Below are 69189 nucleotides of genomic sequence, written 5' to 3'. Positions count from 1 at the left end.
CAAATAATTAGCTAATGCGTTGTCGTCTGCTCCGGCGGCGTAGAGTACTGTGGAGTAGACTTGAAGGAACTCTTTTGGGTCGGTGCTCCCATCGTACTTCTCTATTGCTCCGGGTCGGAATCTCTCAGGCCATCGGACATCACGCAGGGAACGACTGAAAGCTCTACACCCAGCACTAGGGGCGGTGGGTTGTCGGCGATCGTGTGTCCTTCGTGGATGTCTGTCTGATGATTAGGAAGACGAGGATGATGACGATGACGATGGGTCGCTTGGTTCCGGCGTACGATTACGAGGATGTCGGCCTGGCTCTCGAGAATCTTATTGTAGTCTTCCGCTGTTGTCTCGGCGCCGGTCTCCATCATCGTCGTCATTATGGTGACGTCCTCGACCAGTATCGCTTGGCGCCCGCCGTTCGCGATCGTTGTGATCGTGGCAGTTGTGGCGGTTATCACGGTCTCGGTCTTCGTTTGAATAGTCTCCTCGATCTTGGTTATCATGATGCCGTGAAGAGACATGGCGCCGGGAACGGTTCTCGTTGTCTCGTGTGCGTCGTGCCTCTTGGTGGCCGTTCAGGTGATCGCGGAGATCGCCGGTGCCGCGAGGTGGAGGGGTGGCCCGATGAGGCGATTCCCTCCGTTCAGGGTTTTCACCATTGGCATCGCCAGTTGGTGGCTGCTCTGGGTGCGCTGCGGCAGCGGCCTCTTCGAACGCATTGCTGAGGTTGGTCACTGATTCCCGTAGTCGTTCTGTCCAACGCGCGAGATCGTCGTTCAGAACGGGATCGTAGGGGGTTTCCCTCAGTATAGCGTCGACGGCTCTGATGTGCTGGGCTGGGGTGGCCACTTGATTCTCCGCTTCTGCATTGGTGCGCGCTGACGTGCCGACATCGTTGATAGCCAATACTTCCCGCGGCGCGCTCGCTGTCGATGATCCATAGTCTTCGAGGAGGTGCAATACTGATGGTTCATGGGGACCGATGTCGATTACCCCAACAAATCGATCTGAAGTTGGTGTCGCTCCTCGTTCCTTGTCTTTATCCCTGATGGGGATGTGTGACTATTGGACCTTAGGAGATGACACCTTCATGGCGCTGAGAAAAACCTTGCAGCTTGAGAGGTCGTGATTTTTTGTCTTGTGGATAGGACAATAGACATCACGAGTTGGAGAAATACGCTGAATTCCACGCTCTTTGCAGGCGCGAATTTCGGCGCAGACGTTGAGAAAACCCAGCAGGCTTGCAAAGTATGTTTCCTGGTTTTGTGGATAGGACACCAGGACCTTGTCGCTTCAGAAGTTATCCTTGTCGGCTCGTGGTTCTTGTCGGAGTGACAAGGTTTGGCCGCCTTGGAATCCTTCTCGAGCTCGGATGTCATTGATGTTCCGTTCTCCGCCTCAGCGGGAGGATCTTTCGACATGGAGTCGTTTTGGTTTGTAGCCACTGCATTCTCGTTTCCGGTCATTGATGGACCGGCTGAGATCAGCATTGTGGTGTAAACTGGGAAGACGATTTCTCCGACTTGAGTCCACACCAGCATTGTTGAAGCAGGGAATCCCTGGTTGAGGTTGGTGTTGAAGTTGTTGTCGACGAAGCTGGATGACATAGTAGTAGAACCTTGAGCACCAAGTCCCCCTACCTAGCGCGCCACTGTCGATGGGTGATACCCGTAGACCGGATATAGAGGGTATTGGGGTATGTTGGTATAAGGATCTACGTAGTACGACATCAAGCAAACAAAAGACAAAGATTATACTGGTTCAGGCCCCTTGATAGGTAATAGCCCTAATCCAGTTGATGCGGGATTATATGATGGAAAAACACAGATTACAAAGGGAACGGTGGAACTCGAGGGATCCGGCGAGATCGTAGTCGAGTTGGTTCGACTAGATCCCTAGCGGTTTGGCTCCTGCAGGCTCCGGCTTCGTATGCTGTGGGGGTTGTGTTGGCTCTGAGATTCGATGCCTTAGGTCCTCCCCGGGGGTCCCTTTTATATCACAGGTCAGGCGGTTTCCAAGTCGAACTTGGAGACATCAGACCCTACACGATACATTGACGACCCAGTCTTGTCCGAGTAGGACTCTTTTCGTCCGTAAACTCCGTGAAGGATTTCCTTAATATATGCAGAGGGTATCCGTATGCGCGTGGGTATGCCATACCGATATGCGACGTATATCGAAGGGTAAAGGGTATACCTAACCCGTAACCCTGACAGTATTTGTATTCGAACTCTTCTTTTTGTTTTTTTGCTAATTTCGGATTTTATTTTATTTTTTATTCCTAATTTTAATAATCTCGTATTGGGTTTTTATATGGACTCTTCTTTCAATTTTGCTTATTTTTAATTCTGAATTTCAGTTACTTTTAAATTGTATTTCTAGTTGGACTCTCCTTTTCTTTTTCTCCGATTAATGTGGGAATTTTGAATTTTAGTTATTTTTAAATTGTATTTCTACTCGAACTCTTCTTTTCCTTTTTACTAATTTCATATGTTATTTTTTATTATGAATATTAATTAATCTCGTATTGGGTTCTTATGAGGACTCTTCTTTCACTATTGCTTATTTTTAATTCTAAATTTCACTTATTTCTAAATTGTATTTCTAGTTGGACTCTCCTTTTCTTTTTCTCCAATTAATGTGGGAATTCCGAAGTTATTTTTAAATTGTATTTCTACCGGAACTCTTCTTTTCCTTTTATTTTTGCTAATTTTGAATTTTATTTTATTTTTATTTTGAATATTAATTAATCTCGTATTGGGTTCTTATAAGGACTCTTTTTTCAATATTGCTTATTTTTAATTTCGAATTTCAATTGTTTTTAAATTGTATTTCTAGTTGGACTCTCCTTTTCTTTTTCTCCAATTAATGTGGGAAGTTCTAGCCCCCACAGCGAACGTGGTGCCTTTTTTCATAATGTATTTTGCTATATACCCTTCTTGGTATGTAGTCTTTTCTTGTTGGTTTATTATAATTTGATAGAAATTTTAGTGGCATTCTTCAATTCTTTTCTAATTGTACTCAAATCCCAATTTAGAATTTATTTTATGTTTTATTCTAGATTTTTATTAATCTCGTTTTGTGTTCTAGAGGTACTCTTCCTCGTATTCCTTTTTTTATTCCGGATTTTTTAATTTCTAAATATATTCCTGATTTATTTTGGGTTGTTACAATTTTATTTGGATTAGTATTGAAAACCAATTTCAGAATTTATATTATTTGTTATTCAAAATTTTTATTATTCTTACTTTTGGATATTTATATATTGTATTTTGCTATGAACTATTATTTATTTGTAGTAAGAGTGTAAGTAGATAAGCCACAAAACCCACTTATATGTCAAAATAAGTTATGAACCTACTTATTTTAACTTATAAGTGAGTTAACGGCTTACCCACTTACACCCGTTATTTGTAGTCCTAAAAAATAAATGTATTTCTAGAGGTGGCCAGCGTAGTGGGCTGCCTATGATAATTCTTTTACATAGGCGACCCCAAGCCTCCCACCATAGACCAAAATTATCGCAACCAGGCCTTCTCATGGACCGCTTGTGATCGTGTAGGTGGGTGACGTTGGATGTCTATGAAATTATGTTTTAGGTGCTACTCCCTCCATTTCATATTATAAGTCATTTGACTTTTTTCTTAGTCAAATTTCTTTAGGTTTGACCAAATTTATAGAAAAAATTAGTAATATTTACAATACCAAAGTAGCTCCATTAAATTTAATATTGAATATATTTTAATAATATGTTTGTTTTGTATTAAAATGTTAATGTATTTTTCTATAAACTTGGTCAAACCTAACGACTTTGATAAGAAAAAAAATCAAATAACTTATAATATGAAACAGAGGGAGTATAACATATGACATATGGCATAATAACTTGTTCTTTATTTTCTCAAGTAAAGGGTTCACAAAGTGGTAAATATTACGAAGACATGGATGTTTTTTTTGTCCTTCTTGTCTGAACCCGTGTGTTTATAATTATTATTTATTAAAGTGATCCATGACGCCAATTTATTTTTTTATACGATTAACTTATATACTGTATATGTTTTGTTATAACTTATTTAAATTAAATCAACCATATTAATGGTCTAAACTTTTTTAAATATGATTAATGGGGTAAATATAAAGCCCTCATAATTAAACGCATAATTAAACGTCAAATATAATTATGCATATTTTTTCTAGTTCCAATATAGTGAACAGACTCCTCAAATATGTATTTAAGTAGAAAAAAAAACTTTTGGTAGGCTACAAAATTATTTCCAGTGATCTATCGTGTAGGTGTTGATAGCAAGATGGATGAATGCACGTGATTTTAGAGTGGCATCAAGATTATCTGGGCAAGTGAACTTTTGGTAGCTACAAAATACTCTTCCGTGGACTGTGCATCTTTTTTTCCCCTTTCCTTCCGTGGATTGTGTTTTTTTTTCCTTTTTTTTCCACACCCAATCGGACATACCTTGCCTAAATACTATTAGGACTCTGACATGCATGCTCGTTAGAAGTACTTTAACCTTTCCTATTTATTTATTATATAAATAGAGTTTGTTTCATACCAATAGAAATATTGCCCAATAAATCTACACCCTTTAATCTATATGCACTGTATAATCTAAAGGTGTAGCTTTTTTCTCTTTTTCTCCGATTAATGTGAGAATTTCTAGTCTCAACAGCGAACATGGTGCCTCCTTTCAAGGCTGTTTTAATAATATAATAGATTAGTGCAGATGTAATGTTGGCTTGCCATTATGTTATTACTCTGTGTTGCAGGACTAAAGATTGATTATGTACTAAAAAAAAAAGGTGTACATACTGTCTCAAAGTGGAGTAAAGGGAGAGATGCAACTCTTGCAGGTGAACTACAGGCTGTAAGTTGTATTAACAGTTTACTGTAAATTAAGTTACACTTCCGTATCTTAACACATTGCTCAAGTCTCACATTTTATACTACAATTTGCTTGTTAATTCTTAGAAACCCATCTGACAGTCAGCAAAGTGACTTGATGAATACACACATTTTGCAGCCGTTGTTGGTGTGATTTTGGCATGTAGGAAGGACCATACTAACCTGTGGTAATTAAGGAAGTGCTATTAGGCAAGAGCAGATGCTTGCACAGACAAAAATATAATCTAAAATTTTCATTTCCAGAACATAATTATGGAACATTACACAATTGAGTACATTTCTCAGGTCATACTAAATACATACACTCAGTATGACTGACGACCCATTTTCATTTGTTACATATGGCTGGCACAAACACATGTTCAGCCACATAAATGCATATATGAAAACTATGAGATCTACATAGATACGTATTTCTTGATTTTTTTTTCTTTTATCAGTTTGTATTTTCTTGATTCTTGATTATATATCACGTAGCTAGGCACATTTATAATGTCGTATCAGGAGCTAGCACTTGTAGGGGTATAGTAGAGTGAGCTGAGCTGTACATGTCTAGGCCAAGGGGTCGCCAGCGACGCCGTGGCCGGCGGCTTTGGGCGGCGGCGGCGACGGCGAGGGCGCGGGAGGCTTGGGCGTGGGCGCGGGCGGCGGCGGCGTGGGCTTGGGCTTGGGCGGCGGCGGCGTGAGGGCGCAACGCACCATGCAGACGATGCTGTTCTGGTTGCAGCTGACGACGCAGAGCGTCGTGTCGGGGCCCTTCGCCATGCACCCGAAGGCGCACCCGAACATCTGCGTGAAGCACCCGATCATGCACGCAAGCATCCCGTTCACCTCCTTCAACTCCGCTGCCGTCGTCGTGCTCACCTGCGACGACGACGACGATGGCGTCGCGCCGCCGGCGGCGAGGACGTCGGCGAAGCCGGCAATGGCGAGGAGGAGGATGAGTACGCAGCTGGCTCGGCCGGCCATCCTCGCTGTCGCTGGCTGCGTTTGTGCAGTGGTTAATGTGTGTGGAGGGAGTTTGGGTTAATTAGTGTACTGGAGCTGCTAATCAGGTGTCGTTAAGATGGGTTTATATAGTGCCGTTGTTGCTGATGTAGCGTGCGATGCTTGGATTTGCGTTTTTGGTGTGTGTGTGTGCATGCTGGTGTTGCTTTTCCGCGCACGGGCACACGCGATCCGGGTGATTAGCGAATTTGGTACACGGAAGATGTGTGATCTGTAATACAAACTGTTTCAATTAGAATATAATAACTGGTTGACCAAGAAGTTGAGATGGCCGAGTTGGTCTAAGGCGCCAGATTAAGGTTCTGGTCCGAAAGGGCGTGGGTTCAAATCCCACTCTCAACAATATGTTTTTGTATTTAAAGAACATTATTTTATTTTTAAAATTTTATTTAAAGGAGTAATTAACAATATGTTTTGTATTTAAATAATTTTTTTTATTTTTAAAATTTTATTTAAAACAATATGTTTTGTATTTACAGAATTTTATTTAATTTTTAAAATTTTATTTAAAGGAGTAATTAGTAAAGAAAAATGTATAGTGGTTACTGATGAATACTGATTAACTAATCCTTACAGTTATCCCCACTAACTCCTTAAGCTTAACATGCAAAGATGCCACATCATCATCCACTAACAAGATGCCACATCATCATCCACTAATAATCATCACATTTAAACATCATGTAAACATGTTATATTATCTATGATTTTATAGTTTTTATAATTTAAGAGTTTTTAAAATACAAGTATGTTAAATTATCATCCCACATAATTCACATAATATTTCAATGTATATCTTTACTATGTTTTATAATATCATACATACTTAAATAGTTCATCCTCACTTAATTAGTGCTTAAATGATTAATCTATGGTCCAAATTATCTTTCTCTTTTTTTCCTCTAATTAACTCCTTAAGCTTAACATGCAAAGATGACATATCATCATCCACTAACAAGATGACACATCATTATCCACTAATTAACAAGATGACACATCATCATCCACTAACAATCATCACATTTAAACATCATGCAAACATGTTATATCTTTATAGTTTTTATAATTTAAGAGCTTTTGAAATACAAACATGTTAAATTATCATCCAACATAATTCACATAATGTTTCAATGTATATCTTTATTATGTTTTATGTTTTATGATATCCTATATACTTATATATAGTTCATCCTCAATTAGTGCTTAAATGATTAATCTATGGTCCAAATTATCATTTTTTCCTCTAATTAAGTCATATCACATCAATTGTATTTAGCCTTTAGATGATTAATCTACGGTCCAAACTATCTTCCTACTTTTCTTCTTCCATAAAGTCATACCACCTTACTTTTTACGTTTGAATCACCATTCTACATACTATTTAAATTTAAATTATCATAAACCACATTAATTTACTTAATCTGATGTTATCTAGCTATCTTAAACGTTATTTTTTTATTGTTATCATACTAAATTCCCGCAGTAATGCGCGGGGTTTCACCTAGTGCTTCTTAGTTCTTATGATTTCCCCCTCCTTTTTGCTCCCAGGAAAAAGTAAAACGTCATCCTAGCTCACAATTTGTACATGTATAGACTACATTCAACAGTGGGCTTATAATGGGGCGGAACATTCTCCTTCGGAAAAAGTACACCGAAGGTCCCTCAACTTGTCATCGAATTACAAAATCATCCTTAAAACACAAAACCGGATACAACGCGTCCCCCAACTTACAAAACCAATGTAGACTAGGTCCCTCGGCGGTTTTGACTCCGGTTTTGTCCAACGTGGCAGCTGACTCAGCGTGGGACCCACGTGGGTCCCACATGTCAGCCCCTTCTTCTCCTCCTCTCTCTTCCTCTCTTCCTCTCTCATCCCTAAACTGGTGGGGGAGGAGCGGCGGCGGCGGTGATTGCGGCAATCGTTGCGGCCTTTGGGGAGAGGAAGAAGCAGAGTCCGAAGGCGGCGGGGTCGGCGGACAGCAGCAGCAGCCGGCGCCCCTCCCGGAGGTAGAGCTCCACGGCGGCGGCGACCAGGTCAGCCACGCGACACTCGAAGCGCGCCATCACGTGCAGCGGCCACATGCTCGGCGAGCAAGTCAGGCTGCGTCAGCGACCGCTGCTCCGCCGCGCCGCGCCGTGGAACGACGCCGACCACTGCTGCGGCTTAGCCACCGTTGCCGCTGTCATCGCCGCCACCGCCGCGTGCCGCTGCCTGCAGGGCCCGTCCTTGTGCTCCACCGGCGCCACGAGGGGAGGCATGGTCGATCAATCGAACCGGAGATGGGCGCGGCCGGCAGCCGCCGGGGAGGAGCTGGGCGGCGGCGGGGGTGGGGGGGCGAGGAGTTGAACGCGGCGGTTGTCGTCGTCGTCGGATCTGGGGGCTCGATGAGGGAGAGGGCGCGGGCGTAGGCGATGAGCGCGTCCCACGGCGAGGTCGTCGTCGGCCGCGGCCGCCTCCCGCTCCGAGTAGGCGGAGGCGATGTGGAGGCGGAGCGGGCGGCCTCGTCGCTCGTCGCAGCCGCCGCCGCCGCCTCATCGCCCGTCGCCGGCCGTCGGACTCCCGCCTGCCGAACTGGAGCAAAGGGAGAGAGAAAAGAAGAGGAGAGAGGAAGAGAGGGGAGGGGAAGAAGGGGCTGACACGTGGGACCCACATGGGTCCCACGCTGAGTCAGCTGCCACGTCGGATAAAACTGGAGTCAAAACTGCCGAGGGACCTATTCTACCCTGGTTTTGTAAGTTGGGGGACACGTTGTATCCGGTTTTGTGGTTTAAGGACGATTTTGTAATTTGATGACAAGTTGAGGGACCTTCGATGTACTTTTTCCTTCTCCTCCCAACCTATTTCAGCTCTATCTTCCCCATCTTTCCAAGTCAGCACGCGGCAAGATAGGTGATGGGCACGTGGCGGATGGGGGAGAGTAGCGGTCGCTCTCCTTTCCCTCCTAGATCTTCGCCCCCTCGGCTACTGTTGCACCAAGCGGCAAGGGTGGTGGAGAGAGAGGAGACTCGCCGGCCTCTCAGTCCCTCTCGTCCTCCTCATCTCCTCCATTCCTACCCCCTCCCTCCTAGCCTCGTCTCTTTCTATGCGCGCTCACCGGTGGAGAGAGGTGACAGAGATAAAGGGGTAAAGGGGTGAGGTGGAGAAAGTGGGAGCCATGATATGTTGGTCCCGCTATTTTTTATCTTCTTGTTTGGCTAACATGGGGCCCCACATATTTGTTTTAATTTTTTTAGTTTTTAATTTTGCTCCTTCTATTTATTTTGGATCAAACTGTCACATAAGTACCACGTCAATGCTACGTGAGATGAAGACCTTAGTCAAAGGAGTCACATGGACGTCACGTCAGTTAAAACCGAGGACAATACTATCGAGGGACCTCGTTTGCATTGGTTTTGTAAGTTGGGACACAGATTGTATTTGGTATTTTTGTTGAATGATGAAAATCAGACTGAACGATAAATTAAGGAACCTAAAGTGAACTTATTCCTATAAAAAAAATAGAGAATGACATCCCTAGTTGAATCGTACGAACAACAAAATTGAAGTTGCTTGCATGTTAATCAGGGAAAGTTATTATAAGATTGTCTTTCGTGAATCGTAGAATAGAATTATACTAGAAGATCTGCACGCCTGTTGGCGTGCCACCTAATTTAGCCTGTAATATGGCTCATCTGTAATATATTTGACTACCTCTCATTTTATATTATTTGTAACTCTAGCAAAATTTCACATCAAACAAGGAGATGTGGCAAATTACACTGCTATATGCTTATTAACTACATTATAATCGTTTTCAAAAGCAATATTAACTGATTAATAGTTATACATGGCATTTAAAAGGTGAAGATAGAAGACCACGATGTAAAAATAATAATTTGAAATGTGAGAATGACAAGTAATATTAAACATGCAGAGTAATATATTGTTTCATGAGTAAGTTTAACTCTGAAAAAATTCTTTCAAATGGACATATTAATGGAATTTAATTTTATGTTTGTCTTAGAATTATGAGAAAAACCAAAGTAAGATTGTAATTAATGATGATCAATAATTTGGCAAATAGCTAGAGACTCTATTAGAAAATTTAAAGTTATGTTTCCTCAAAATTGTTGTGATTTCATTAACCAAAAAATCGTACATATAGTATCAATGATAAAGTGCATATTTGAAAAAACGGTTCTTAGTATTACAAATTCTCATCCAATCTCTTTCACTTTATATTTGATATTTAGTTTTTCCCGATTATTATTTATTTTATATAAATACATGATATCAATATTTTATGTTTTGAAGATTTTTTTTACAAAATTATTTATACTTTTTTCTACCTTCCTTTTTCCTATTTCTGTTTGGTCCTGTTTGTGTTATTACTAATTAATTAGCCCGAGAAGGTAAAGTGCAACATGCAAATACTGTAGCAACAACGCTAGATGACCAGGCCTAGTGCAGTCATGCATGAGTGCGTGACTGGGCTGTACAGCCCATGACAGACAGTGAATGAATCAATGGCTTTTCTTTTATTTTTCTTTTTCTTTTTCACGGTCCAGTGTCTGGACTAATCGAGAGGGCTGGACGAATGAAACATGCCATGTGGACCAATGAAACGCTAGAAGAATGGCTAGCCGTTAGCTTTAGATTAATAGAAGAGATGAGACATTGCACGATCGACGCTCTAGCTGAATCTCACGGGACATGTGGCTGATTTTCAAAGGAGCAAACCCTAAAATCTTAGGGAGCCACGTGGCCCAATCATATGCTTGATTTTTTACCTTGAATGTGGTATATAAGATATAGGTGTGATATAGCTAATCATTTTTGTGCTAAAAGAAGTATTTATTTTCCTTCAACATTTCAAATGTTTTAACTTTGGTCTCCAAAATTCAAAACCGGACGTATAAAACTTGCTTCTCAACTCTTGAAGCAAGTTTGTCGAATTTACCCTTATGCTTGTTTGTGGTTTTCACGTATGTGGTGTCCATGTTTTGTTTTCTGTCTCTCTATGGCATTTGGCATTTGGATCCAATCGGTCATCTAAGATATCCAACAGTTCTTTTTTACTTGCATTTTTCCTCTTTCATTCTGATTTAAAATCCAAATCAATTACACACTATATAGGAAGTGCATGTGTACATTAGACTACCGAGCCCTTCAAAGCTTCTCTATTTTTTTTCCTTTTCTCCTTCTAGAGTTTTTTTACCGTCCATCCAAACTTTTGGTACCTCCCGGTACCTGTAATCTGAACCATCCATATAGGTAAATCCAACGGCTATCGATCCTCGGTACCGCCAGGTACAGAAATCCCATCCGCATGCATTGAAGAAGCGGAAGGGCAAAATTAGGATTTCGCATGGTCCGTATTCCCTGACTCCTGTACCGCAGGCTCCTTCCCAACGCCGCTCCTCCCGATCCCCCTCCAGCACGTCCTCCATGGCGGCGGCGCGACCAATCTCGCCGGCCAGATCGGTGGACACCTCCGCCTCCCTCGCCGCAACCTGCCGTCACCACCCTACCCCATCCCAACTCAACTCCCCCCTTCCGGCTTCCGGGCCAGATCCGGTCGCCGCCGACTTCGGGGCGCCAGATATAGCTCAGGGCGGCGACGGGAACGGGAAGATCTCCTTGAGCTCGTGGGCAGGCTGGCTACGAGCACGATGACGAAGAGGCGGCCACGGTGACGCGGCGGCGACATCGGAGGACGTGGGCTGATATGTTGGGACGACTGCTCGACTACTTTCCAGCATCCTCTCTCCTCCCCGGCACTAATTTGATTCCTCTGTACGAGATTATGCGATGTTAACTGCCGATTATCTCTCCATAAGCCAAATGCTAATATCAACGGATAAAACATTTTTCTAGAGGAGCTTAGGAGCCCTTGCATAACATTTTGTTTGGGATATCGCGGATGGGAGCAGCCTGCATGCAGCCCAGCAGGAGCAGGCAAGCCGCCGGCATCGTATCGAGATTTTTGCGGCGGTCCAGCGATGGCAGAGACTGCGGCGGATGAGGACTTGGAGATCATGGTGTCGGCGCGGGCGCTTGAGGACGACGAGGAGATTATGGCATCTATACGCAACTGCTCGCGTCGCGGGTCTTCTCTCCGCCCCGCTTCGGTTCGTTTCCAATCGTACCCTGCTAATTCAACGGCTGGATTTTATTTGGTACCTAGTGGTACTATTACCTAGAGGTACCACTTGTTGGATCCTAACAAAGCTCAACATTGGTCCACTTTGGTAACATTGATAGAGACTAGATCCGACCGATAAAAGGGAGCAAGTATATATGTACATTTAGACTGATAGGCTCCTTCTGCATACTCTTTACAACTTGTTGTGGTCTTTCTTTTATTTGTTGTAATTTTGCATTCAAGTGTTTCACTCTTTTCATTCGAATGGTATACCAGTTGTTTCTAGAAATGTTGCACTGATTTTTGGACATGGCACAATCTTTATGAAATATTGTAATAATTATTTTAAGTGATGTTTCACACCTTATACATGTAGATTATATTGTTGTATCAAACATCTAATTAAACATGTATATATGTCGGTATCTTACTGTTTTTTAAAGTAATGATCCACCTCTATTTTGTAAATGTTGTATGCGAGCATCCAATGAAACATTTGACCATCTAATGACATTCGAGCCATAATAATGTTCTTTTCATTTTTGTGATTACACAAAAAGCGCATGTACATATATCCTCGAGTGGACCCTCTAATATATATGTTGTCAAAGAGACGTAAGCCAGTAGACTCTAACAACAAATAACCAACTTTGTTCAGGGATTCTAAAGTTTTCATGGGATTAGAAACATTATATAACTAGTGGATACCCCACGCGTTGCGGCAAGACTTTGTAAGAAAAATAAGCTTTCTTGACTAAATAAAAACTATTGCTCAATAGATGAGTTCATATATGCAATCTAGCCGAGACATTTGTACGTTAAATTGCCAATATAATTCTGATATCTTGCAAGATGGAAACTACTTGCTCGTTTGGATAACAATTTCAAAGCAGGCAAGCAAAAAACCTTATATTATGTACTAATTAAACCATGTATATGTGGTAAAATTATGTACGAATAATTTATAATTAGTGCTAAAACATGTGAGATTGAGTGTTGTCCATGTAAGTGGTTCTTCGCTTAACAGATTTAATTACAAAATGGCAAATAGCACGTAAACGAATAAAAAAAACCATGTATGTAAATGCTATGTGATTTTGCCTAGCTCATATAATAAATTAGTAGTACAAATTAAACGAATCACAGAATCAGCTTTCAATACTCTGCAGCTTTGTTCATGTCGAAGCTGGTGTGAATGTGTGATGGCAGTGCAACGGCCATATCTCGTCAGGCACCCCCAGTCGGCTATAGCCAATATTCGTTAGTCTGCAGTGCGAGTGAAAGCGTACAGGACACAAGCATACATATTAATCAGGAATTTGCTGGGCAAACATGAACCAAAGACACAACACGAGAAAATACTACCAAACAGATTGAGCAGGCGCATCGCAGACTTACGAATCATAAACATATAGACGTGGAGATCGAGGCTCCGTCGTCCTTTGCCTTGTTGGTCGGCGGCGGCGCCGCTAGCGGTACGACTGCAGGGAGATAGGGATGGAGGATCGATAGTACTGAGCAGGAATTGGTTGCAGGCTTGCTAGCTTCAATAAGATGATGTGCAAATATAAATGCCCTTGGTAGGCATAGCGGATGAAGTGAATGAGATCAACGGTGTGGATTGACTGATGATCGATCCAGGAGAACATCAACCGGTCAGACTGTGTTTGGTTGTTGAAGTGAATGAGGTATTCGAATCGATGGAGGAACATGAATCTGCGCGGCGCCATGGCGATGGAGGTCACAGGGGCTTGCACGCAGTTGCAAAGACTGTGTTCGGCAGCCCCTCTTCCCTACCCATCACTCTCGTTTTTTACGCGCACGCTTTTCAAACTGCTAAGCGGTGCATTTTTTTGCAAAAAGTTTCTATAAGAAAGTTGCATAAAAAATTAAATGAATCCATTTTTTAAAATAAATAGCAAATACTTAATTAATTACCCGCTAATCGCTCCTCCATTTTCCGTGCAGGCACCTAGTGTTGGGAACAGGTTCCGAAGACATCCTAAATTAAGCACGAATCGTTAAGTGGATATAAATTAAGGTTTGAAATTTGCGAGGTTTTGTTTCTGTTTTTTTTTCCATCGAACATGATATAGCAACGCGCCCATGATCTCGATCGACGTCGGCGATCGCTGTGGAACGCGGGGGCGTGTCCGAGGGGTTAATTACATACTCCGTGTATGGCTTATAACAACTCCTCGCGGTCGGCATGCAGATGCAGCTTGGGGGTCGAGTTTGGACGCGTGCGTGTGCCTACTTAAATTGACCTACTACCCCCATTAATTAATAATAATGAGTAGGAGTAGACAAGAAAGTAACGATCGATGCCGAGTTGCCGACAAGCAAAAGCACCTGACCTTGCCTGCAGACTAGAGACCTGACCCAGTCAGCCGCCACGACGACGCTTCCATCTCGCAACCGACTTCCTACTTAATTCCTCCGTACTCATAAAGAAAATCGTTGAGAACAATATTTAAGTCAAATCTTGAGAATTTAAATTATGAATAACTCTCAAGTTGTTGAGTTTAAAAATATAAAAATTATATAAATAGATTTGTCTTCAAAAATACTTTCATAAAAATATACATATATCACTTTTCAATAATATTTTATTAGAAATAAGAAGTCAAAGTTGTGTTTTTTTAGACTGTCACTGTCCAAAACAATTTCTTTTACGACTACTCACTCTGCTATTAAGAAAAGCCTAATGCTAAATCTAATTTTAAATTTAAATTTGGATATAGTGTATATTCATATTTAAAGTTAGGATTGGTATTTTTTTTACGAAGGGAGTACATAAATATTGTATGCATAGCTTTGAGCCAGCCAGCCTGTAAGCCACCGGTATGCGATTAATTCCTAGCAGCTAATTACACAATGTAAGCTATATATAGCTTAATTACTACTCCTATTAATTGCCATTACATTTGATTTGTAGACGATCGACTTTGGCATGCAGCAGGTCGAAACTGACCTCGTCGTGGTCGTCGGTTCGGCCGGATGGACCATATGATGTATCGTTGGGCAAGCACGGATTGTTTCCATTTTTTGACGGCTAGCTAGCTAGGGAGTAACGTAGCTGACGCGGCCGATTTGCGGCATGTCGGCACGCGTGCGTGCGTTCTACGTGCAGATGGCCGGCCGGCCGGCCGGATCGGAGGCATATTAACTCCAAATATTTCTACATATATAGCTCGAAAACCGATTGAAATGTCACGAAATTAATTTTGAGGTTTTGATGCGGGACGTAATTTATGCATATTCCAAGTAAAATTTCGAAATTTGAAATATAATAAGTGTGACTGAAATTTAGCGAAAAATTGTCATGCGTACATAAGATCACAATTGAGTACTCAATTGATCAGATCAGAACTACTCCCTCCGTCCTTTAATATTTGGTGCCGTTGATTTTTTTAAACATGTTTGACCGTTCGTCTTATTTAAAAACTTTTGTGAAATATATAAAACTATATATATATATAAGTATATTTAACAATGAATCAAATGATAGGAAAAAATTAATAATTACTTAAATTTTTTTAATAAGACGAATAGTCAAACATGTTTAAAAAAGTCAATGGGGTTAAATATTTAGAGACGGGAAGAATAGTAGTTGATTCTTCATGCTTTGCTAGGAGAATTGTTAAGTAATCTTTGATATGGTTTTTTTTCAACAATCATACTAGGAGTACGTAAAAAGGATATTCGTTATTAGTGACAACTAAAATTGGTTTTTCCAAACAATGTTTAGAAAGAAATAGATTTAGTAGACTCTGTGGGAGATTGTAAATGAAATATTAATCAAGTTATGTAATACTAAATTACTAATCATGAAACAAACTACTCTCTTCATCGATTTGAAGGAATGTGAATATTCTAGCACTACGAATTTGGACTCTCTCAAATCCTTTATATTTTGGGATGGAGAGAGTAAATGATACTAGTATCCCGCACTTCAATGCATGATGAATATATATGTTTAAATATTATAAAAATAATGTGAGGGATCATGATTGGAAATGCTTTCATGTTAATTTGTGTTAATTTGTAGAATTAAATATATTGTAAATGATATTGCATGGTTGTATAAATTTTGATATATAATTATTGCTAGCGAACGATGATAGAAGGTATAGAAAGATTAAAGGTGAGTCCTTTCAAAATGAGCCAAGCTGGCTCGATCACGACACTGGTATCTGGTATCCACAAAAAAGATGGTATCAAGTTATGCCCAAGATAATACGATATAGTTACCCGATTAACTCTTGTGTGTTGATCCAATTACTGGTGAACAAACCCTTTTTAGTCCCGGTTCACAACCCCCTATAGTCCCGGTTATGTAACCGGGACTAACGAATCCGGGACTAAAAATACTCATTTTTAGCCCGGTTGAAATAACCGGGACTAAAAAAGGATCTTTAGTCCCGGTTGGAGTTACTAACCGGGACTAAAGATCTAATCCCGGTTAGAGTTACCAACCGGGACTAATGTTCTTTTTTTTCTTTTTCTTTTACTGCTGCTTGCATGATTTCGAGCCCTACAAATCATTCATATTATCCACAAATCATTCTAACACCACATATCATTCACAAAATCCCCAAATACATCAAGCTGCATTTTCTATCTCCAAATACGGTTGTGTTTAGATCCAAAGTTTGGATCCAAACTTCAGTCCTTTTCCATCACATCAACCTGTCATACACACACAAATTTTTAGTCACATCATCTCCAACTTCAACCAAAATCCAAACTTTACGCTGAACTAAACATAGCCTACATCACAAATCATTCACAAAATTACAAAATCATCCCCACAAATTCATTCACACATCACACATCACACAGATCAGAAAAAGAAATCACATCACACAGATTGGCTGCACAGATCAGAAAAAGAAATCCACATCGCACAGATCGGCCGCACACATCGCACAGATCAGGAAAAAACCACATCGCAGAGATCGGGTGCCGGCCATCCGCCGCCTCGCCGGCCTCCAGCTCGGCCGCCTCGGGCTCCGTCGCCGCCTGGGGAGCGTCGCCGCCCGCCGCCTCGGCGGCCGGTGCCCGCCCGCTGCCGCCTCGGGCTCCGCCGCCCGCCCGGGGAGCGCCGCCGCCTCGGGCTCCACCGCCCGCCCGGGGAGCACCGCCGCCTCGCTGGCCGCCTGCTCGGCCGCCCGCCGCTCCACGCCCTCCCTACCGCCGCGCGCCGCCCGGCCTCACGTGGTAGGAGGAGGAGGAGGAAGAGAAGAGAAGGGAGAGGAATGGGAGAGGAGAAGGGATGGAGGAGGGATGGATAAGGATGGAGGAGGGATGGATAAGGATGGAGAAGGGATTAATGTGAGGAGAGGGAAAAAAAGGGGGAGAGACCGAGGTGGCCGGGCGTGGCAGTGGCGCCAGCTCGGTTGATTTTTTTTTTGTCCGTCCCGGTTGTTTATACCAACCGGGACTAAAAAAGAATTGGGGTCTAACTCGGTCCGATAACTTTTTGAACCGGGACTAAAAATGATCGTTAGCCCCGGTTGGTGATCAAAAATTTTTTAACCGGGACTAAAAATAATCTTTAGTCCCGGTTCCTATTCGAACCGGGACTATTGTGGATTTTGGACGACCGAGCAAAGATGGTTTTTCTACCGGTGAATTTAACCTAAAAACTAATCTCTGAGATCCAGCCTTTGAATTGCGTAAGTAGACCCATCTCAAAATACATCTTAGCTATAAAAATTGAATTGCGTATGTAAACATGCATATGTCATGTCTCGTAGTCGGATTATTTTCCGGTTTAACCCTCTCATATACGCTTAGTTTTTATCCAATATCGATTGAACCCCGTATGACCAAACCACTGGTCCCTCAGTCCAAAAAAAAAATTATGGCATTCAATAAACTAGTATGGAAGAGAAATGAGCTATTCCCTCAGTTTCAGTTTACATGTTGTTCTAGAAGTCAAAATTTTGCCAAAATACTTGTCGTCTTCATATTCCAAAATATTTTTAGAGATGTCTTTTTTCTTCCTATACTCCTTACAAGGAATTTTGATGCTTGCTTAGAAAAAAAATGATTATAATACAATTAATGAGGGTCGTAGCAATTTATTAATACACCTCTTAATTTAGTGTAAAATTTGCTAGAACTTTAAATAAACTGAAACCGAAGGAGATTAGGATACAATTAATAATGAGGGTAGCAATTTGCCACACCCCTTAGTTTAGTGTAAAATTTGCTAGAACTTTAATAAACTGAAACATATAGAGTACCTTATTGAATAACGTGATTAGGGGTAAGATGAAAAGAAATTTGAATGAGAGGTTTTTGGAGGAAAAATTAGTACTTAAAAGTTATGATTTTTATAAAATTTAAATATCAAATATATATATATATACACACACACACAATGCCCGTGCATTGCAACAGGTGAAGGCTATTTTAATCTTATTATTGTTGTACTGTTTAGCTAAGGTCAAATTCCCTATGGAAATTCGCTTAGATATTTTTCTTACAAAATCATAAGTTGTAATTAGGAGTTCGATTGTCTTAAGTTAGCCTGTGAGTTTGTTTAAAGAGATTTCTTATACAACTCATTCTGTATTTTTTAAAAGTGAACGAACTTAAAAACTGACTCAAATACGGATTTATATTTTCAAAAATGACTTAAAAACCAACTCAAACACGATGACTTACCAAAATACCGGCAAAAATATATATAATTTTTATAACAGTAGAGACTTTTACATGGTGGGAGTACAAACTCTACAACATATTACGAGGAACTAGTACCACTATTGATTGGGTTAATTATAGCCTTATAGGGATAATTAAGTTAATTTCTTTGTTTGAAGAGTTGAAGGTCCCTTTTATCTGGTAGTAGGGTTTGGTGGGATAGACAAAGACAAGAGTAAGAGGGTAAATCTCTGAAACAATTTTCTAATAGAGAAAAATCATAACCTACTCACTATATATGACTATACTTTCATCGATAAATTAAGAGAAGCACTGACGCAACTGCTGAGCATAGCTCCACGTGTTTAGGAAAGAAAAGTTTCAATAAAAACACAGTACCGCAGCCCATATGGCATAAGCATGTCGCTATATATATCAAAGGCCATAACAATATTAACACCATATTGAATATTGTTTCTCCCCTAAGGCCCCAACATCGCTTTCAAATCTATTGTAAAATTCAGTACAGTTGAAAGGCCAAATATAAAAAAGGTTAGAGCACAAGGATGATGCAATTGGGACAAGGGAACAGTTCTTTGAGTGATGATCTATTTTGGAGATATTTGGTGTACAAATTTATTGATTTCATATATATGGAGAGACCGATTAAATTTGTACATGGCTTGGAGGATAAGAGCTTAATTTATTATATTTAGAGGTAATAGACCATATAACAAATAAGGCAGAGCCTGATACAAAAGCTAAACTACCAAACCTAGAGATATCGTGCTCATATACACCAACACATATAACTGAAATATGAAAGCATGTCAGTATGCTTGTAATACGCATACATGTGGCTGCTCTTTCGAAAAAGTTCTGAAATTAAATTAGATCATATAGGAAGATTAATTTAATTTCTTAAATTTCAGGGGCATGAGAGGGTAAAGAAGAGATTGGGTAAATTTCAGGGATACGAGAGGGATTTAGTAAGCTTTCAAGGATAAATAGGGAGTAATTTGATATTCATGACCGACACCATAAAATGTGTGCCTCCTTTTTTGCGTTAATCTTCTTCATGGTTATAGATGTAGTCTTCGTTTATCATCGCCATGTTTTGTAAAACCACCTATGTTCAACTTTCTTTTGGCAAAGAAAAATGGAACAGGGTTATTGATTCAGCAGAGTAGATCTCATCATCCCTGGTCAATGAGAATACCCCAGGAATTGTAGAGCTCCAAACAGAATGCATCATCCTCAATTTGAACATTAATTAATTAGTACAATAGATAAATCAAATGGGAAACATCAATTCAACAGTACTAGAAAGAAACAGTTAATTAACATGTTGAGAATAATTTAATTACACTAGTATATATGGTCAGGATCAAGATGGAGATTCAATGGGCATGCATGTGACGAGCTGATTAAAATGCATTTATAGCCATGTGAAAATGGGAAGTTTGTCAGAGAATAAATTTCTGCTCTCTGCAGCTATATATGGTACATTGGCACTCCCTTCGTCCTATTTTAAGCACAACCATAAGTTTCCCTTCGTCCTATTTTTTATTGTTATTAGATGATAAAGTACTTTATGCAGGACTTATGTTTTTAATTTTTTAAAAAAAAATTAAATAAGAAAAAAGATTAAAGTTGAACACGGAAACTCATGGCTGCATTTAAAATGGGACGAGGGAGTATCAATGATACATTTAGTTATTTAGATGTGGGTACTATGTTACAAAATGGTTTGACTCAATGCAAGGCTTGAGATCTCATTCTAACTAACATTTGAACAAAATTATGAAGTTATTACTTATTAGTGTACTACCAACCCACGATCTATGATACGTTCATATATTTGGTACTAACATATATTAACATGCTTGTGTTATCAAAATAAAATAAAGCAAATAATACCTAGCTAGCGAATTATCTAGTGCTAGATGTTGTTTACACACATAAAAAAATTGGTTAACTCAAACAAATGGACACATAACCAACCCTGCAACCCATAACACACAACTCAAGCGGTTGCACCTAAAGCAATCAATGAATGTATATATCCGATATTTATTTTATATATTGCTAAAATGTGAATTGTTACTTGAATTGAATAGGCTGTGTTGGTGTCTTTATACTCTCTTCGTTTCATTTTGTAAGGCATATAGTTTTTCTCATTTTGTTTCAAAATATAAGCCATGCATGTGTGTTAACTTGTTGCTTGTTTTTCTTGTTTGTTTCTTCTTATTTCATACTCTCTAGTATAAAACGCGCCTCACTAACTGCTATTTTTATTCCCAATGTACTTAAATATAAATAGCATGGTACTTTTAACCCGTTTAATAGTCTCCTAATCCTTGTGCTGACTTAAAACATATCATGAAAAAAAAGAGGGAGTATACATAGCATCTTGAAGTAGAAAGGATATTATAAGTTAAACCCTCATCACGTACGCTTATTTAGATCACATGGGTCTCAGACATATCATTATAGGTTGCTAATTAACTAGCCAGGGCATTACAATGCTGACTACAATATAATTATTTATTCCTTGTTTCCACTATTTACGTATAAATTATATGGGCTGTAAGATCATATACGGCAATAGATGGATGCACAGAAGTAGGCAGACTGAGAAACTTTTATGACTTGGCATAGTTTATCTGTATAGTCCTTATATTTGTTGTGTTATTGAATTTCTCAAAAGTTTAGATCATCCTAAAACCAATAGGGATTGCTCAAACTTTTAAAAGAATATACGTACTTTCAACTAGGAACCTAGTTAATTACTCCATATATCACCGCCTTTTAATCATGAAAAGATTCCCTCTACTGAGTAGCAGATGAGATTCTTGATAATTGATTAATTGTATTGAGTAGCAACCTAAGAATCCAAGTACATGATCACTATTTTTAACTTGACAATTGTGGTACTAGCATGCATGTTCGTGATCTCACGAAGCTTCTCAATGTTATTCATAAAGAGTTTACAATAATATGTAGGTTTGATTTGCATAGCAACCCCTGAATGATAGCACTTGTTTTTTTTTTCGGGGAAATGATAGTACTTGTTGTTCGGTGATGGTGACACATCTTTGATGATGCATTCCATAGCTCTTGACGTTTCAGATAGGTTAAGATAAAACAATTAAAACCTAGACTATCAACAAGTTAATATTTAGTTTAAAAACACTAGAAAACGATAGATATATCTTCTTAAAACTAATTGAACATAATTAAATGTTTACTTACTTTTTTCAATATGTAATGAAAAATATAGTCGAAGATATATTTTGAAGACCGCAACATCATTCATAATATAAAAAATTATGAAACCGCATAGAGTATACTCCGTATAACAATATGGCATTTTAGAAGTCAACAGATATAATACTATATGGCACAATAAAATTTAGCGTACACATTGATTTAATCATAGCACTAAGTTAAACTCTCGTGGAATCATATATACATATATAGTTATATTTTTGCATGGACATACCGTGTACACTAACTAACAAATATCATTTTTTTAGAAAAATATATATCTATTTAAGATAAAATCAAAGTCAAATTTTAAAAATTTGACCAAATCATAAACCTAAATAATAAACCTAAATAGATATGGCTAAATCTTTAGAAGTAGGGATGCCACGGGCCATTAGCCAATTTCTTACCCACATCTATCTCCGAATGAACAAAATATAATTTTCAGCTTCTTCTACAAGTATATTTCCTTTATCCTAAAATAAATCAAACGAAGGGAATATATTTTTCAGCTTGTCCTGAAAGTACACTCCCTTAATCCTAAAATAAATTAGGATATGACACAACCTAATATAATAAATCTAGATAAACATTTGTCTAAATTCGTTGTACTGGATTTTATCACATCGTTAGCTAACTTAGTTTATTTTGAGACGAAGGTATTATAATTTTAACAGTTGACACCACATTGTCTCGCTAACACACGAGAACGTGATCACCCCTGCTGCAATCTCTGCATTTTTCCCTCGTTGCTTCCCTGACAGCTTAAATTAGCGTATTTTAGCCATCGAGGAACATAAATAGAAATGGCGCGAAATCTGTCTGCCGTAGCTTTCTTTGGGCGGGTCGGTGGTGGCAGTGGCAGCAATGGCAGACTGCCAGGCGGGTCACGTTGGTTGACCCCTCTTCTCTCTCTCTCTCTCTCTCTTTCTCTCTCCTACTCGCGCGTCGTCGCCCATAAATCTGGCGGGAACCAAGAGGCCTCGCGCCATTATAGGCGCGTGCGCGTCTCTCGGTTCTGTGAATTGTGAGAGATTGCCTCCGCTTCCGTTGCTATTTTATCGTCTTCAATTTTCTTCCCCCCCTTGGAGAGATAAGGCCGTGGCATCATTGCCGCCATCACCAATCCCATCATCACCTCTCCTCATCCAGAGGCAGAGGAGGCATTTTCTGTTCGTCTTCTTGACCCTTCTTCTGCTTCCTTTATAAGGTGACCAAGATTTCCCCTACTTTCTGTTTGCTTCTTCTTGTATATGTTGGTGATCTGCTCACGTGCGTTAGGATCGGCAGATTGCAATGTCGTCGCCGGACAAGGTGGTGGCCAGGACGGGCCGCCTCAGGCAGCGCTACGACAACGAGTACCGCCTCGTCGCAGGGTGGGTCGTCTTGCTGCATATCCATCGATCCATCCCCCCGCTGCGTTCTTGATCGATTTCTTGCTAATCTTTTTGCTGATCAATTCTTTCCTTGCGATCTTTTGTTCCGTTCGTATTGCAGCTGCGTGCCGTACCGGGTGAAGAAAGACGAGGCCAACCCTCGCATCCTCGGCGACGTTCCGGGCCAGGTGGAGGTGCTCATGGTCTCCACCCCCAACCGCGCCGACATGGTCTTCCCCAAGGTACCAACTGCACCACCATCTCTCTTCGAAATGAAATTTGCTCGGTGCTGATTTCTTCAATCGGAATGGTTCCGACCCAATTTCCTGAAACCAAATTGTTCAGAGTTAATTTTCCTGAAACCGAAATGGTTCAGACTTTCTTGAGACCAAATGGTTCAGAGTTTCTTGAAACGAAATGGTTCAGAGTTGATTTCCTGAAACCAGAATGGTTCAGAGTTTCTTGAAGCGAAATGATTGATCGATCTGGCTCTACTCTTGTTTACAGGGTGGATGGGAGGACGACGAGGAGGTGTACGAGGCGGCGTCCCGCGAGGCCATGGAGGAGGCCGGCGTCAAGGGCATCGTCAATGTAACTAGCAGCTTCACCATTTCCTCTCTCGCTTAACACTTCACTGTTCTTTGCTTTGCCAGTAGATTTCATACTATATTGATTCCCCCGCATGCTTAACAACAACAAACGATGATGACGTGTGGATCACTGGTGTTGGACTGTTGGTGGTGAATGCTGATTAGCGTCCAGAGAAAATGCTGCCTGCGTCCTGAAAAGTCTGCTGTTCGGGATCACGGCGCGACGCCTTTTTCGGTGTCGTGTTGCGGCGCAAATCTTGATAGTGGGAGTAATTTAGCAGCCGATATTTGGAGCCATTTGTCCAGTTGCCCTGTCACTGAAAGCTCAGCAATGGTTAAACTAGGCTGATGGGTTTGCAACTATGGTCAGATGGCTCTAAGTAAACATGTAGGAATGTAGAGGAAGGCCTCAATGGTGAAAGCGACATGGAAGTTTCTCTATAGGCATTGGCATTGGCTAGAACTGCACTCTAGCACTGTACTAGCAATCAGTTGGTGGTTTGAGACTCACACAAGATAGAAAAAAAAAAGCAGCAACGAAATGGTTTTTGACTAACCAACCTAATCAGTACTGCAGAGCACAATTGGGTTGGGGATAAACATATCATTACCCACCATTTTATAAGGTGATACTCTGAAATCATTGTGATTTTCTAGTTGGGGGAGAAGATCTCGGTATAATTAAGCCAGATGAATTATTGTTTCCCCCCTATTTCTTCCATACTTCGTCGACCGGCCTGTTCGACATCAGAAAACTAGTTTTTCTCCTTCAGATCGGAGTCAATAGGCTGATATTTTATTTTTATCTAGTGTGAATTGCAACCATGTCCCCAACAACTATGCATGTGGTGTGTTTCCTACTTGCTCCCCCACACTGCCATCACCAGCCTGATTAGTAGTACTCCTACGTAGGTGATGCATTCATGTCAGCATGTTGCTGTTAGTACCATGTATAGGACAAGACTCTTGTTCGCTTGGTTCATCATTTCAAACCATTCAATTCTAAGGCAACTTGCAATGCTGATAGGAACAGTTGCTGAAATTGCAGTGGAAATGCAAATGCAACATGCAACTGCGAAATTGTGACAGAAGTTAGAACAATTCAGTGTCTCCTTTGAATCCGGCAGATATGCGAAATTTTTCGGTTCATTGACATTTGGTGCTGCTTTGCCATTTCTTGTGTGCATGTACCAGAGGACTACCTTGGGACACTGGGTGTTCAAGAGCAAGAGCAGCCAGAACAGCAGCAGCCCAAGGGGAGCTTGCAAGGGCTACATCTTCGCCATGGAGGTCACTGAGGAGCTCGAGTCGTGGCCGGAGCAGGCGACCCATGGCCGTCGATGGGTGAGCCATTGTCCCACCACACAATGAATTGCAAGTTTTCACCATTTTCAAGTGTCAATGGAAGCTCTGAATCTCAGAATTCAGAGACTTACCTGCTACTGTCACTCACTATTGATGATCAATGAACAGGTCTCCCCCGGTGAAGCCTACCAGCTCTGCCGGTACGAATGGATGCGCGAGGCGCTCACCGCTCTGCTGGAGCGGTTGTCGATGATCGAGCCGGTGCCGTCTGCGCAGGAACTGTCTGATCAAACTAGCATGTACATGATGCTGCAGGCATCATCTGATAGCGCGGTCGCGCTGTGCTGATTGATGATGATGATGATGCTGATGCTGTGGATAAAACTGATGAACGCAGAGGCGTGCAACTAGTATAGCTGTCAATCCCCTTCAACCGCAAACATGGCTACCAGAAAATTCAGAATCTCTAATCACTTCTTTAGAATCTTTCTTTTTTTTTTCTTGAGCAGCTAGTGATGAGTCTGTAATACCTGCAGTTGTTGCCCTGCTTGAACAACTGCACATTGTCTAAGAAAGATTCTATGACCTGAACCCCTCAGCTCCAGGCACTTCCATCCACAACTTTGGTATTGGTTGGCTTCGGAGGTTAAGGCAAAAAACTGTTTCATAGGTGACTGAAACTTTAACCTCTGTGGATGCATATTGCAGTGTCCATTTGCATGATCAATCCAATGTCTGCTGATGACTGGGGTCTCCTGTGTAATTCTTCTGTGTAATATTCAAAAATTAGTAAGGTATATAACATGTTTGCATGTGTTCATGTGTTGTATATGCCTTCAATATCCTTAGATGGACTTTCTGTATAGATGAAATGTTCTGAACAATAACAAATTTTATATATAATGGAGATGATTTATATCCCTGGCCTTTGCCATATGTGTTGGGACAAATCCCTAAATACCTGTAGAAAAAAAATACCAACTGAATGCCTGATGTTTCCCTCAGGCCACAAAATGTTTTCCTAACAAAAGTTCATCAAATGTTAATTCTGCTTAAAAAAAGGGGGTGATGTAATTAAATAGTCAACCTAAAAGGGTAAAAATTTGTACACTACAAGAATTACTGGGCGAACATATTTATCTTCAAGTCCTGTCATGAGATTTTTCCAACTCTGTTGCTCTTAATCTGCATCTGTAGTGTCTGAATTGGTTAAATCAAACATGTGACCTTGCAATTCTTAAATACTTGCCAAACAAAATACTTATTCAAAGTTACTACTCCCTCCGTTTTACATTTTAACCTTTTATGAGTCAAACTTCTTTAAGGTTTACCAAGTTTTTAAAAAAACCATAGCAATATTTTTAATACAAAATAAACATTATTAATTTGGTGTTGTACATGTTTGCTTTTTTATATATTTGGTAAAATTTAAAGAAGGTTGATTAAAAAAATAGTGTTTTATAATATGAAATGAAGAGAGTATTACATCGACAGAGTAAAAAAGGAATGGCTGGAAATAAGAGTTAGAAGAAAAAGGCAACGTGATCGATGATCGAGTCAGTATATATTGTTTTCTAACAAAATTTTGTGGGCTGGGCCATTACTTTATACTCAACCACGTGTACTACTGTACTTCCAGGTCTAAACCAAGGAATAAGTCCACTGTGACTCCCTTAACTAGTAGCCGAATTTGATTCGTACTCTTAAACCGTAATACTGGATATCTCGACCCCACCTATTAAAACCGGTACAATTTGACTTCCTCAACGGTTTTGAAGGATGTTTTTGTTGACGTGGCACACGACGGTGTTGACTTGATCTTTGCCCATGTGGTATTGGCGTGGCACTTATGTGGTATAAGAACTAAAAACATATAAGTGGGACTTATTTGTCATAAAAAAAATATAGGACCCCTGTCATGTGGGGCTCACATGTTATCCTCTTTGTCCTTCCTCCCCATCTCTCTGCCCTGCGCCAGCACGCCCACAAGCTCGGCGGTGCTACCTCCCCCCTCCCCACGCGACAGCCTTGGATAGCGAGGCGGACGATAATAAGCTAGCTCTCAGCGGATTAGGGGTGGTGCTGGCAATGAAGGCGGAGGAGGAGGCGGCGACGCTTCTGCAGGCCAAGCCGCCTGCCCACCCTCCCTCCTGCCATCGCCACTCCAGACCCCCGACCCCATAGATGGCTAAAGGCGAAGAGAAAGGGGAGAGAAAGAGAAAGGGGGAGAGAGAGAGAGAGAGGAGGGAGAGAAAGGGAGGATGACATGTGGGCTCATTCTATTTTTTGGTGAATAACAAATAGGTCCCATATATATATATACATATATATATTTGTGGGACAAAGACCAGGTTAACACTGCTACATAGGGCCTCATCTTTTCACTTATGCTTATACTTATCAACTAAAATTTGAATTTTCAACCTTAAATTTGGAGTTGATTTTGGGGTTTTTTCATCGAAGTTTATTTTTCAGTCTTTGCTTTTAGATCGCTAAGAACACGTATGTAAAAGTTTTATTCACAAATTATTTTTCGTTTGGAAATATGTCATTTCGCTTATTCCCCTAATAAGCAAAACAATGGATCCGGTAGATGCCACATCAACAAAACCGCCTAGAGAGTTAAATTGTACCGATTTTAATAGTTGAGGGGTTAGATACCTGGTATTATACAGTTCAACTATACGAATCAGATTTTGCCACTAGTTAAGGGAGTCCAAGTGGACTTATTACCTAAACCAACAGGGTTAAGGTTGCCAATTGGATTTCAACATTTTCCATGGGCCCATGGCAGTTTTTGGTCACGCAGCTTAGTTGCCTACGCCGTAGCCCAGCAACTTTATCAGATTTTTCAGCCCATGCATCTAATCACTTATAGTCCAGTTTTGACTAGTATTCCGGTGAAGCCCACATAAATCTCCAAAATGGACACGTGGAAGTTTTAGCCTAAGTCACTGAAAAATAGATAACACGTATGTGCTCAACTTCGATGCTGCAGCAGGTTGATTTGTGCGTAAAAGTCCCAATTTCTTACACATTTAAGATCATGAAGAAAACCGTTATAGCAAATTTCTTATGAAATTACTAACTGCACAGCTGGTCATATTTTTTTTAATCTGTCCACCAGTATTCAAATCATAGATTTGACATATGTACTCGTATTTATACCTAATTATTCTTTCCATGTTTGTACTGTTTTCTGAAAAGCAAAGTCCTATGAACATCTTCTCATAGGTTTCTCATAGGTTATGACGATTTGCGGTGTAAATTTCTTGTAGACTAAAACGGCATATGGATTGTGGAGTAGCAGATCTGAAAACCAGGTGAGAAGCTGTAGATATGCTAGAGCTAGCACTAGAGCCTTCGTACTGCTAATCATGTAGGCTCCCTGCTACAAGATGAACATGTTAGCTATCAAGGAGACCGGAGTTTGACAACACCGATCCATTTTATTCCGTAGTCCACATGGCTGGGTGGCCACCTAGCTAGCATGGAGCTAATTAACTTTGGTCATGAATCCCTAAACCACAATGGCATAATCCATTTGTAGGTTATACCTTTCGTGTTTGATTCTTCGGCGTGTGTAATGCGTGCTTCTCGCTAAGGGTGCAGGTGTGGACTTTTTTTCTTCTTCTTTATCCTGTCCAATTTGTATTTTTGAAAAAGAAAATACAAATCCCTATGCATACATCTTGTGGCTAGAACTAGATTACTATGTTCTTTAGCCGTGCTTTGCTATTAGGACTTGTTGTACATTGTCTTGCTAGTTGCTGTGCAATATTGTGCGGAAGTTTATTTACCTTTTGAGGAGACAACTTCTCGTTTTTACATGTCGTTAAGAAAATTTGATATGATAGATCAACATATAATATGTCACTATACAAATATGCAAGTTCAGATCCATATACTGTATGTGGGATGGAAACAGAGGATGTCTTTCATGCGCTGTGTCGGTGTCCTCTTGCCAAAGCTTTGTGGGAAGCTATGTAGAGTACCGGGAGTTTGTCAGAGTGGTGTGTTGTTAGGCGTTCAGCCTCATCCAAGATTTTTTTATCAACTAGAGCTACGCCCGGAAGAAGAACATGCCATGTTCTTAATGGTCTTGTGGAGAACTGGTACTGCTGAAATGAGATCCTTCATGGGAAACCAGCTCCACCAACTGAGGCATCTAGGAGGTTTCAAGAGATCACTATATCTTTTCACTATTAGAAATCCGACAACACCCAATGGCTAATTTGGCAAAAGGGAAACATGTGGTTAGCTATCTCCCGGGGCCGTCAGTTAAAAAGGCTTGTGCTCAGCAGGCTTGGATTCAGAAATGGAGGAAACCACAGCCTGGATGGATGAAGCTTAATGTAGATGGCTCTTTTGATCCGAATTATGAGAATGGAGGCACTGGCACGATCTTGAGAGATGAGAGGGGAACTGTCATCTTTTCTTCCTGCAGATTTTTTGGAAGGTGCTCTGATGCACGGGAAATGGAGCTTCTAGCATACAAGGAAGGAATTGCTTTGGCGATTCAATGGACTCTAAAACCGATCGTGGTGGAATCAGACTGCTTGGAAGCGGTACGCATGCTGCAATATGCAGAGAAGGATTTGTCTACCCTGGCCTATATAATCAGGGAGATCAATGCTCTTATGTCTAGAAATAGGGAGATTGTTATTCAAAAATCCCCCGTAGTCAAAATTGTGAGTACGTGTAGCAAATAGAGTACTGATAAATGTACTCAACACATATATTTTAGCAAACAGAGCTAGATGTGAGGAGGAGTCTAATTTTTGGCTAGAGGATGGTTGTCCTTCCGTATCACATATTGTAAGAGAGGAAGCTAATTCTAAGTAATATTTGGCTGTGTATATCCTTCGTGGATATAGAGGCCGGATTAATGAAAATCCATTATCTAAAAAAAATCTAAATAATATATCTTCTTTTCCCCAAAAAAAATGCAAGTTCAAATTTAACAGAAAAAACAAATTTGACTGCAAATAGTATGTGTTAGAGTACGTGTAGCAGTGCTCTTTCCATATTAACTTTTATGAGGTTTACAGATTTTTGTTTGTCCTTTGTTGGTTGAATTGTCATGCTGAGAGGGGCACACCTCTGCTCTTCTATTCAAAAATATTGATTTTAAACCCAACCTAACTTTTGATTTTTCACAACACTTGAAGGTCTCGAACAGTGGTATCCTAAAGTTTTTGTTATGTTTGTTTTTTTTAAAAAAAAAAAGTTTTTTGTTATAAGAAAATTAAATGCACGGTAAGTCACTCCTCTCCCCCTCCCCCTAAAAAGAAAACCTAATTTGGTGGCAAATAAAAATATTTTGTAAATAAAACAATAACCATCAAGCTAAACAGGTTCTCAAATTTGAGTTATGCTTGAAGTTTAGGAGATAAATTCAAACCAAATAACACGGAAATTAAGCTATTGTTTGTTTTTACTATCCTAGGCCATGGCCCAGGGTCTAGCCCAACTAGCAATGAGCCCCTATTGGTTTGGCCCGAGGCCCATCAGGCTAGCATCTATGGTCCAATACTCTTTATTACCTAACCCCTTTGCTACTGCTACGGCACTACGCGCTCATGGGAGATGATCTGACACATGTGCCCCCACTTCCTCCAGAACTAAATCATCTAACGTACTGCAGTCTACGTTAGAGGGACATTCAGCCTATCTGCTCCATTCGTTCGCCATCGAACGGAGCTGAGTGAGCATGATGGAGAACATGCTCGCTCTTGGACTAGGCTAATGAAAACCGGCCCACGAACAAACTTGCACCCCCCATGGCTACCCTCCCCACTCTCAATGTGACTAGAGCACAATCGGAGACGAGAAGAAATGACAAGCGCCGCCAGCGGCGAGAGGCCAATCGGTGCGAACTCTGATCCCTCAAGCTCTGGCATCGCAGATTGCCCAGGTTGAAGTCCAAATCCTCAACGGCAACAACAGTGGCTCTATGGCACGTTCATAGTTGGACTCTCTTCCATATGCCGGGGGTAGCTACTCCACCGTTGGGGCTGCTGCCTACTGCAGGCGCATGCTAAAGTTGGGGTGGCGGCGGCAGAAATATTAGTCCCACGGTGTTATTTACATATCCATCGTCGTGAAAAGCTAGAAGTAGGTGGTCATCAAGAAGTAGCACCGCCATCAAGGGGCCTAGATGGCTAAAGTGTCGCAGGCGACCGGTGATAACGGGGAAAGGGATGTGGCACCTGCAACTCTTCCACCTGCACGACTCTAGGTTGGATAAGGTGTTCATTGTTGTTGCATTGATTATGTTCGCCTACCGCGAGATCACCATGGTTGTTGGTGGCGATGACCAAGGAGCATTTTGACAACACAGTGTGCCTATGCTAGTTCGATGGATAACACTTAATATAGTTGTCATTTTGAGGTTAGATGTTGTTTCTTGTATTGTTTTTCTTTTTTTTCCTTTTGAAACTAACAATAACAATTTGTACCTTTTGTTTTGCATTAGTGTGGGTCTCATTTATGATATGGGATAGTAGCAATTAGATTTGGCCCGGGGTATAAGGAAATCTTGGGTCTGACATGTGGTTTGCATTGTGAACAAAATCATAAAACCTACGGTTTTGTGTTATTAATTTATGCCTATATGTGAAGTTCTCTAAAAACAAATAATTAAGTTAGATGCACATGATGGTCCTTTTTAAAGAGAAAAGGCGATGAGAAATCATCAATCTTGCTCATTTTCATATCCATCAGATCATATACAAGTATCTCAGATCTTCGATAGAAAGACTTAACTAATTCTCAAAATTTTGGACCATGCCTCCATCCAAGTTTTGTGATGGCTTTTTGGGTCATTGGCTATATTTGCATATTCCAAAATAAACCAAATATATTGGTTTATGCATTCCTCAACTTCATTATTTTGATACTCCCATAGTTCTTTTCCTGCAGAGAAACAGAGTTGTGAGCCTGTATAACAATTCAAAAGAACGAAATCTTACCATCCCCCACCCCCCCCCCCCCCAAAAAAAAAAAACTCGCCCCAACAAGTGCGATGAAAATAAGATCACTTGATTAAAAAAAAAAGTCACTATCTACTAAGTTACTACTGATCAGGTTTTCCAGTAAGAGCATACACATATATGATCTTCTTTTCAGTTAAAGTGGGTATCAAATGGTACGCAGCAAAAAAGATACAATGTTATCCTAATATGTACAATGAATCAAATGATTAGCTTGCTTTGTGATGAAAAGTTTTAAGCTTTCAATTGATCTATGCATATAAAACCTGGATCCAACAAGACTACAAGAGGAAGGGGCATCTTAAAGCAAAGGGAGGCACATGCCAATCATTTATCTGAACCCAACTAATCATGTGAAGGTACTTGTGCCTTTGGGCCCATGCATACAACAAGTCTAATTAGTTCTATTATGTATGCATCTGATCATCAAATCCTACATTAATCTAATATAAAGTGCCATCTCCTCTTCTCATCATTAGAAGGTTCGTTTGCATCAGGGGGCAATCATAAGAAGTCTTTAAAAGTGATTGAAAGATATATGGCGCGATATCATCACTCACTCTCTTATGACCTTTCAACGAACACGCGCACTTCAATCGATTGATGCGCACAAACTTAGATTTTGTTTCAATACTTTGGGGCAGAGCTAAGGGGTGCTCCTCCATCGCCCATCATGTGTGTGACGTGTTATATGTCAGTTAGATTATTGCCAAGATTTTCTCAAGTATATTTCTAGGAAAAGATGGATCATGTATGCATTCTTTTTTAGGCTACGTTCTACTGCTCCGTCCTGAAAAAAATAAATCCTAGCTATAAACACACGCATATGTCCAGGTTCATAGTTAAGATTGGATTCTTTTTTGAACGGAGGAGGTATGTAGCTGTTTGGCTTAGCTATTCACCATCATAGAAAACATTGCCGATGATTCCCATATGATTAATTAAGTATTAAATATTATAAATTTAAAATTTTATTTATTTATTTTTAAAACAATTTTGATATTGAATTTTTTAAAAAACGTATTGTTTAATAGTTTAGAAAATGTGCTCACAATAAACAAAAGATTAGCTCTCTCCAACCATACAAACGAACCCAGTCGTAGGGTGTGTTTTTCCCCTTTCCTAACTTCTACTCAATTGTTTCTATTGTTTCTAGTGCGTACACTTTTCAAATTGCTAAATGGTACTTTTTTATAAAAAAAAATATTTTAAAAATCATATTGATTTTTTTCAAGCTTTTTAGCTAACACTTATTTAATTACGTCCTAATCCACCGCCCCCAACCCTTCCAGAAGGATACAAGCTTAACTTTTTCGGGATCATGGTAATACCAATTTTCCTTTTTATTTTCCCGTTTAGTAAGCATGAAGCTATATATGCATGGGCCTGTGTCAAAGGGATCCGGAATTGTTTAAGATAGAGCTAGGGGTAGAATAATGTTGTTTGGGTGAGCCATCTTAATCACATTTATATAAAAATATATATAGGATTAATTAAACTACTTTTACTATTGTAGCCAACAAATTCCATATTCAGTAAGGATTCAGGAGCTGGGTGATGAGCTCTACCAAACCGATTTTGCTATATCTCACTCGAAAGATTTTTTCTTATCTCTCACTCGATTTTCTCACTCAAATTTACAGTGCATTTTCTTGTAAGTTACAGTGTAATTTATGAAACTTACACTGTAACTTTTGTAAGTTACACTGTAATTTTTGAATCTTCACATGTAAATTTTAAATTTTGTATTGGATTTGGTCTTTTTCTTGAGGATATGGTAATTTAATGTTCATTATGGTGTTTCTTAATTGCTTTTTGCTTTTTATTATATCTATCGGATTTTAATATAAAGATTAAAAATCTGTGTGATACGATTATAAAAATCTTTCGAAAAATGTATAGGTACTCCCCTACCAAACATGTCCCATCTAGTGTACTAATTAAGCAGTTAAAAAATGGAGTTGAGATTTTTTTTTCTTTAAGGTACCGGAGTAGGTGCCATATTTTTAACGTAAATCTTTCTAATCTCCATGCATACCTTTATAGTGGTGAACTTAAGTAGATATTATATTTTATCATTAAATTAAAAACCTAAGATTTCCATACCTTCACCTTTGGATCGTAAAAAAAATCAAAAAAAATATATTCATAACTAGTACTCCCTCCATATTTTAATGTATGACGCCGTTGACTTTTTGACCAACGTTTGACCATTCGTTTTATTCAAATTTTTTATGCAAATATGAAAATATTTATGTCATGTTTAAAGAATATTTGATAACGAATCAAGTCACAGTAAAATAAATGATAATTTTATAAATTTTTTAAATAAGACGAATGGTCAAACGTTAAAAAAAATTCAACAGCGTCATACATTAAAATACAATACGGAGGTAGTACTACGTTATTAACATTTAATACCAGCAAATGATCGAAGGGTACCGACGGAAGGGATATCCTTCCTCATACGCAGTCTCCCATGACTACCATGCTCCCATTTCCATTATGCATGCTCCTGCACTATGTCTCTACACACGTTTAGGAGGCCAGCAGCAAATATCTGACCTCACTAATTTTTTCTATTAAAAGCACACATCTACGAGCGTAATATATTTATAGGCACCAGGATATAAACCTTGGTATTAATTAAGTCATCACCCACAACTCCATCAACACATTGTTACAAATAAGAAATTAGATCATCACACATAAATGTAATTGTGTCTGGTGCAACAAAATTTTCATTTATTTTAGTTTGATTTACTACAATAAACAATTTGATCATAGTTTATTTATAATAAGAATATATATTCCTCCAAAAGCGTGGCATCGATAGCCACTTGGCCTGCCCCTTTTGCGCTCAAGAGCTCGAGACGGCGAACCACATCCTCCTCGATTGCATCTTCGCTCGTCAGGTCTGGTTACGGGTGCTGTCGCCTCCTAGCTGGACTGCCCTCTCGCCCCCCGTGGCAGCTGGCTCTAGGGTTGGTGGCCATCTTCCAGTGCTGGTTTACCTGATCACCTCCGTTCCAGTTTCGACTCCCTGGTCCTCCTGGTCTTGTGGCAGCTATGAAAGGAACGTAACTCTAGGGTGATTGACTCCGCGCTCTCTTCGGTCTCAGTGGTCCAAGAGTCCATCCTGTCGGAGGGCCGATTGTGGTCGTTAGTGAGCGTTGCTTCCTTTGGGAACTTGTTGGGAGTGTAGCGTGGCTCTGACCCTTCTCGTTGTTTGGAGTAGCATTCGAGTTTTTCTTTTTCTTTTTTCTCTTCCTTGTTTTTTAACTTTATTTTTTCCCTTCCCTGACGTAGGCCGGTCTGGCCAATTGCGGTGTGTAACAAAAACTCTATTCCTCTAATATATTGACGTGCAATCTTTTTGCGCGTTCGTGAAAAAAAATATATAATGACCCACGACACGCACAGATCTTGCTCTTTGCTGAAACTGCATCAATAGTTCGTGCTACTTTGCTAGTGATCGCTAGAGAGTTTCATAAGCTATATATATAGCGCAGCAAAATTTGGGAAGCAACATAATAATGGCGCCCTTCATGATCCCAGCCAAACCGGCGACAAACTGCTATACTGCTGTGGACTTCACCTTTCAGTTGAACTAATATAGGAGTAGTTTACTACTGGAACGCTACAAATCAAGGGTAGTCTCTATTGACAGTATTATTGATTTATTATTTCTACTACTAATACAAAAAATTATACTAATACCTTATATAGTTAAGATGGTAGCTGGTATAAATAGACATGACATATTAGATTAGAAAAAAATAAAATGTTTAGAAAAATTCATTTTTTAACGATCAGCACCAGATAGAATGATGGTTCATTAAATAGAGTACGAAAACATTACAAATTAGCTAGTACCCTGAAAGTTAGTGGTCAGGAATGAAAAAAAAAACCACTACCACGCATCAATAGCCCCTACACAGAGTCAAAGCAGAAACCTAACACTGGACCGATCACCAGACCAATAAGAAAGCTACCGCCGAGACTGCCCACAATATAATGTTTAGATAAATTCTACTATCAATAAAGAACATTATAAAATCTCTCTTTGTAGATTTTAGGTACAGTACAATCCAATGGCCCAATTCATTTACTGAGCATCCAGCTAGTTAGCTTTAGTTAGTGCTAGGCATCATTATTATATTAGATCCCATTATATTATCTACTGATTACTTCACTTGATCCCTTGAGCATGATCGAATGAATAGAAAAATATTGTGTAGGTAGACCACACTACACACACCGCGATCTTCTGTAGCTAGCTAATCTAGTCAATCAAAGGCAGGAAAACGATAATCACCTCAGGTATTAAGGCGGCATGTGAAGTTAGAGTTTGCATTAGGACCAGTATATTTTCATGCCGTTCTTGCCCCCTACAAACTTTGACCTTGACTTGTGGTCTTGGACAGTGAAATCAAGACATCAGTGGGAGAGAACACATGACAGGGAGACTAATCTTTGCAACTTGGCATTAGAATAATCAGAATCACAGTTTGGTCGGTTTGGATCTTGTTGTACACATTTCGCAACCAACGTATAGGAAAATTAATATGTCCCAGAAGTTGCATATTATAAGTCAGAATCTTGTAGTTTATTGTTCATCATTTATACTTCTGTTGTGTAAATGATTCCTATTTTGACCAGTTGATATATGTTTCATTGTCTTCTTCATTTCGAATTATTTATAGATCCTATAGATAGGTATAACATGAATGTAATAGACTATTTCTGGAGGACGATGGTATTACATTTTTTTTCCTTGAATAATAAGCTTAGTATTCTCTATCTTGGACAGAAAACCTTGAACCTTAATTAGTGGGTACTCTCTGTGTTGATTTTATAGGCCGCCCATGTACTCCAAGATTCATTCTTTGCGAGCTCTCTACTAACAATTAGTCCAACAGTAAGTATATCTTGAAACAGGAAAAACAGCACAATTGAATTCATCTTTGAAAACATTTTCTCTACTATATATCACTTATTTTTTGTTACTGCCAGCAATATAACCTCCCGTCAAGTCAAATCATGCACGCCCCTTGTAAAAGTAAATGGACAATAGCACTTTATGTATTTTGTATTCATTTTGCAGGATTTGGGATTTTGCGCATTTGAAATAACAGAAGGGCAAAAATGAATATCAGCACATGATCTTCCCACATCAAAATGAAGCATTTTAATTATGCATAGTACTTATTGTATAAATTGCAATACCAGCCAGATTATATGATGGTAAAAGGATTCCCATCTATCTTTGCTATACATAATACACTTATTGTTTAATTTAGAAGTAAGTACTGTACTTCTGCCTGACTCTGGACGGTGCAAGCCTAACACAACTCCCACTTGATCAATTGCTCTGAACATCGGTAGTTCGGTACTAGTCTGCAATACTCCCAGCAAATCTATCATGGAAGATATCGATATAGACATATGATGAGAGGAAATTTTATTAATTAATACTTGAGCATATCACTATCATAATTCCCATATGTAAACTCGATTTAATATTAATAAGGTTAGTATGATGGATCCAGAGCTAACTAGCTAAGTCGGCCATGCATGTTAATCATCCCATCAAGCATATGCATCATGCAGTCACCACCAGAGCAAATCATTGGTTGACCACTTTTGCCGCCCCCACAAACGAATCAATTTTTTTAAAAAGGGCACCAATTACATTTTCCCTCCATTACTCCTGCTGCTAATCATGCTTAAGATCGCCCATTAGTACCACCTCGCTTATTTAATCCATTTCCCCACTAACTTTTAAGCTTTCCCGCCCTTATATATACTCCTCCATGCAACCTCCCCATGCAGCAGCAGTAGCAGCAGCTTCATCGCCAACGACCACAACTACTTCTTCTCCTCGATCTCTCGAAGAGTATGGATTTCTACTTCTTCTCCTCGTCGGCGCCGGCGCCGGAGAAGAAGACGAGGCGGCAGCAGCAGCAGCAGCAGCAGCGGGAGCAGGAGGGGGGTGGAGGAGGGAACGAGGCGAGATACCTCGGCGTGAGGCGGCGGCCGTGGGGCCGGTACGCGGCGGAGATCAGGGACCCGGCGACCAAGGAGCGGCACTGGCTGGGCACGTTCGACACGGCGGAGGAGGCCGCCGTCGCCTACGACCGCGCCGCCCGCACCATCCGCGGCGCCGCCGCGCGCACCAACTTCGCCTACCCGGACCTGCCCCCGGGCTCCTCCCTCACGCCCTACCTCTCCCCCGACCTCTCCACCAACGACCTCCACCGCCACTACTACGGCGCCGGCGCCGGCGCCGACACCCAGACCGCCGCCGCGCTGCCGGCGCCGGCTCAGCCCGCACACGGCGGCGACGCCCAGGAAATGGCTTACGGTGGCGGTGGCGGTCAGAATGTGGGTGGCGTGTTCGACGTCGTCGGCGGCGGCGGCGGCGCGGCGTGGTGCGACGCGTCGGAGCTGGAGTTCGGCGGGTACGACGACGCGGGCGCGTCGGCGGCGGCGGCGGCGGTGTACTTCGAGGAGGGGTACGTGCACAGCCCGATGTTCTCGCCGATGCCCGCGGCCGACGAGGTCGCCGCCGACGGCTTCCAGCTCGGCGGGTCGTCGTCCTCCTCGTATTACTACTGAGACACGCCGCCGTCGATCGCCGTCGCCGGCGGATCGGCGACGGCGGCGAGCGCGCCCGCCGGAGGATTACGAACGCTTCGGTGTGGCGAGTCGTGTGGCGTCATGTACGCGTGTTAATTAACCTCGTGTGTGTTGTCTGCGCGTGTAATAATCAGCTGGTCAGTCTTGGTGTGTATTAATTCGTGGTTGAGTCCATTCGGCCCAATGTTTTGTAATGGGCCTTGGTTGTTTGTTACTCCTGTGTGGCTGTGTCACTGTGTGTTAGTGTAAAACATCAGTCGGAATGCACATGCTCCTTTGTGTTGCTGCTGGCGCTTCAATGCAATCTTCAGGTGTTTATTTTTATTCAACTAATTATTATATGCTCCGTCCTAAAAAGAATGTGTTTCTACTATCATTAAAAATTTAAAATTTTTTTCTCCAAAATGATTGTGCTTCTATCAAGATAGGACCCAACCAATTAATTTAAAATGATAATTAGGTGGACTAAGGACATGTAAGAAGAGAGACTATTAGTTAATCTTTATCACTTAAAGACTATGACATACTCCCTCCATTCCAAATTGATCTACATATTTCATAGGTACACCAAAATCAAGAAAAGCTAATAACTCTCTTATACTATATTTACACTAGCAACAAACTCGATACATGCACCATCCCCACTATTTCCTAGTTAATAGCAAATCAAGATATTGCATGTGGGTTATAAATACTTGTGTGCATCGATGCATGCATTAATGTCCATTTACTCCAATACACAAATAACGAATAGACTTAATGAATGAACACAAATATGTAAATCATTTAGGAATAATTAAAAAAAACTATATATACATCAATTTGGAATGGAGGGAGTACTTGGCTTTTTCAGATGGGTTAGCGTTTCCTATATAGTTAAGTTTTCCAAATAGGGCTATTGCTTTCCCCTTACTATATGATGCGGTATTAGATTTTGGGGTCGTGGAGTCTGTGAGTTGAGTTCAATATCATGCAAGCGATCAGGGAATGCGATCAGAATAAGCAGATCTGAATAACACAAATATTAGGGATTAAACAAGGGAATTGAACGTTTTGTAACACTAGATGGTAACTTGATGCTCCATCCGTTTCAGGTTATAAGACGTTTTGACTTTGGTTAAAATCAAAATGCTTTAAATTTACCTAAGTTTGTAGAAAAAATAATAATATTTTTAACTCAACACAAATTTATTATAAAAATATATTCAATTATTGATTTAATGAAACTAATTTAGTATAACTATATTCATAAAAAAAACAAACTTAGTTAAATTTAAAGTAGTTTAACTCTAACTAAAGTCCGTCACGTGGTTAAACCGGAAGGTGACGATAACCCAACCCAAACAATTTGGTAAACCCTGCTCTATGCCATCCGGCATTAGAAATAAGTCGATGACATCATGACCCATTGAAATTAAAGCAAATGAAAAGAGATTGAACACGAAGATAGACTTCAGAGCAATCGGGGGAAAATTACTCAAATGCAACAGTTCGGATCAAACAGAGACCAGGAGTTAACAAGGCAAAAGAGCTGATCAAACGGCAACATACGTCGTAGTAACCTACAAACTAGAACAGGCAAGATACGTCATAGTACCAAGTACCTACAAACTAGATACGTCATAGTATGAAGTACCTACAAACTAGAACAACAGAACTGGTAGTACCAAGTGCCAGGTACAAACTAGAAGAACACACAACAGAATAGGTTCTACCAAGTAACAACTACAAACTAGGAAGAACGGAACAAAAATAAGCGGACTTACAACGGCAAGCCAAAGGAAACAATAAATACCACTCAACAGAAACGCAACAAGAATGTGAACACTATAACTTAGACAGCAAAAAGATGATCCAGGTTCCACATCCGTTACATCACGACAGAGTAAAAATAGTTTCTCAGTAGCACGCGAACATAGGATTGTTGATGTGAAACACATGCATTCGACAAAAGGGAAATGAAATACGACAACGAAAGCAGTTCTCTTAGCAGTAGACCAACTAGAACATGTAAGGGTAACGGCACAACACATGCGGCGGCCAAAAATTTAGAGCTTGTCCTCGAAATCGGAGAGGGGAGTCATCTGCTCCTTGAGACCCTTCCTCTTGCGGATATCCTGCACCAGGGTTGAAGCCTGCGAGCCAGCTTCAAGAGGATCAGAGGTCATCATGTCCCAATGGTCGAACACACACTGGGGGAAGGCCTGGCCAGATGTCGCAGCCCTAAGCTGGCTTGAGAACCCAAAGGACTCGATGACAGGGAGGTAAGCCTTGATGTTGTACAGAGGGGTACCAGGCCTCTGCATCTCCTCGAACACATGTCCTCTCTTCTGGTTCAGAACACCATAGATACCACCAAGGGCATTCTCAGGGGCCTGGATCTCCACCAGGTAGACGGGCTCAAGAAGCCTGGGCTTTGCTGTGAGCTGAGAAGCATAGATGACCCTCCTGGCCGTGGGAATGACCTGGCCACCACCTCTGTGAATAGCATCAGCATGGAGAACAACATCGCACACCTCAAAGCAGATACCACGCATGTTCTCCTCAGCCAGAGCACCCTCCTTTGATGCCCACTGGAAACCAGCCACAACGGAATCCTTGATTTCATTCAGATACTGAACTCCCTTACACATATCAACCACCATGTTGGGGCCAGTTGTCTCAGGTCCAAAACACCAAATCTTCTTTGCAAGATCCTTGTCCCAGCCGAACTCCTCAGACAGGATCTTGGAGCGCACCTTGGGATCATCACGTGGGCCAATACGACCGTCATCAATGGCCTCAGCCAATCCCTCCTCCAAGGGGCGAGCTTCCATGTAGAGACGGTTGTGCTTGTTCGGGGACTTGCTCATAACAGTACGGCACGACTTCTCAAGGACAGTCTCACGGAAAGAAACAACAGGTGGGGAAACAATGATTTCAGCACCACCCATGAAATCTTCCTGCAGATCCTTCAAGCAAATTTCAAGGTGAAGCTCTCCAGCACCAGCAATGATATGCTCACCAGACTCCTCAATAGTACAGAGCACCATAGGATCAGACTTCGCCAGACGCTTCAAACCCTCAACAAGCTTGGGCAGATCAGAGGCAACCTTGCACTGAACAGCAACACGCACAACAGGGGACACTGAGAACTTCATTGCTCTGATTGGGCAGGCATCTGACTCCTTCTCATTAGTCAGGGTGGCATTCTTGGTGATGAACTGATCCAAACCAACCATAGCAACAGTGTTACCACAGGGAACATCCTCAACAGACTCTTGTTTCTTTCCCATCCAGATGACAGTACGCTGGACACTCTTCACATACAGATCCTTCTTCTGGCCAGGGACATAGTTGGGACCCATGATACGCACCTTCATGCCAGTTGCAACCCTCCCAGAGAAGACACGACCAAAGGCAAAGAACCTACCTTTGTCTGATGCGGGAATCATCTTGGAAACATACAGCATAAGAGGACCTTCTGGATCACAGTTTCTGATAGCAGTTGCGTAGACATCATCAAGAGGACCCTCATACAAATTCTCCACACGGTACCTCTGGGCCTTGGACGGAGATGGAAGGTGGTATATCATCATCTCAAGAAGAGCATTACTGGCTGGCAGCCATGTTTGCATAACACGCTTCATGAGAGCCTTGCCCATAAGCTCCTTCTCATCAGCCTTCATGACCACACCAAGCTTCTGCAACATAGGCCACAACTTATCCTTCTGATCATTCATGCAAGTGTTGATGATTTGCTTGATCGGCTCATAACAGAACTGAACGAAACCTCTTTTGCAGGTAGCTGAGCCAGTGTTCTTGTTGGTCCATTTCTTTGTGGCTGGGTCAAAGAAGTTCTCACCCCAAAGCCTCTCCATCATCTTAAATTCATCAACTCCAAACTTGGAAGCATACATCTTAGCAAAGCTCGAGAGTGTGAAAGCCCAGCCATGCAGACCAGCAGAGAAAGCAACAGTTCCCTTCTCAGGGTAGACTTGGACATCACCAAGGAGTGTGTCTTCATATGTTGCCATAATGACATTGGCATTCTCAATGACACGGGAGAAGGTCTGATAGGCCTCCTCACCTTCAACTTGAAGCTCAAGGAAGCACCTGTCCATCTTGTTCACAGTAAGGACAGGCCTAATCCTCTCACCAAGGGCTTGGCGAAGCACAGTTTCAGTTTGCACACAGACACCCTCAATACAGTCAACAACCACCAAAGCACCATCAGTAATACGAAGAGCAGCAGTGACCTCCGAAGAAAAATCAACGTGCCCAGGTGAATCAATAAGGTTGATCAGGTACTCATTTCCATCTCTCTCACCCTTGTACAACTTGAGTGATTCATCACTCATCTCATAGAAAAGAGAGATACCAGTGGATTTGATTGTAATACCACGCTCAGCTTCATCTGCACGGGTATCAGTCATGCGAACATCACCCGCAACTTCCTGGGCAATAATACCAGCAGCCGCCACAAGAGAATCCGTAAGTGTAGACTTTCCTGCAGAGAGAACATAGCATGTAAGTGCACCTTGATTTGCACAAAACTAAGGCATAGAAAGCTGAAAATTTGCACAAAACAAAGCCATCTAAAATAGATGGGACATATATAGCTTGTTCTTGAAAGGATCCCAATAGTAAGCATTTTTTTGAACTTGGGACTAACAAAAAAGTAAACAGACAGGGATAGCATAGCATGACATATCAAAAAGAGAAATTAGCAATAAGCAAAAGTAAACAAGCTATTAAATAAAAGAGCATAATACACAACATATTCTTCCAATGCAAAATTGCAAAATAGCACATACAAAAAATTAGCATACCATTTTGGTGACCAGCACAGCAGCATAAATATTTAAGCTAACACACAGTAATGATCAAACTATTAACTACTCCCCCCGTCTCAACAAAGAGAGTAAATTAAAATGATCGCCACCTTCCAAATGAATTAACTTGCACAAGTAATTGTGGCACTAATCATGCAGAGATCGACTGTGATCGACTCATGTCACAGAATCCGATGAATTTATTATTGCAAATGTCAATTGTATAAGAAATGGAATATAACCAATTGAAGTAAACCCAACAATAACATTATGATCAGATATTAATACACCAGTCATAACTATTCTGGCACATACCGTGGTCCACATGAGCAATGACGGACATATTACGGATGTTATTCTTCTTGTCCATGATCCGGCGGAGCTCTTCTACTGTGAACTTCACCATCTTGACTAGCTTTGCAAATCACGCTACAAATACAAATTCCTGTACCAAAAAAAGAAACCCAGTTAGAACCATGCAAAACACAAAACCTAAAATCAAAATTCTAACTACAAATATATCACGGCATGACTCAAGTAAAAACATAGCAATGCAACAAATAAAAATATAATTGATATCGCAAACAAAAATTAAGCATCATACATGATACAAAATACTAAATACGATTTTTTAACATGTCCAGTTTTACTAAATGCGAATTTTTAACATGTCCAGTTTTACTAATACTACCTCCAAATACCACACTGATGCAGTTACACTGTTAGGTTTAAGACGATCAAAGAAAAAAACTGCACAGCTTGATAGATGCAGCATTAATAAGAAAAAAAAGATGAAACTTGAAAACACACATCAAATGTAACAAAAGCAGCAAACTGATACACTTCCGCCATATTCATTACCATCAGCACATCACCAATTCACCACTGCAGTACTGTACATGCAGGATATGGGAGTACTCATAACAGAGATACCCAGTACATAAAAATTCTGGCGGGACCGCGAGAAGCACTTAACCAGTAAGAAAAAAACTTGTTTTGATACAAAAACGATATGACAAACTGAATTCAACTCATCTACTGCCATTATTGTGAAAACAAAAACACGGCCCTTAAGTATCTGTGCATATTTCACTAGGACAACAAACAAAACCGTGGCAGACAAGCAATCACCGGCTGACGTCACATGTTTAACAATCTAGTGAACAACATGAACAAGTCTGTAGCCAGCACACGCCAATCAACGAACATAGCATAGATCTGCCCTGGAGAAATGGGTAACCATCCTAATCCTGCCAAATTAGCTCCAGCAGGCGACCGCGAAAGCAATCCACAGCAGATCTACGAGCAGAACGAATCCCTACCAGACGGATCGAACCAATCCCATCCATTCGCTACACCTGACGACCCAAAGAAACGTCGATCGGAACCGGGACGAAACCAAAAAATTAACCAGCGTGACAAAACCCCACAGATTTACAACTACCGCGCCAACCACTAAACATGATAATCCAAACCAGATACAGAACCCAAACATGCAACGAACTGAGAGCACCCACACATACTACTACTCCTACCTCGAACCTTTGACCAGATGGACGCACTCAAATCACCACCACCGCGAGGAATCTAGCCTAGCTAAGATAATCGACGACGAACCACACAACAGATTCACGCAACGGAGAGGATGGGGGGAGATGAGAGAAGAGCAGCAGGAAATCACCTTGGGGGATTGCTCGCTCCGCCTCCCGATCCGAGGAGGAGGAGGAGTGGAAGGGAAGGGGAGATGTGGGGGAGTGTGTGGCGGCGGCGGCGCTGCGGGGGGGAGGAGGTAAAACCCTACCCGCTCCCTCCCCTCTGGCTATATAGTAAGCGAGTGAGCGATACAGGGGGCGGTGTGGCGTGGCGGCTCGGCCCACCGGGGGAGAGGAAATATCTCGCGTGAGGGGGGAAGCGGAGCGAATATTCGGCAACCCACGTATGCGATGATGCCTTTGTGGACTCGCTCCTGGGCCTAAACGGGCCTCGTGGGCCAGAGATGTAGGTTTCCCTGGTTGGGCTGTGAGCCTGCCTGAGTTGTGTGGTTGCAACCAACTTACAACGTCCGCTTGTCCCTCCAATCATATATCACTATTCACTGTATGTACACGAAGCGAGAACGAAAGTGCACTCTCAGGTTAACCCTTATACACTAAGCGACTTCAACCGTATCACTTCCGGGTTAACACTTATACACGAAGCGACTCCAACCATATCACTTCCGGGTTAACCCTTTTCGCTGGAGTCTAAACAATTTCTTGACTCATTTTACACCTCGAATTATTAAAAATGGTTCGTCTTATTCTCTAAGAGTATTTTTCTTTTTCATTTCTCTTTCTATATGTCATATTTTGCAATGATAAATGGTGGGATATATTTATGCATTATAACTTATATCTCAACATTTTTTGAAATTTGTGAATCGTTGTTTACTAGGGTGGAAGCACTAAGACTAATTTAACATAGAGGTTTTAAAGTTCAAGCAGAAAGTCATGAAAATTTTTGAACTTTGATAATGGTGTCATCTATCGGAGCCATTATTTCGCTTATTCGCGGAATAAGCGAAACTTCATATCTGCAAATGAAAAGTAATTTGTAAATAAAACTTTTATAGATGTGTTCTTAGCGATCTAAAAGCAATGGCTAAAAATAAGCTTCAATGAAAAAAACCTCAAAATCAGCTCCAAATTTAAGGTTGAAAATTTAAATTTTGGCTGATAAGCATAAAAGCATAAGCAAAAAAAATGAGACCATATGGCTCTACAAAATTAAAGCTTAAAATATTGCTGGTATAAAAAGATCAGTAAAGAAGTGAAATGTAAGTAACCAGTAAAGTGAACTATTTTAATAGTTCAAGGGTAAAATTAGCTGCAAAATAGTTTAGGGGGTTAAGTGATTCAGTGAGATAGTTTGGGGGAGTAAATTGGACTCTTTTTTTTTCTTTTTCTCTTATCACAAAGTGAACCAAGTAGCAGAGCATGTAAAGTAAAGCTTGGTTCCTAAAAGAAATTAAGGGCATGTAAAGTGTGGTACGTGTAAGGTGTATGTAATCATTTGGTATATAGGGTTTATCTTTCCTTGAGAAGGGAGGAGAGAAAAAAGAAATGGTTTATTACTATAGACTTTACTAGATAATGGAATATTTCATTAAGGATAGTGAAAGCATTCGACCTGTTTATCTAATAAGTGTGGATGTACCGAGCCAAAGCAATTTCATGATCCTAGTATTTTGTCTTAGAGTAATAATCTCATGTTATAATAACTGGATATTTGTTGACAACTAGAATAACAAAATAATTAAACCAGAAATTTCAGTCAGATCGACCTGATTGCTGATAGCTCCATTTGCAAGTATTAGGGCATTCCCAACCCAATGACTAGGATGGTGTCCATAGCATTAAATAAGTTGTCACCTAGGATAAAAAATGATGTGGCAAATGAATAAATGAGGAAAGAGAAGGAAACCATGTCTTGCATGAGACATAGTTTCTACACAACATCCAAAACATCATGTGAGATAAGTAACATTAAATTGAAGTATGGAATAGTGGTATTTGCATTGGAACAGTAGTGTCTACTACTAGTTTCTTGATGATGTGGAGTTTATAGAAACCATGTCTAGTGTTATGGGTTGGAACTGCCCTCATGCAAGACATGGTTTCCTTCTCTTTCCTCATTTATTCACTTGTCACATTATTTTTCATTCTATGTGGTAGCTTATTTAATACTATGGACACTATCCTAATTATTGGGTTAGGAATGGCCTAACGAACATTGAGTGAGCAATGAAATAAGTGAACAGTTGGCTATTAAATGATACAAATGCAACATCATGGGAAAAAGGTATAGTGAAGACAAAGTATTTTAGTGAGAGAATAGGGTCTTCAGTTTATTAACAACGGAAGTAGGGCGTGTTTGTTGACATACAAAAGTTATAAAAGTTCGCCAAAAAAGTTGTTTTTTAAAAGATTCCTGAGAGTAGTTTATGATATTTGTTTTTTTTTCTATGAAAAAGGATATATGGCCAACTTTATTCCTTCGACTCGTCATGTGGGCCTTAAGTGATCTATTAATCATTATCCTATGTGTTAGTCAGAACCAAATGGGCCTAAGGCTATAAAACAAGCATCCCTCCGAGCGTAGTTTAATTGTAACATATACTACAGCTAAACGAATGGAAGATGCATTCTATCTAAAGGGAACTTCCCTTACACATATTGTGATATACTACCTCCTCCGTTTTAGTTATAAGACTTTTTAGCATTGTCCATATTTATATAGATGTTAATGAATCTAGGCATACATTAACATATATATATATATATATATATAAATGTAAGCAATGCTAGAGAGTCTTATAATATGAAACGGAGGAAGTAATAATTTGACAATACAGAGTATGGTTATCATTTCACCAAAATTCAAGTTTGGTAAAAAAAAATCTAGGTCAGAACAATGCATGTATTGCTTATATGCTTTTTTTAAAAAAAATTATTGATGTGTGAATCAAGTTAAATTTTGTAGACCTAGATCCTACATAATTGTAGTCAAATATTTTAAGAAGTTCCCATAAATATTTATATGTTTGAACAAATAAGGGGTGCCATTCCCAGGACCAAAAGATTTTCCCCTTATACATGACTATAGGCCGGTTAGAGATAATAATTAGTGCTTGTATGGGTAAGGAAAATAAGATATTGTTTTCTGATAACGATATTTTATTATTATTTTCTAAATTTTGTTTGTTTACTATGTTAATTTGTTATTGTCGACTCATCTCCTAAGTATGATACATCATCACCCACTAACAATTACTATTATAGAGTATTTTAAATATCATACAAGCATGACTAATCATGCAAAATATAATACTAGAGCTCAACATATATCATATCATCTTCCTCGCATCATTTTCACAATACTTCAACATTTATCATTTCTATAATATTAAACATATTTTCATCCATATATTCCGTAGCAAAGCACATGGTATCACCAAGTATAATAATCATGTTTGGCCCACGAAAGAATAGAAAAGGGAACTCAACAAGTTTTCACAAAAAAAAAACATGGTATCGTCTCTCTAGTTCCATAATTAATTGATGTTTTAGACAACGACACAATCTCCTAAACATATTTTTCACTATGATTTTATATTAATAAACAAACAAACAAATATATATAGGACAGCGCTAAATCACATCCAGGGTGCGTAATAACTAAAACGCTCCCCTCACAACCTACCCTCCACCCCCACCCCCCCTCACTCCCACCAGGAAACCACCTTTCTCTCTCCTCCCCACCCGCAACCGCCCCCACATGCACCCTGGTTCGCATCTTTTCTCTATTCTGTTTTTTCTTCTCGCATCCTTCTCTTAGTAAACGACTCCACACCCCCAACCGCCCCCACATGCACCCTGGTTCGCATCTTTTCTCTATCCTGTTTTTTCTTCTCGCATCCTTCTCTTAGTAAACGATTTACTTTCAGTTGATTTTCTCCTTTCAGTAAATGTATTACTTTACTATTTACTCTCAGTTGATTTCTTCATTCACTAGATGTATTACTCTCTGTCGATTTCTTCTTTCACTAAATGTATTACTCTTAGATAGTTCTGCGCCCTTATCTCATTCCTGATTTTTGTACCAACGTCCTTCTCTCGATAAATAATTTACTCTCAGTCTTCTCTCAGTAAAAACTCTTGATATGGCAAGAAATATTAGTTTCGTCTTTTCTCAGTAAATAAATTGCTTTGTGCTTAAGGCAGTAAATATTTTACTACACGAGAATACACGTATAATGGTTTTTTTCTTCAATTGATCGTGCCATCATCGTTACAAACACACATATACACTCGTTGTCAAAAATTATCAGTCCAGAGGGCATCAGTCGTGAAGATTTTTGGCATCGCCTGCCACCGAAGCCGGTCATCAATTGTGGTGTGCTCGTCCTGGGTCGACATCTCTGCGTCACCCCTGCTCTTTGTGTTTGGCCGCTGGCGACGTGCGTTGACGGCAGACATGTCGAGGATAATGACCAGGATGCCATTCCAGTGGCACCACCACCACTGGCATAATCTTCTCATGTTCTTACGTAGTTTCCTAAACACAGATGAATTCACGATTAAAAAGAAAATTCAGATATAGATGAGCAACCAAAAAATTTAGAACATGTACGTCTTCAGCAGAGCATCCACTGCAAGAGTGCACACTGCAGCTGCTGACGCCTGCAAGAATTATAAGTTAATAATTTCAGTAAAATTTAGACCTTAGTCTGAAGAAGTATATTCTGTCAAAAATATACAGAGTAAAAATGGTATGTTCAACAGGAAACTTATTAGTCAGTCAGTCAAATGAAACATCATATATCTATGGGTATATACTGAGCAAAAAAAGTTAATTTGCACAAAATGTTCCGACCAATACATCCAAACGGCTCTGTTCCACATGATTGCTCCAATTCATCCCAGCTGCTCAATAGAGCAAGAAAATTTCAGATAACCAAGTACTAGGTACTAGCGAGCTCATCAACCTTAATATATGTCGAATTTCGGGAGCCTCCTTGAGTGCTTGTTCAATCAGGGATTTTCAGAAACGTTACAGTAAAAACAATAAGGGAGCGTTCGTTCTGGTGAGTTAGGGTGAGAAATCACATCGTAGTCCGCGCACACGCTTTCCAAACTATTAAACGGTGTGTTTTTGACAAAAAAAATTTATATAGGAAAGTTGTTTTAAAAAATCATATTAATCTATTTTTGAAATTTAAAATAATTTATACTCAATTAATCATGCGTTAATGGCTCACTTCATTTTGCGTATCTTTCCAATCTTTTCAATCCCCTATCCCTCAAACTCACCCTAAAACAACACAGAGATTAAAGTCAGTAAAATCAGAATAGAAACAAGTTATGTGGATGTGTAGCTCTCATCACCACGGCTTTGCTTTGGGTTTTCTGACATACTCCACTAACTGGTATCAATCAACTCAGGAAACAAATACTCCCTCCGTCCCATAAAAAGTCAAATCCTAGGTTTCCGTGTCCAACTTTGACTGTCCGTTTTATATGATTTTTTTTTATAATTCGTATTTTTATTTTTGTTAGAGGATAGAACATGATTAATATTTTATGCGTGACTTGTCTTTTTAATTTTTTTTTCATATTTTTTTAAATAAGACGGACGGTTAAACATTAGACACGAAAACCAAAGGTTTGTTTGGTTGGAGGGGGGGGGGGCGGAGGGGACGGAGGGAGTACAACTGGAACACGAATTACTTAGATGCTCTGTTGAACGTGAAGCTCATGAAAGGAAATCTCACCAAAAAAGAATCAGGAACACACGTTCGAACACACACAAAAAAAAAAGAATTTCTAGCACATCGTAAGAACGTGGTTCAACCAAAAAATTAGAGCTTCAAATAGTCCAAAAGAAAAAAAAGGACTCAACGAGACTCCTGACCTACGCACGCATCAGATTGAACCACGTGATGCAGATCGCATTTGGGCTGCATCGTGACCTCACGCGCCAAGCTCCTTCACCACATCCACTGCCCACACAATGAGAAAAATGCAAAAAGAGAGCAAATTGGTGCAGCCGATGTGTACCTCTCGCAGTCACGAGAAGAGTGGTGATGGTCTGGCAAGAAGGCGAATCGGCTAGCGACAGCGGGAGGATGCGACCCCGCATCTCCAGATCCAAACTCGGCATCGAGATCCAGGGCGAATCGAGGTCGAGGGCGGCGAGGCCAGGACGAGGATGCCCTGGGGTACGGCCTCGCCAAGACCGTCGCATGCTGCAGCCGCCCGCCCGCCGCTGCCACAAGCCGTCGCCGTCGCCGGCCGCCGGAGGAAGCCCGAGTCAACAGTCGCACGCCGCCAACCGTCGCCGCCTGTGCCCTCTCCCTCTTGTTCGATCCGGGAAATCAACGTGGAAGTGGATGGTGTACGATCCAGAAAAATAGGGTGGTGGGGGGAGAGGATTCCAATAGTTCGAGTGGACGTCCATCCTATTGCATGTCAATTAGATGGTTACGAAAAATTTTAAAATAGGGTGGTGGGGGGAGAGGATTCCAATAGTTCGAGTGGACGTCCATCCTATTGCATGTCAATTAGATGGTTACGAAAAAATTTTAAAAAAATTGATAAGATAGATCAATATGTAATATATCACTCCATAAATATGCAAGTTCAAATTCAACTTCTACAGGTTGTAACAAAAATAACAAATTTAATTGCAAATATACATATAGTAATTTGAGTTTTGTTTGTTATTTTTTTACTATAGAAGTTAAATTTTAACTTGCATGTTTGTCGATTGATATATTATATATTGATCTATCTTATTCATATTTTTTCAATTTTTTTCATAATTATTTAGATGATATGCAATAAACGGGTAGACGTCCACTCGAGCTGTTAAAATAGTTTCCCGGATGGTGGGTTTTGGTTGGTTGCATCCTAATACGGAGTACCTCTGGGAACGACATTCTAATACGGAGTACCTCTGGGAACGGTAGGCGTGGGTGGGGGTGGGGAGGGAGTGGGTGGGTGGGTGGGGTGGGGGTAGGATGTGAGGGGGAGCATTTTATTTATTACGCACCTGGGTGCGGTATAGGATGTGCGGTATATATATATAAGTAATAAATATTTAAGTTTATTAAAGTAACTTTTGAGAGTAATCTATACGTTGTGTTGTAGTATGTTCAAACTAAATACTTTAAAGGTTATTATTAGTGAAAGTTAAGCTTGTCCAAAACAATAAGAATTATGGAACCCAATTAGCTATCAGTTTTGAGGAAAGGGGATAGCTCTTTTTGAGAAAACTTTGTTTTTCATATCGGGGATTCTGTCAGACCAAACAAACAAACAAACAAGGTTCAATCCTAAACAACATCAAACAAACGATCCAAACAACCCCAAAATCTCCCTCATATTTGAAATCCCGACTATGGGATGGTGCTTCTGAATTTTCAAAAGAAGAAGAAGAAGAAGAAGAGACATGATTCTTCAGAAAATGCGGATGAAATAAAGCTCATCTATTCAGTTAACTGTCTTACTGAATATGTTTATATTGTTTTTTTCCCTTTACAAACAACTGAATTTATAGAAGAAGAGACATGGTGCTTCAGAAAATGTGGATGCAATAAAGCTCATCTATTCAGATAACTGTCTTACTGAATATGTTTAACTAGCCTGTTTTTTTTTCCCTTTTCAAACAACTGAATCTGTCAAATAGTAGCATGAATATATAGTGTCTCATGTATCTGTAATATCAGAAAACGAGAGCACATATATAAGTAGCACCAAGGCACATACATCATCTGCTTACATTCTTATTATTCCAGAATTTTCAGAGACTCATTAATTCACTCACTCACTCACACACACACACACACCACAGCAATAGTATTTTCTGAAAACCCAACCCCAAGATCCAACACAAAGACACGCCCACAGAACTAATTAACACATGATCTAAACCACCACTGACACACCATCACTCTCACTGATCACAAACATGAAACTGAAACTGAACTGAAACCATCACCAACACACACAACAGATTAGCTAAAACGAGATAGCCCCCTCCTCCTCCTCCAAAAACGGATTTAGATGGAGAGAGGGAGACCTGGAAGAAAGGCTTAGCCTTCCCTTGCCGATAAGACTTGCCTTCTTTCTTCTTCTGCCGCCGCCGCCGCCTGCTCGCTCGCCGACCACCGCTGGAAGCCATGGCAGCAAGCATGCTAAGCTTCGTCCCGACCTGCAGCTCGCACTCACAACACTTCACACCTCTGAAAGTGCGATAGCTTGGCACCTCTTCTTCCTCCTCCTCCTCCTCCTCCTCCTCCTCGACATCGTTCGCGAGGAAGCTCCCGGGCTATTCAGATGGGGACAGGTGTTAGAGCATTAATTGATCTCTGGCCATGGCTGGGTGCATCTCAAGCTCTTTATATAGCCACATCTCGTGGCAGCAACTGAATCACTCTGAGCAATTAACCTATAGGCGATGTTTGGGGCTCGCGGCCTCGCGGGGAAATTATATATTCGCAGGGGTGGATTCTTTGGCCGCGTTGTGGATTCTCGCATATCTCTGCACCCACTTATCTTTAGGCCACTGGATTCTCGCGGTTCGTTGCTTTGGCTGCTTTTTATGGGTGGCCATTAAGGGCTTAACCACTTTGTTAATTAACGCCTAAACCGAGATAGGTTCCAACTAGGCACGAGTGCACAACGAGTGGCACTTGCCTTGCATGGCTTAGTGCCGATCCTCTGATGGGTGTGTGCAATTAATCAATGGACACTTGTCGATAAGCAGCACTGATTTTAGTTTAGATAAAAAAAAATTCAGAGATGTGTCAAAGAATCTTCGTCTTTTATTGTAAGCTGCAGGGGCTCAAAGATTTTAGTTGAGAATATCAGTACACATTAACCGTTGAAGTTGCACCTGAATTATTCAGGGTGCAATGGTATCATCTTTATCTTAGTGGGACTTGAATTAATAGCACGTACTGACCAAACAGTATTGCGCATTTTCTGCTCTCTGATCATACCAGAACGCCAATGAAACACCAGAGAAAAAAAAATCAAAACAGTTTACAGTGAAACTCTATTCATCCCTTAGGCCTTATTCGGTTACGCCCGGATTCAATCCAGACCAGGAATGACAAGGATAGTAAGAAATTTATGATAGATACAATAAGAGACCGGGATTTATTCCGGGCCGAGAACCAATTTATTCGTGATAGGGACAATAAGAGACCGAGAATCAATCCACTAGTCAATAGGTGTGGAACTAATCCGGATGTTTTGTTGTACTTAATATGAGTAAATTGGTTCCCGACACGGAATAAATCTCGGTCTCTCATTGTATCTATCATAAATTTCTTACTTGTCATTCTCGGCCCAGATTGAATCTGGGCGTAACTGAACAAGGCCTTAAGGGGATATCCCCTCGTTTTTGCATGTTACTTAAAAAGTCATCACAAATTTTTTTAAAAAATTAGTATGATAGATCAATATGTGATACGTCACTTCACAAACATGCATATTCAAATTCAACTTATACAAGTAGAAACAAAAATAACAAATTTGACTATAAAAAGAACGTACAATTCATGATCAAAATTATTATTTTTGTTTCGAATTGTATAAGTCGAATTTTAACTTGCATGTTTGCGAAAAGATATATCATATATTGATTTATTTTGACAAATTTTTAAATCTTTTTTGATAATTTTTTAAACGTTATGTACAAAATGATGGGATGTCCCCTCGAGGGACAAAAAAATTCACTTCCCAGTTTACACCCCATCATTACCTGAAGGAAAGCTTTTGCTTGGCCATGAAGACAACTTATTGTTCACATGAACATACCGAAAAACCGACTGCGAATGCGAAAAGAAGGCGATCGAATTACGACCCCAGAATCCAGACGTTCTTGGTCCCAATGGAAGAAAGATGGAATTTGAAGGAGAGATCACAGACGACGACTCCTGTGTGTGATGAGAGAGAGAGCTAGCCTGCATCAGCCTCTTGCATGATTATTCATTATCGATCGAGCTATAGGCCGCCAAGTGCAGGCCAGCAAAGCAAAGCAGAAAGAAAGAGCTAGTAGCACGCTTTTGGAAAGCTAAGCCATGCACGAGCACGTCGCTGCCAGGGAGGGAGTCCCCGGGCTCGAAAGGGAAAGAGGAGAAATGTAATCGAAGCCATGAATTAATTCCCTCATTGTTTATATGAACTTCTCGAACTCGACCTCACATAATTGAATCGTCGATCATCCAGTGCGGGTCACGGTTGCGTGCTGAAATGCCGGAGGCTGGTCTTCTCTTCAGACATCTTCAGAGAGATTCATGTTTTCCTTTTTTTTTTTTTGGTTCCGGATCTCTCATCAGCAGGCTTGTCATTCTGAACTTACACCGAACTCTATCTATCTGACTAGAAAGCGAGGATTCTTACTGGATGCAGCTCAAGTGCCGATTGGTGTTTATTTTTTAATCTGAAGTTTAATGATCCTTATCGCCTTGTAATTGCACTCAACTTGCAAGAAAATGGAGATCATTATTACCACTTTCCCTCATGCTTCTCCGCCTGCAGCCTTTTGATCTCCTGGGGGAGGATATGTTAGTTTATGTTGCTAAAAGAACAGATCATGGTCAGCACAGCACTTAGGAGAGGTAGAAGAGTTTGAGTGAGTGATCGACTCGTAAGTGGTTTTGTTGGTTAATTATCGTCTTTGCTCCATTTCGTGGAAGATAAACAGGCAACCTAGCTGCTACTTAATTAGATTGGATCAAGTGCTTTCATTGGATTATTCATAATCGTCTTCACATGCCCCTCATCAACGGTATTATTTTTTTTTCTGATTCAGCAATCAAAATAAGAGAAATACCACGCTGGTGGTCCATCATCTGGTTTTAGGTCGTTGTGCCACATGACCACTTGAATTATAAGATGTTTGCCCCAGGATTCTTTTGGTCTTGTTCAGTTTACATGCTTTGCAGTTTGTACTTTGTAGTTGTAGGCTATAAAGTCATTACTGTTGTAGCAGAGCAGCTCCTGTTTAACAAGAGAACAATACCAAATCTATCGCACCTTGTTTGTACATCTAATGGCCGGGAAAAATATAGGAAACCTGTAGGATTTCAATCATATAGGAATTTTCCTTTGAAATGGAGGATGGAATCTTACCTTTTCTTTTAAAATTTCTCTGGAATGGATAATCATATAGAGAGAAAAGTTAGCAAGAGCTCAAACATCTTGAAAAAAATTCCTTTATATATTTTTCTCTCATATATATAATTATGTGTTTTTTATCTATTTAAACCACGAATCCTGTATTTTTCCTTTGTTTTGAACCATTTGTTTTGCATTATACAATCCTATCAGAATCCTGTATTTTTTTGCTACATATTTGCCGAACAAGTCCCTAGAGTATCTACATAGGTGAAAGGGTGGAAAAATGATTAAAGCCAATATAATATTGGTAGTGCGTCCACAGCTAATTGTGGCGATAACACCTTTTTTGCCCACCTCCATCACTATTGAGGGCTTGAGGCCACCTTCCCTACCACAATATTTTCCCACATCTCCCGCAACATGTCATGGAGCTCTCTTGGGACGTTGTTCTCCAATGACGTCGTGGCCTTCAACATTTTCCCGCATCTCCAGCAGCATGTCGTGGGGCTCTCTAGGGACGCCATCCTCTACCAACACCGTAGCCTTCACCCGGGAGAGGCATGTGGTGTTCTTGTCCTCCGCCAAGGTCAACACCGCCGTATCCGCCTCCACCTCCTCAGCGCTCAACCTTTGCGGTAGCTCCTGGTATAGCCTCATCAATTCTTCCTCCTCCTCCGTTGCCGTTGAAAGAAAGGGAGAGAGTGAGGAAGAGAGAAGTGGGTAGGAGGGGATGTTATATGTGTCCTGCTGTAAAATTTTTATTTTTCTGTCGAGAGACTTAAGGGGTGTTTAGATCCCACCCTAAAAATTTACACCCTGTCACACCGAATGTTTGAACACATGTATAAAGTATTAAATATAGGCTAAAAAATAACTAATTGCACAGATTGCGACTAGTTTACGAGACGAATCTTTTAAGCCTAATTGCTCCATGATTTGACAATGTGGTGCTACAGTAAACATTTGCTAATAAAATATTAATTATGCTTAATAAATTCGTCTCGCGGTTTACTGACGGATACATTAATTAGTTTTTTTATTAGTGCCCGAACACCCTATGCGACACCTTATATAATACCCGATGTGACACGCAAAAAATTTACATCCCTAGATCTAAACACCCCTTACATGTAATACCATGTACCTTCCACGTCAGATGAAGACTTAGTCAACGTATCATAAAAAGGCACTATGTAGGATGAAACCACCGTTTAAACTGCCAAGGAGGTAAATGAGCCGGTTTTGATAATGAAGGAGAGTCTATACCCAATTTTGCGGTTAAGAAATATAAATCGGATTCGTGCAACTCTGGAAATGGACTTTCCCCGACCAGGGCCATAACTAAGAAAAGATATAAGAATTGTTTACATCGATGTCATAGGTGACAATTTTTGATTTTTTTTCACTGTCACAGTAGAGGTGGGTCGTCGGCCATCTCGCACACCGTCACCGTGGACCGCCACACCTCTCAAAGAATCTGACGGCTCAGAGCCAACGCCCATTCAGATCGGACGGTTCACGCGCGGGTGATTGGCGGAAAATGAGAAAATGGACATTTAGCCACGTTCAAAAGGTGGTTTCGCTAGAATGTCATCCCAAAAACACGTTTTGTTAAAATGTCAATATGAAACGCGTGTTCACTGCTACTTTGCCATTTTGGCCATTTTGTGCATTTTCGAAATCATTTTTCACTAGAATGCTTTCCCTGGACCAAAATACCCATGACACGGGCCCCACCTGTCATACTCTCTCACCTCTTTTTCCCTTCTTCCCCTCTTCCTCTCTCTCGAGGACACCGTCGGAGAGGCGGTGGCCGGTGGCCGGCGGCGGGCGTTGACCAAGCGAGCGAGCGCCCTGACGTCTCCTCTCTCCGGCCATGGCGATCTCGTCGGCAGCAACGGCCGCGGCGACCAAGCGGCGCGAGCGGACGAACATGGCGTCAGCGGTGGCGGCGCACGTGCTCGTCTTCCCGGCGCCGGGGCAGGGCCACATCAACTGCATGATGCACTTCGCCACAGGCCTCGTCGGCGCTGGCCTTTACGTCACTTTCCTCTACACAGACCACAGCCTCCGCCGCCGTGGTGCCTTGGTGGTGCCGCGGCCACTCTCGCCGCCGACTTGGCTCCGGTTCATGTCCATCCCCGACAGCCTCCCCGACGACCACGCGCGCGCCATGGGCGAGTGGCGACATCGTGGAGCACTTGGAGTCGCTGGGGACCAATGGCAGCCGGGTGAAAGGGGATTTATGCGGCTGGGGCAGGGGCGGTGTGACGATCCTCGACGGTGGCAAGGATAAGGTGGTCGGCAAGGACAGAGAACGCCTGATAAGCCGCCGGCGATGCAGTGCCACCACCTCGCTGAGCTCCGCATAAAGCGCGCGTACTCCGCGGTCGCCTTCTCCGCGCGCTGCGCCGCACCCAGCGGCGATGCCTCCTCCTGCCCTCGTTCCCAACCGCGTCGGTGGTAAGGTTGACCGCGGCAGCAGTGTCCTTCTCCACGCCGAACAACAGCGAGCTCGTGGCGGTGGTCAGGATGAAGCGGTCCAGCTCGTGGCTGACCGGGTTGTGGAAGACGCCGAGCACTCTGGTCGCCGCCGCCACCCTCGGGTGGAACGCACGGTGGTGTGCGACGAAGCTCGGGTCGGTGAGGATGTGGCGCCGGAGCTTGCAGACGACGGAGGGCTTCCACACACCGTGCGAGTGCGACATGGCGTTCGGCGCGGACCAGTTTAAAAGAGACGGTGTCGTCGTCATCAATGACGCCAACGGCGGAGGCGTGCGGCGTGCGTCGCGGAGCTCCTGCTTCAATTGGTACCACTTCTCCATATACTGGGGCTACGTCATCTCCACCACCTTGCTCAGCTATGTCAACGAGAACGGCACAAGTTGAGGAGGTGGATGCCTGGATGGCCATGGCGACGACAATGGTTGCTTCCGATCTGGTTGACCAGCATAGTGTTCATCATCGTCGTCTCACAGGTGTCCACTCCGTTCACCAATCACCAAGCAGAGCAGCACAATTAATGTAGCGGCGCTTCGGCGGCGGTGGCCTCGTCGTGCCGTCGGCGGGGCTGCAGTGCCTCGTCAGCTTCACCTACATCGCGCTGCTGCCGGTGTACGACTGTATGGCTGTGCCGCTCGCCAGGCGCCTCGCTGGCGGTGGCCGCGACGGCATCACGATGCTCTAGCGCGTCGGCGCTGGCATGGCGACGGCCTGCCTCGCCACGGTCGTGGCGGCGCTCGTCGAGGCGAGACGGCTCCGCGTGGCTCGCGACACCGGCCTAATGGACCAGCCGGACGTGACGGTGCCGATGGATGTTTGGTGGCTGGTGCCGCAGCACGTGCTCGTCGGCGTTGCCGAGGTGCTCGCCGTGATTGAGCTGAAGGAGTTCTTCTACGACCAGTTGGCCGGCGAGCTTCACATCATCGAGCTCGCCGTGTCCCTGGGCTCGCTGTGTCCCAAGGCAATTTCGTCTCATCAAGCCACATTCCAGCGAAAATAAAATCAAAAATGGAGAAAATTAGAGAAAACGACAAAGTGGCTGTGGTCGCGTGCTTCATATTAGCATTTTAACGAAACATATTTTCAAAATGGCATTCTAGCAAAACCTCTTTTTGAGCATGACCAAATATCCATTTTCTCGCGGAAAATGCGCCAACTCCCACAAGACTCCAGGCTTTCCCTTTCTCCGTCGTCTTCCCCTCGCTGTCCCCCACCCCCCATTTCAAATTTGGATCTCGTCGATTTCACGCGCCGATTCCTCCAAATCGAACGCACACAGTGTTATACCCCGCTAGCCGACGACGAGAAATTCCGCCGCGAGCCGCCAGGCACAGTGTGAACGCGTGAGGATTTGGGGGTGGTTGCTCCTTTTCTTTCTTATTTGACAATCGACAGACACAGTTGTTCGACCCCTTCATAATTTAAACCCCTTTCCTGGTCCACAATTCGGACACAGGTTTCACACACACACACACACACACACACACACACACATAAATACGTATCCCCTCAGCGAAGGCGTCTAATGAGAATCCGCCTTTGCTGTTTCTTCTTCTTCTTCAGCACCTTCTCCGGTATCCACCTTGTCAGCCGCCGATGGCATACCAGCCGGTGTGACATTGCTGCCCCCTTGAGAACCAGGTTGCCCCCAAACTGGTGCCGAAGGAAAACGTGCTTGCAGTACAGTATAGTCTTCCCAGGTTGCACAAGCCGGAGGAAGAGTGCCCCAACGCACCAGAACTTGTGTCAAAGCAGCATTACCTTTCTTGACCAAACGACGATCCAAAATTTCAGAGGGTTCCAGAGACGCAACATCCAACTGAACCGTGGACGGTAGTTCAGAGAAAACAGGAACATGAGAAGGCACAAAGTTCTTGAGCTAGGACACATGGAAAACATGATGTATCAGACTGTCAAGTGGTAACTGTAAACGATAGGCGACTGAACCCACACGAACCAAAACTTCGAATGGTCCAAAATACTTGAAAGCCAACTTAGGGTAGGGACGCGAAGCCACCGATTTCTAGGCATAAGGTTGAAGCTTCAAGAAAACTTTATCACCCATCGCAAATTCCCGGAAGGAACGTTTCTCATCAGCATACTGCTTCATGCGATTCTGAGCTCTCAATAACTGATACTGTAGCATTTCAGAAAAGAGCTGCCTGTCTTGCAACAATGTCTGCACTCCAGCTTCATCAGGTGGGTCAGAATCAGAACAAAGTTAAGGCAGAAAAGCATACCGTGGGTCTTGACCAAAGAGGGCTTTATAGGGAGTACAATGCAGGGCTGAGTGGTAAGTAGTATTATACCAGTACTGAGCTAAAGGAAGCCAAGAGCACCACTGAGAAGGGGAAGCTGCAGTAGCACAACGTAGATACATCTCAAGACATTGATTGACACGCTCTGGTTGGCCGTCAGTTTGGGGATGATATGCAGTACTCATGTTCAAGGGCACTTTCATCTTAGTAAACAGCTGCTTCCAAAATTGACTAGTAAACACCGCATCCCGATCAGAAACAATAGTCTTAAGAAGACCATAAAGAGCCACAATCCTTTCCAGAAAAAGAAGAGCCACTTGCTGAGCCGTATAAGGATGTTTCAGAGGAATGAAATGGGCAAATTTAGTAAAGTGATCAACCACCACCAGAATCACATTCTTACTTGCTGACAGTGGTAAGCCATCAATGAAATCCAAAGAGATGTCTTGCCAAGCTCCTTGGGGAATGGGTAAAGGTTGCAATAGGCCAGGTGGTCTGCATAACTCATGTTTGGACTGTTGACAAACCATACACTGCTGAACAAATTCCTGAACAGAAGTGCGCAACTGTGGCCAAGTAAACAACTTGTGCACTCGTTGAAATGTAGCCTGAACACCAGAATGGCCACCTATTGCAGACAATGAAAGGTGGATATGATTTTTGTTTGCAAGGCTGAATTAGCACCAATCCAAATTCTACCATTATGTTTGATCAAACCCCCCACCAATTCAAAGCCATGCTCATTAGGAGAAGTGATAGCCAGTTCTTGCAAAACTTGTTGAGCCTGAAAGTCAACTGCATAAGAATTGAGAATTTCCTGTATCCAAAGAGGTTGTACAGAGGATACTGATTGTACTGCAAAATATTGACCCACTCTAGAAAGTGCATCAGCTGACTTGTTGTCCAGTCCCTTCTTTTGCATGTCAGAATCCAAGACTTGAGAGTCCAAATGACAGAGATTTGTGATCTGTTTTAATGATGAAAGGACCTCTCAACAGATATGGTCTCCATCTATCCACTGCCATCATAATGGCCATAAACTCCTTTTCATAAATGGATAGTTTCTGATTCATAGTGCCCAATGCTTTACTGTAATATGCCAAGGGATGCCCTTCTTGTGACAAAACAGCCCCAATCCCGGTATCACAAGCATCAGTCTCAATGACAAAGGTTTTAGAAAAATCAGGCAGTGCTAAAACCGGGGTAGAACACATAGCTTGTTTCATGGCAACAAAGCTTCCTGGGCAGCAGGTGTCCATACAAAGGCTCTATTGTTCTTCAACAATTCAGTGAGAGGTTTCGCGAGCAACCCATAATGTTTAACAAACTTCCTGTAATAGCCTATAAGCCCCAAAAATCCTCTCAACTCAGATACACATGAGGGAACCGGCCACTGTTGCATCACCCAGGTTTTAGCAGGGTCAGTCGCTACTCCATTTTTTGAAATCATGTGGCCCAAGTATTCGAGTTCTTGCATTGCAAAGGAGCATTTACTGAGCTTAGCAACTAATTGATGAGCCTATAGGACTTGAAACACAATTTCCAAATGAGACAAGTGATCAGTCAAGGAATTACTGTAAACCAATATGTCATCCATGAAAACTAGGACGAACTTTCTCATGTAAGGCTGAAAGATTGAATTCATCAAGCATTGAAATGTCGCAAGGGCATTTGTGAGGCCAAACGGCATAACTTTGAACTGAAAATGGCCATGATGTGTTTTAAAAGCTGTTTTAAACTCATCCTCCTCTTTCATCCTGATGATGGTATCCACTTCGCAAGTCCAGCTTAGAGAAAAATTGAGCACCGACCAATTCATCGAGTAACTCATCAATAATAGGGAGTGGAAACTTGTTCTTTACAGTAACTGCATTCAATTTTCTGTAATCGACACATAATAACGCCAGGAATTATCCTTCTTCTTGACTAAGAGCACAGGAGATGCAAAGGGACTCAGACTAGATACCACTAACCCAGATTTTATCATGTCAGCCACCTGTTGTTCAATCTCATCTTTTTGAGCTGGAGAGTATCTATAAGGCCTTGTATTGACTGGAGCTGTGTTTGGAAGTAGGGTGACAGCATGATCAAAACTTCGTTGAGGAGGTAAGACTGAGGGAGTTTGAAAGATCATGCTGTATTTGTCAATGAGATGTTGAACTTCAGCAGGATAGGAGGACACAACTATTTGTCTCCTGGTTGCACGATAGCAACAACCCAGATTTCATTACCTTGATGCCATTTCAACAATTGCTCTGCTGAAACTGCTTGCAGAGGAAGGGGTTGAGCAACTGTAGGCTTAACTCCTTGCAACCGCACCTGATCACCTTTGTATACAAAGGAGACCCACTTGTCCACCCAATTACAGGTCATCGGACTAAATTTCACCAACCAGTCAATGCCCAAAATCGCATCATAGCCCCCCAGATCCAACACTCTCATATCATGAGAAAATGTTTTCCCCTGAATCCACCATTCAAAGTTGTGAACTATTTGTTGACAAGACATTTGCTGACCATTAGCAATTTTAACTGTCATTGTGGGAACATTATGAACTAGTAATTGTAATTTCTCCACCAAGTGTGAGTTGAGGAAACTATGCGAGCTGCCCGAGTCTACTAAGATCGGCAACACTTGATTTTGAACCAAGGCTCTTAAGTGAATTGTGCCAGTATTACCCCATCCAGCTAGGGCATTAAGAGACAGAAACATATCAGGATCTTGTCCTATATCCTCCACATCCATTACAGCCTCAAGCATTTCATCTGACAAAAGAGCCTTATGATCAATAGTTTCCACCACATTAACCTGGGCAGCTGGAAGTTGGGCACACTGATGATTAGGGCTGTACTTTTCTCCACACTTGAAACAAAGTCCATGAATCCTGCGGTACTCCTTCAGTTGCTGAGCCTTCCACAACTCCCCAGTAGAGAATTTTGGTTTCTCACCTCCCTTACTTCTACCAGTCCTGAAGCCCCACTTCTTCTTTCCTTCTGCAACCTCCCCCATCACACTTTCATTTGCCTTGGCCTAATGATAGGCCTGACTAACAGTCTCAGGTAACATGGATAGCACATGGGTCTTTAGAACATCCTTCAACCCAGCAACAAAATGTCCTACCTCCCAAACCTCCCCAAGCTCAGTCCTGTCATACAGTTTAACATTGTACAACAGATCATCAAATTGACTTTTGTACTCATCCACTGTACCCGTCTGCTTTAACTCGAACATGGCATTAGCTTTAATGTGATGAGTTCCAAAATCAAACTCCCGGACCACAGCATCCCTAAAGAGCTCCCATCCGTGCAAACCCACTCTCTGCCTCCAAGCTTTATACCAGTGAGCTGCCTTTCCCACAAGATTCAGTGATGCGGCTGAAACCTTAAACCCAGCTGGAATCTGATACATAGCAAAATATGTTTCACAATTGTCTACCCATACCCCAGCGTCAGTTCCATCGAACTTCGGAAAGTCCATCTTAGGCATGTTTCTCCTAAACTGATGCTCCTGGTTACCTCCCCTGTTCCCTTCCCCAATGTTTCGTGCATTTATTTCTTCAGTCTCAACCCTGGGTGGTGGTGACGGAACTGGATTTGGAATTGTTACCTGAGGCCGTTCTCGAGTCACCGACGAGGTCCCTTCCAGCGTCCGGGTTGGGGTCGCGATCGGAGACGGTGCTCCCCGCCGCACCGCCTGCGAGACTTGAATTTGCTCCTGATGTACTTGCCCCAAGGATTCCATGGACAAATCCACCTTGGTTTGCACCTGATCCAGTCTCTCCCCCTGCTTCTCGAGCTTCTTATCCATTGCCTCCAGTTTCTCCTAGATCAACCCCATGCGCTCCACCTTTTCTGCCAGTTTTTCCACCGCTGCTAGCAATCTCTCTTCCATCTCACTCATCGCCGCCACTACCTACCTCACCTGGACTCCTTGCTTAGCGGGTGCCGTGGTGTTCCTCCTCCGAATCCAACGAACCCTCGAACAGATTTACGGCGACGAACCCTTGCGGGTATCACCAACTGAGCTATGGGAATTTTACCGTCGGATTAAGAAAGTGTGAGGAAGCGCGCACACGGATTGCCTTGCTCTGATACCATATGTTATACCCCGCTTGCCGACGACGAGAAATTCCGCTGCGAGCCGCCGGGCACAGTGTGAACGCGTGAGGATTTGGGGGTGGTTGCTCCTTTTTTTTCTTATTTGACAATCGGCAGACATAGTTGTTCGACCCCTTCATAATTTAAACCCCTTTCCTGGTCCACAAGTCAGACACAGGTTTCACATATACATAAATACGTATCCCCTCAGCGAAGGCGTCTAATGAGAATCTGCCTTTGCTGTTTCTTCTTCTTCTTCTTCAGCACTTCTCCGGTATCCACCTTGTCAGCCGCCGATGGCACACCAGCCGGTGTGACACACAGCGTCACTCCACTCACAGCCTCGCCGCCTGGGTCGAAGCCCTAATCGAGAGCGATGCCGCGTCCCAGAGGCAGGAAGCGTGCGGCGGCGGCGGCGGAGGAGGAGGATGCGGCCACGCGGGGGAGGGGGAAGCGTGTCAAGGCGTCGCCCAAGCCGGAGACGGAGGCGGAGTACTTCCCCGATAAGCGGAATCTGGTGAGGAAGGCTTCCCGATTACCCTGCTCCGATGCGTGCTTTCCGTATCGCCGTTTGGGGGGGTGGGGGGGGGGGGAGCTGTGATTGGCCTGGATTCGCTTTGGCGTGGTCGGGTTAGTCCAAATGGTGGTGGTTTGCCTTTCGCTGCGTGTGCCGCTCAAATACCGAAATTTCATGGTTAACATGTGACTGGATTTAGCTGGACTATACTGGTTCCCCATTTCATTAGGAAGGATTTTCGTGTTTAGTGCTGTGCCGTAGAATTACTGCATTGTTGGTGATGAGAAACAAAATCTAGCCACGTTTGTGTGGGATTTCCTGTTGTTCTAGATCAGTGCTAGCAATGGTTTTATTCTCAAGTGCTTTGCTATATGGGATGATTGTCTGAACAATATGTCACAGTGAACTTTGAGATGTCATTGAAATAATGAAATTGCAAAATTTGTTGCAGGACATCCTAGTTTTGTGGCATTTACCGTATGATACCATAAAAATGTGGCTTAGCCATACGATACTTTGGTTTTGTGGTCGTTTGCCCAGACGCGCTCTGGTCATTATTCTAACATATCCGGATCAACTGGAGAGAGAATTTTTAGAAAGGATGTTTGTGCACTTGTTCAACCTGTTTAACAATCACAATCAGATCACAAAAGATTATACTGACACTAAATTCATCTGATCTAGTACTTTATTTTTCCGCATAATGCCTCTTGTTTTGACTACTTGATCATTTTTAGATGTTTGTCAATGGATGGCACGAGGGTAAAAGCGCCATTTATAAAATTTAATCTCTCCAATTGAGCCAGATGTGTTAAAATAATGACCATAGTATGTTTTGGCAAGTTAACTTCAAACTGGCATGATCTGTGGTGAAAACACGTTTTTGTGGTGTCCTACAACAAATCCCATAGAACCAGGATGGCCTGCAACAAATTTTTCCATTAATGGAAGCAATCCTAGAGTAATCAATTATTTGGAAATGTGTGTGATGTGTTATAAAAGGAACTTGTTGGACAATGAATTTGTCTTTGCAAACAGGCAAAAAGGGTACATATAGTTCTATGCATACACTAAACAAGGATGCTACATTTTTTTTTTGTGTGTGCGTGTGTGGGGGGGGGGGGGGGAAGAAAATACAAGTAGAACACGCAATTGTTCAGCGAGCACAAGTTAGAAAATTTGCAGCAACAAAATAAAACCATCTGAAATTCTCTATGGCAATCATTCATTTCTAGTTGTTCTACGTGTGATGACCATTTTTAGTGCCACATCATGACTTTTTATTTTCATTACCGTCCTTATATCCATTATTTTTATCTGCTATATTTATTTTGATGCCTATGCATAATGATATATGGCCTTGTTCAGGAAGATCTTTGGTTGTCAGCCTTTCCTGTTGGGACTGAGGTTTGTGTGCATTCCATGGGCTCAACCTATTTCAATTTTTTTTCAATTTACTGTTGAGTCTGTCAATGATGCAAATTTTAGCATACATAAAGCTGTATGTTATAGGCATTTGGCCTTACTGCTAACTGCTATTTATTTCTTGGCCTGTCATCTGCAGTGGGAAAATATTGATAAGATAAAGGAGTTCAACTGGAACTTTGAAAATTTGGAGGTATGATGTGCAGATAGTCTTCCAATACTACTCTTTTTTGGATATTAGTATTACACTTGCTTTCAGCATGACATATGATTTAATGTTGGTGATCAGAAAGCCCTAGAAGAAGGGGGAGAGCTTTATGAGAAAACAGTTTACTTGTTTGGAAGCACTGAACGTAAGTAGTCTTACTCTCGCACTTGTTCTAAAAATTAACTCTCCAATTCGTGATACACATACCAATGCGAGTCGGCCTTTTTTCAAGTTGATTAGTACCAAAGGTCATTTGTTTCACCATGTGTGTGTGGAAAAAAAAGTTTTCTTGTCTTTCTATATCCTTTTAATTTATACTTGGGATGTACCGGATTGTTAAATAATTATTGACAGTTTATCTGACTGGCTCATTTCCATTGGCATGCAGCTCAACTATTGGGTGTGAATGGCGAATCGAAGATAGTACTTATTCCTATTGTAGTTGCTGTAAGTTCACTTCCATTCTCTTGACCTACATTACTGGAAAAGTACATCTAAGAAAATGGTCCACATTGACATATACACTTAAATTGAACATTTATCTCATGCTTATGGCATCTCAACATCTCATACCATTTGCAACATACTTGATGACTATGTTTGTACTCCCTACATTTGTTATTTTTGAATAATGCCAGTACCCAAAGCTTTTCTTTTTCTTGGTTTTTCTGGTATACTGCTAAAAACTTATTTGGTGTGGGATCTCTTTGTTTCATAAAACCCTAGAGGACCAACTTCCAGGTCCTTACTGTATTGTTTTACTCCAATATTGTTTTGTTTGCTCCTTAAACAGGTTACAGTGCCATTGGCAGTTGACTTTTTTAAACCTCACTAACTTAAGTATATAACTATTTACTTGCTGCATGTTGAATCTCATTTAGCACCTGTTTTACTCTTTTCTGTGTTGCAGGTTGACTGTCCTTTTCCTCCTTCAGATAAAATTGGTATAAATTCTGTCCAAAGGGAAAATGAAGAGATATTGCCAATGAAAGCAATGAAGATGGCCTGGGTGCCTTATTTTCCGCTAGAGGACCGGTACTCTCATAGTATTTCTTAACATTCTTTTGGGAACCTATATAATTACCTTGTTCCCATCATTAGTGGGTAACCTTCTTTTACCAATCATCATTTGTAGTTTTGCATTTTGCTCATGCTTATTGTTTTTTGGTTCTACAGGCTCAGTAGGATTGACAGTTTGAAAACAAAAATATTTACTCTTGGCTGCACTCAGCGGAGGTTAGTATTACTCATGCTGTTCTTTGTTCTCACTAGCAAATCATGCTCGGGGGCATATGTTTCTGTTTCTATCCTTCTTTTGTTTGTTAGGATGTTGTCATCCAGAAGCATGCAACATAAATCCACTGTTCACATATTTCCCTAGATTTTTCTTCTGACATTCCAGTGTATCCTCGTCTGTACATGTTGCAGGTCTGCACTGAGGCATCTCAAAACCGAACGAGTCAAGCTGTTTGACTACTGCATGCCATGTAAGCTGACTTGGGATTATTATTTAAGTGTTTTGTGTGTATTAAAAAATACCTGTTTTCGTAGGATTCTTTGAATGCTTGTAGAGTCTTTCCTATTTGAATTTTTTCATTATATCCTGCAAAACCCTGTGGTGTCTCAGTTAAACTGTTGCAAATGCGTCAGTCATGGGATAAGAAGCTTTTCGCTAGTCATTCCCATGCTGTTTCAGTTCAAAAACAAAAAAAATGTTAATTTCATTGCAATGGGTGAATTGGCAGACAAATTTACATTCGGCCAGAGTGTAGTAGCCTTTTGACTTTGATGGGCTTTTAGCTGGCTGATTTTCATGT

At 41.5% G+C, this 69189-nt stretch overlaps 4 protein-coding genes, 1 long non-coding RNA gene and 1 other non-coding gene across 6 annotated transcripts in view; 4 read left to right on the top strand and 2 right to left on the bottom strand.

Annotated features, from left to right (window-relative positions):
• Nucleotides 1–6181: 6181 nt before the first annotated feature.
• TRNAL-AAG (transfer RNA leucine (anticodon AAG)) lies at nt 6182–6262 on the top strand. The gene has a single exon. It is a non-coding gene; the product is annotated as a tRNA-Leu (tRNA).
• A 16550-nt stretch (nt 6263–22812) lies between these two features.
• Nucleotides 22813–26061, top strand: LOC4329494 (nudix hydrolase 12, mitochondrial). The gene is made up of 6 exons (XM_015768241.3): nt 22813–23182; nt 23263–23348; nt 23470–23590; nt 23856–23939; nt 25133–25282; nt 25412–26061. Exons 2-6 carry the CDS (start codon nt 23269–23271, stop codon nt 25589–25591), a joined length of 615 nt encoding a protein of 204 aa, XP_015623727.1. The 5' UTR covers nt 22813–23182; nt 23263–23268; the 3' UTR covers nt 25592–26061.
• A 12016-nt stretch (nt 26062–38077) lies between these two features.
• LOC107276410 (ethylene-responsive transcription factor LEP) lies at nt 38078–39088 on the top strand. The gene has a single exon (XM_026023466.2). It carries the CDS (start codon nt 38140–38142, stop codon nt 38857–38859), a length of 720 nt encoding a protein of 239 aa, XP_025879251.1. The 5' UTR covers nt 38078–38139; the 3' UTR covers nt 38860–39088.
• Nucleotides 39089–40697: 1609 nt separating this feature from the next.
• LOC4329493 (elongation factor 2) lies at nt 40698–45556 on the bottom strand. Its single transcript, XM_015769749.2, has 3 exons — nt 45376–45556; nt 44010–44139; nt 40698–43369 (listed from the first exon to the last, which is right to left on the bottom strand). The coding sequence occupies exons 2-3, from the start codon at nt 44098–44100 to the stop codon at nt 40929–40931; spliced, it is 2532 nt and encodes an 843-aa protein (XP_015625235.1). The 5' UTR covers nt 44101–44139; nt 45376–45556; the 3' UTR covers nt 40698–40928.
• Nucleotides 45557–49478: 3922 nt separating this feature from the next.
• Nucleotides 49479–51611, bottom strand: LOC107279929 (uncharacterized). Its single transcript, XR_001542972.3, has 2 exons — nt 51293–51611; nt 49479–49790 (listed from the first exon to the last, which is right to left on the bottom strand). It is a non-coding gene; the product is annotated as an uncharacterized lncRNA (long non-coding RNA).
• A 13833-nt stretch (nt 51612–65444) lies between these two features.
• LOC9268989 (protein HEAT INTOLERANT 4) overlaps nt 65445–69189 on the top strand; it is a 7138-nt gene continuing 3393 nt past the window's right edge. The window contains exons 1-8 of the mRNA XM_015772215.3: nt 65445–65739; nt 67108–67146; nt 67304–67357; nt 67454–67517; nt 67761–67819; nt 68283–68407; nt 68549–68608; nt 68801–68859. Of these exons, the coding sequence (XP_015627701.1) occupies nt 65599–65739; nt 67108–67146; nt 67304–67357; nt 67454–67517; nt 67761–67819; nt 68283–68407; nt 68549–68608; nt 68801–68859 (601 nt within the window). The 5' untranslated portion in view covers nt 65445–65598. The remainder of the gene's footprint in view (nt 65740–67107; nt 67147–67303; nt 67358–67453; nt 67518–67760; nt 67820–68282; nt 68408–68548; nt 68609–68800; nt 68860–69189) is intronic.

The sequence above is a fragment of the Oryza sativa genome, chromosome 2 (assembly GCF_034140825.1).
Source record: "Oryza sativa Japonica Group chromosome 2, ASM3414082v1".
Lineage (NCBI taxonomy): Eukaryota > Viridiplantae > Streptophyta > Magnoliopsida > Poales > Poaceae > Oryza > Oryza sativa.
Note: the sequence above shows the minus strand (reverse complement) of the source record. Positions and strands in the feature narration are given on the sequence as shown.

Excerpts from the sequence above, each read along its gene's own strand:
- LOC4329493 (XM_015769749.2), bottom strand. The coding sequence starts at position 44,100 with ATGGTGAAGTTCACAGTAGAAGAGCTCCGCCGGATCATGGACAAGAAG. Across the intron at positions 43,370-44,009 it reads CATTGCTCATGTGGACCACG|GAAAGTCTACACTTACGGAT; the intron begins GTATGTGCCAGA and ends TTCTCTCTGCAG.
- LOC4329494 (XM_015768241.3), top strand. The coding sequence starts at position 23,269 with ATGTCGTCGCCGGACAAGGTGGTGGCCAGGACGGGCCGCCTCAGGCAG. Across the intron at positions 23,349-23,469 it reads GAGTACCGCCTCGTCGCAGG|CTGCGTGCCGTACCGGGTGA; the intron begins GTGGGTCGTCTT and ends TTCGTATTGCAG. Across the intron at positions 25,283-25,411 it reads CGACCCATGGCCGTCGATGG|GTCTCCCCCGGTGAAGCCTA; the intron begins GTGAGCCATTGT and ends ATCAATGAACAG.
- LOC107276410 (XM_026023466.2), top strand. The coding sequence starts at position 38,140 with ATGGATTTCTACTTCTTCTCCTCGTCGGCGCCGGCGCCGGAGAAGAAG.